Source organism: Thunnus maccoyii, chromosome 17 (assembly GCF_910596095.1).
Source record: "Thunnus maccoyii chromosome 17, fThuMac1.1, whole genome shotgun sequence".
NCBI lineage: Eukaryota > Metazoa > Chordata > Actinopteri > Scombriformes > Scombridae > Thunnus > Thunnus maccoyii.
Genome location: NC_056549.1, coordinates 23,023,894 through 23,095,577, shown reverse-complemented (window position 1 = coordinate 23,095,577; position 71,684 = coordinate 23,023,894). Strand labels below are relative to the sequence as shown.

General features: G+C 38.5%; 4 protein-coding genes across 6 annotated transcripts in view; 2 read left to right on the top strand and 2 right to left on the bottom strand.

Annotated features, from left to right (window-relative positions):
- Positions 1 to 4,272, top strand: part of reps1 (RALBP1 associated Eps domain containing 1) — a 21,321-nt gene extending 17,049 nt beyond the window's left edge. For all 3 annotated transcript variants that reach the window (XM_042390595.1, XM_042390596.1, XM_042390594.1), the window contains 9 exons: positions 1 to 83; positions 717 to 818; positions 1,388 to 1,448; positions 2,105 to 2,303; positions 2,471 to 2,665; positions 3,223 to 3,312; positions 3,475 to 3,629; positions 3,726 to 3,831; positions 3,925 to 4,272. The exon at positions 1 to 83 is cut by the window's left edge and continues 5 nt beyond it. In XM_042390595.1, the coding sequence (XP_042246529.1) occupies positions 1 to 83; positions 717 to 818; positions 1,388 to 1,448; positions 2,105 to 2,303; positions 2,471 to 2,665; positions 3,223 to 3,312; positions 3,475 to 3,629; positions 3,726 to 3,831; positions 3,925 to 3,993 (1,060 nt within the window). In that variant the 3' untranslated portion in view covers positions 3,994 to 4,272. The remainder of the gene's footprint in view (positions 84 to 716; positions 819 to 1,387; positions 1,449 to 2,104; positions 2,304 to 2,470; positions 2,666 to 3,222; positions 3,313 to 3,474; positions 3,630 to 3,725; positions 3,832 to 3,924) is intronic.
- A 5,143-nt stretch (positions 4,273 to 9,415) lies between these two features.
- Positions 9,416 to 11,737, bottom strand: LOC121882375 (polyamine-modulated factor 1-binding protein 1-like). Its single transcript, XM_042390593.1, has 2 exons — positions 11,544 to 11,737; positions 9,416 to 10,953 (listed from the first exon to the last, which is right to left on the bottom strand). The coding sequence occupies exon 2, from the start codon at positions 10,920 to 10,922 to the stop codon at positions 9,489 to 9,491; it is 1,434 nt and encodes a 477-aa protein (XP_042246527.1). The 5' UTR covers positions 10,923 to 10,953; positions 11,544 to 11,737; the 3' UTR covers positions 9,416 to 9,488.
- A 5,584-nt stretch (positions 11,738 to 17,321) lies between these two features.
- clu (clusterin) lies at positions 17,322 to 30,768 on the bottom strand. Its single transcript, XM_042390459.1, has 10 exons — positions 30,603 to 30,768; positions 25,779 to 25,937; positions 25,200 to 25,348; positions 23,757 to 23,927; positions 23,395 to 23,565; positions 22,808 to 23,021; positions 22,277 to 22,417; positions 19,806 to 20,032; positions 18,745 to 18,932; positions 17,322 to 18,012 (listed from the first exon to the last, which is right to left on the bottom strand). Exons 2-10 carry the CDS (start codon positions 25,891 to 25,893, stop codon positions 18,000 to 18,002), a joined length of 1,389 nt encoding a protein of 462 aa, XP_042246393.1. The 5' UTR covers positions 25,894 to 25,937; positions 30,603 to 30,768; the 3' UTR covers positions 17,322 to 17,999.
- A 9,461-nt stretch (positions 30,769 to 40,229) lies between these two features.
- Positions 40,230 to 65,862, top strand: scara3 (scavenger receptor class A, member 3). The gene is made up of 12 exons (XM_042390458.1): positions 40,230 to 40,695; positions 54,641 to 54,676; positions 55,186 to 55,230; positions 56,196 to 56,315; positions 59,145 to 59,225; positions 60,182 to 60,300; positions 60,621 to 60,865; positions 61,618 to 61,837; positions 62,173 to 62,261; positions 62,924 to 63,116; positions 63,637 to 63,814; positions 63,904 to 65,862. The coding sequence occupies exons 1-12, from the start codon at positions 40,689 to 40,691 to the stop codon at positions 64,389 to 64,391; spliced, it is 1,821 nt and encodes a 606-aa protein (XP_042246392.1). The 5' UTR covers positions 40,230 to 40,688; the 3' UTR covers positions 64,392 to 65,862.
- The last annotated feature ends 5,822 nt before the right edge of the window (positions 65,863 to 71,684 follow it).

The window sequence follows — 71,684 nt, the reverse complement described above, 5'->3', positions numbered from 1 at the left end:
CGCCATCGTCCACCCAGTTCCCATCCGGATGACGCCCAGTAAAATCCACATGCAGGAAATGGAGCTGAAGAGGACTGGCAGCGGTGAGACAGCCTCTGTGCCTCACGGCTGACTGTCCACATCATAATTCACAACTAGATAAATCAGACTCATGTGTTTAGACAAACAGTTACTGTTTATATTATACTTGTGTGCAGCTATGAGCTTGTGAGACAAGATTTTCCATTGATCATTCTTTTGGTTTTTTATGGATAGCTTAGAAAGATGCTTGAAATGTGTCTGTGATTTAAAGCTAAACTGAAGGAAAAACATTTTTAAAAGTTTCATTAGAAGCCACACTGAAAGAAAATCAAATCTGAGCCGCTCGTGCAACAGAGGACAGATGTGAAAACGTCGTGGTGTGACACTGTTTGGTCTTAAACTAATCCTGACAGTACAGTCAGTACAGGAGTGCATGTTGACGTTCACAACACCGGGTGCCTTGCTGAGTTTGTATTGCGATGTGGGACACGTAATGAAGTTTGTTGTCAGTAAACATAAACATAATCAAGCAGGATTATTTTTATCCTTAACATGTTGTATTTTGCGGTCAGGTTTATTATAGCTCCTACTGAAGATACTTTTGGGCTCAAACTGATAATAAAATTGTTCATTTGCATAATTGACTGCAGGATGTTTAATCATTTCCACTTCCCTGTTAATTCTCAAATCCTCAGACCACAACCACCCAACCAGTCCGCTGCTGGCTAAACCTCCAGAACTGTCTGAAGAAGCTAAAATACCTGCAGCCATGAAGTTTGTACCTGCAAACACTGTAGGTGAGTAAACGATGGGCTCATGAGATCTCATGCTGAAGTAAAGATTTACTTCTATACGAAACAAGATGTAAAATGGGTACCTTTTCATCAGCATGGCTGAAGAGAATAAATTGGCTCCATTACTGTTATCAAGTCACTTTTATTTGAATAGCTCAGTGTCACAAATCACACATTTGCCTCGGGGGGGGATTTACAATCTGTACAGCAATACAACATCCTCTGTCCTTAAACCCTCGATTTAAATAAGGCAAAAAAAAAAACCCTTTTACCAGAAGAAACATGTAAGAAAGAGCACAGAGAGAAGGATTTGGTGTATGAGAGCTAAGTCACAAGAAATTTTGGGCTTCTGTTAATCTAGCATATTTCTTTTTTTAATGAAACTCTTTGCTGATCTTTTCAGGCGCATCATCAATTGCATAAAATATTTGCAACAACTATAATAACTACTGAGTGTTTTCATCATGTTCTGTGTTGACACTGTATTTCTACTTGTGGGCTGGACATTATTTATTTACAGATCTGTAGGTTGAGCATGTTTTCATAGGGGTTTGTTTTTTGTCTTCATTAAGGTGATGGTTACAGCAGCTCTGACTCCTTCACCTCAGACCAGGAGCCAATCACAAGACAAAGGTTAGTGGCTATAGTTTGATATCATTTATCTGTTTTTTTTTCATATTTTTGTAGGACAAGCACTGAAGACCAAACCTTGTGTTTTGTATACATCAGGCAACTAATATATTTTATATATTATATTTCACACACTTTTCTCATTGTCATTGTCATTTACAGCTCATGTAATGTAATATCCTTGTCACTGTCATCAGTGGGTTTTAAGTTTGTTTTTCTTTTGTAATGTAATCTTTTATTGTGCTCAAAATGATACTATGGAATTTATGCACTCTGCCATCTGAGCATGATGACAACAAAGCAAATCAGTGAGAAAGAGGCACAAAAACCCAACAACAAAACTAACAAACAGAAAAAGCAACACAGGAAGTAACCTGAGCATCCAACCAATTTCCCTCCCAATCCTGTAAAATATATACAGTAAATATTACATTGATAGGTTGTGTTTGACAGATGGTGAATGTAACACATCTTTACACCCGATTAGCATATCTCAAACGATCAGCTAGTCCAGACATTTATAGATATGAATATTTTTTATTATCTTTGAGCATCTTTCCACTTGGATTAACACATGTTCTGATAAATCACACAGACAGTGTAAACAGGCAGTGTAAATATTTGTGTTCTATCTGAGAAACATAAATGTTTGTGTTCAGGTCTCAGTCGGGTACGTCTCCAGAAGCTCTGAAAGTGACGGCCCCGCCTCCCCCTCCACCCCGGCCTCACCCCTCTCACTCCCGCTCCTCATCTCTGGACATGAACCGCACCTTCGCCGCCGCGTCCGCCACGGGACAACCACAACCCTCTACGATAGCTTACCCACCTGCTGTGCCTCCTCGACCTCTACCTACGCAGGTGAGACAGAAAACAGTTTTTTTTACCTCATCTTGAATTCATACTCAACTCCTGCAGCAATGATGCGTTCAGGTACAGAAAGTTCCGTCACTCCTATGCAACAAATCATAAGGAGCGAGTTATCTCCACAATATAAAGGCCTTCACTCTACTCTTTCCTCTCTCTAGACATCAGCACCACACACCGGCCATCGTGTAGAGGCTGAGGGTGCACCGGGAGGCGGGGCCGCCCTCACCACCACCTCCCCCCAGCAGATTCCCCAGCAGCCCAATTTTGCAGACTTTAGTCAGTTTCAGGCCTTCGCTGCATCTGAACAGCCTTCCAGCCTGCCGGAGGTTGACAAACACAGCGAGTCTGGACAGGTAGGTGGTTACCTGGAGTGTGTTCCTCTACTTCTAGGCAGTCTGTTAGCTGATGATGGCAAATGTTAGGTAATTTATTGATAATTTTGCAAGCTAGAAAAGTCCAACCTTCCTCCTTCTGAGAGTAGTTTCATTAGTAACAAATAAAAATACAAAACATTCAGAATGAGGATTCATATGATGCAATCAGTGCTCTGTTAACTGTGAAACAAGGCTGTGTATCCTAATCTTCTACATTAGCACTTGAGTTTTATTTACCATTTTGATTAGATAAGTCACACAGGCCCACAGCGATTTATTTCAGATGTTCTTTACTTAGATAAAATTATAGTTTACTGCGTGTTCTGCCATTAATCATTCAGCAAATGAGATGAGAAGAAAATTGCCAGCCTCTTATCCTTCAAGCTCAAATATGAATCTCACCAATTCTTCACACAAAAGCCACAAATCTAAAGCTGATTCTCAGAAGTATTTATTCAAAAGTTGTAGTCTGGAGGGCTATTTAAGTGCAGAGTTGTGAGTTTGACATGTCATGTTTATGCTTGTTGTGTCCACAGGTGGAAAAATCATCAGAGGGCGCCGGCCCTTTGAGAACAGTGAAGAGCGATAGCCAAGCAGATGAAAGAACTTCAACCACTGTTAACTCTGTATGTCACCATCCTCTGAACATTACTTTAAAAAACACCTGAAACACTTTAAAGTGCACAGCTGAACAACTTAAAGCTCTTTCCTTATTAACAGTTAAAAGACACAGACGAGAACTTGAAATGGAAAATAAAAGGAAATGTTTTGTCTTGTGTTCCCGTCAGGTGAAGGGCTCGTCTGGCCCGCTAGCTCCTCCTCCAAAACCGGTGCGTCGGAGGTTGAAGTCTGAAGACGAGCTACGACCAGAAGACGAGCAGCACGGTCCTCAGAAATCAAACGTCATAGCCGCCGTCCTGGCCACTCAGCCTTCCATCCCCAGGTAGGAAACTTGTGTCGGTTAATGAGAGTTTGTTAATTGTTAGCAGTTGATTTTGTGTGTCAATACTTTAGTAAAAATGTGTTTGTGTGTCCTCAGGTCGGTAGGAAAGGACAAAAAGGCGATTCAAGCTTCAATCAGAAGAAACAAGGAGACAAATACAGTGTTGGCACGACTTAATAGTGAACTGCAGCAGCAGCTGAAGGTATGAGGGTTATGTTCAAAAATGTTTTCTGTCTGTCTTTTCCTTCTTTGGCAAAAAAAAAAAAAAAGTCGCTCATAATTTTTCATTTCTCAGGACCTGCTTGAAGAGAGGATATCTCTGGAAGTCCAGCTGGAGCAGCTCAGACCTTTCTCTCATCTTTAACCAACATGAGGAGGAAAACTCGGCTGTAGTTCATCCGAAGCAAAGCTGGGCCCTCCGTGTGACTCCCCCCCTCCTACCCCCTGCCCTCCCCCCTCCTCCCCCATCCATCCATCCCTCCCTCCCTCCCTCCCTCCTTCCATCATCCTGGCTTTCCCTGAAGGCTCCGACCTGCCGCAGGGCGTTCCGTTAAAACTCTCTCGCTCAATCACACACTTATCAATCGTCAAAGCGGAAGGACCGAGAGCACAGTCTTACCACAAGGGGGAGGGAGCGAGAGGAGCGTGGGCGGGCGGGCGGGCGGGGACTTTTACAAACTGGCACTTTTTCGATTTTCTCTAAAGAGAGGTGAAGGCGAGGACGACGGCTGGCTGAGAAACGGTTAGGAGTGGCGGACAAGACACTCCAACTGTGAGTTGGGTGTGAAGACAAACCGCTGGTGTCTGATTACTTTACTCTCTGAGTGACTGAAGAAGAGAGGCAGAGTGTGTGTGTGTGTGTGTGTGATCGTTTCTGTGTTTGTGTTCCTGTTCGGCGACTTACTTGAGGCAGTATGGTTGTTCTCTCTTGGGTGGGGCAAAGACAATGCTACACCAAACTCCTATTAAAAAAAAAAACGGGGGGCTTGTTGGGTAAATTTAAAGGAACAGTTTTGGGAAATATGCTTATTTGCTTTCTTCTCTGAGAGTTAAAGATGAGAAGCTCGATACCACTTTCATGTGCTTTAATTGTAGTTTGAATGAGATTAGCCTTAGTCGTATTTTGTTTGTTTAATCCGCACAGAAGAAACATGAAAACGATCATTTGTGGCTTTACTGGGAGTTACACGCTGGAAATATCCCTCGGCAAGCGGTATTGATCTTTTCATTTAACTCTCGGAAAGAAAGCGAAGAAGTATTTTCAAAATTGTCAAACTATTCCTTTAATTGTCTTATAAATGGCTGTTTTAAAACTGGACAACAATGGTGGGACAACAGGACTCTGACATTTGCCTCTCCGATGTCATTGATGCTCCACTATTCTGAAAATAATCTAATAAAAACAGATCACAGAGACACGCTACAATACATATTAAACGCTTTGAAAACAGAACCAGGAATCCGCTTTCGCTACCAAGCAAGGAACACTAAAAACAACATTTTTTTTGACTGGAGTTTGGTGTGGCCGGTCTCTCTATAAGAGACTATAGCAAATATACCAAGCTGCTTCTGGACAGGACTTTGTGTGTGCGTGTGTGTGTTTGTGTGAGGCCTTTATTGGCCCAATCATCATGGTGAAGGCTTTCGACTCATCCTGTGACATGAATTCAGCCCACCTCCCTCTTATTACTGCCCCCTTGAAGTCTACGTGTGTGTGTGTGTGTGTGTGTGTGTGTGTGGTTGACGGCATCATGCAACGAACGAAAGCGCTTTGTCGTCTTTGTGTGTGTGTGTGTGTGTGTTTTTTTTTTTTCTTCATGTTACAGTGTTTGGGGATTAATGTGACTGAATGGTTTAACCTTATGCCAAATGACTGAACTATAACTCTGCTCTCTCGCCTCTACTTGGGATGTGTTTTAAAAAAAAAAAAAAAAAAAAAAAAAAAAAAGAAAGAAAATGCAACCTCTTCTCCTTTCCTACAGGTTTTTCTTTTTTTTTTTCCTCCCAAACATAGCTGTGGATCAACATTTCAGCTTTCTTTTTTTTTTTTTTTTTAAAACCTCTCATTCTTGATTGCAGTGGTTATTAACTTCACCTGTACGGAAGAGCAAAACAAGACGTTCACTTGAAGGTTTTAAAGGTATTTCAGCTGCTCGACTGCAGGAGGCGGCATTTATGAAGAATTGTGTTGCTGATCGGGGAGAAGTTTTCCTGTGTTTTTTTTTTTTTTTTTTTTTTTTTTTTCCCTTTTCGGTCGGCAAACACGTGCACAGATCCAAACTGATGGTGCGGATAGAGTTTCCAATTTCCAGTCGGACAGTCAGCACTATGCAAGTACGGGGCGATACATCTCCACAGACCAACTGTACTTAGCTGTTTGTACTATGATAGTAGCAACTGTGTGAACAGTATACTCTGTTTTTTTGTTTTTTTTTGTATCTTAGATCTTCCAGAACACCATCTACTGTATGTTTGTGATTCATTTTGCCTTTGTGTTTTTTTTTTTTTTGTTGTTGTTGTTGTTGTTGGTACTGACAAACAGTCCGCTCCCCCTCTCCGCCATCCCCCCCTCCCCTCCCCGGTCCCGGCTCCAGAGGGAAGTTAACTCCAGATCAGTGTTGTATCAGGGCATCCGAAATCTCCAAGATATGACCCTTTCTGGGTGTAGACGAAGCTTAACAGGATTACAGTCGGAGACCAGTCAACAGAATGGGAGACCTGAATGGCCCAACTGCACTTTGAACTTTAACCCACCTCTCATTTCTTTTTGTATTTTTATGTGTTACGTCCCTCCTCCTCGCTTTCTTTTTAACCTGCATGTTTGTTAATGTCTTTCGCATATATTTAAAAAAAAAAAAAAAAGTAGATGCTTTAAGAAGAAAAAAAAAAAAATAAGGAACCACTCGAGTTTTATTTCTTCAGTACAACCTGGAAACTGTAAGGTGTTTGTGCCAGTGCCCTAAAAGATCCTGTCCTGTTTAGTTCATTTTTATTTGATGTTTTGTCCCCCGGAGCTTCCTGTGTGTTTGTGAAGAATCCGTCTTCTAAAGCCTTACTCCCCCCCACCCCCCCGACTGGCGTTCAGGTTTCCACGGTGGCTGACTGACCTCTCTTCCTTGTTGTATCAAGGCTCGCCTTCTTTTTTCTGCTGTTAAGAACGATGATGTATTTGCTGTGTGTGTGCGTGCGTGTGTGTGTGCGTGTGCGTGTGCGCGCGTGTGTGTGTGTGTGTGTTATATTGTTTCCAGACCTGGATCTAATACCATTTAAAACCCTGTTAAATACCATCATGTGGGATTGATTTATGTTTGCTAGCACAACAGCTCCCCCCTCATCCTTAAACCCAAATGGCAATCCAGGCAGGCAGAAGCAATCAGTCGTAACAAAGTCTTTGATGGGATTTTGAATGCTATTTGCTCCCAGATCTGTGTTGTATATTGTATATGATACACACTTTTGGACTCATATGTAAATTTGCATTAATTGCTGACTAACAGCGAAATAATATTCTATTTAATTCCTTCTCTCTTGGCTGTGGGATCCTAGATGTTTAACTGCATGGATGTACTGTATCTCTGCAGAGTCAACTAGCAGCTGTGTGATTTTTACACAAAAATAAAAACGGCACAATATTTTAAACACTGACTTCTTTCCTGTTTGAGAACTGGGCTCGTGTTTGTGTTCAAATGTCTAAGAATTCCATTTAAGGATGTTCTAAAGACACACTTAAAAGCTTGCTGATGTCCAAGTCTAGTATGTTAAATATGATGGCGATATTACAGATGACAATTCTTTACTGACTTCATGATGGGTTGTCATTTATTTATGTTTTTATGTGGATTCCTGTTGGCTGTTATCAGCGCAACAGCTACTCTTCCTGGGTCCTTCATTGGAATAAGGAAGAAATAATGAAACAAAAAACTACAATAATTTCATGTGATAATGTAAATCAAATGTGAATCAAATACACTAAAGTAAAAGATTGTACTAGTTTGTAATATAGTCAGCAGTACTGCAGCGTACATACAGCAATTGAATGACCATACATGGGTGTCTACAAATACAATATAGAACAATAAGCTTCACTATGAACTAAAAAGACCCTGTATCAGTCAGAATAGCCTTCATTTTATTGATGACTCATAAGAAAACTCTTTTTAAAGGTAATCGTATTCAGGGATTTTCTGGTAAATTATTACCAGGTTATCTATCATCAATTGACTAGTTTTATAATAGTTCTTTTTTCTATTAAAGATTGTTCTTGAGAAAAGACAATTTTGCTGTTTTAAAAAACACATAGAAGGTTACCAGAAAAAGATTAAAAGACGTCACACCAGCCTTTCCTCCACTCTCAGCCAGGAGAGACCAGCAGGCGTTCCCTCAACCTTCTGTCTGACTGATCAGGTCAGGACCAGACGTGCTGCTCGGTTCTAGATTCTGCAGAACATGTTGCAGGGCAATAGTTCTGATGTGTCAGAACCAGACATTGTACAACCTGCTTTAATGTGTTTGGAGATGGACATGAGTGACACCTTTTAATAGCAGATCTAGTGCTGCCGCTGCCCATTTTAGAAAAACATGTCAAGAACTGCTGAACGTTCAGCTCAGAGATTACAAAGGACTGTAATTGTGTCACAGGAATACCACAAGGAGCCACACCTGATCGGTTTCCTTTAAATGTAATGAAATGTATCTGAAAGTAATACATTTGCATTTTAAAAAGCATTTATTATTTCTGTAAATTTACTATACTTAAGTAACTATTTGAATGTTTAAAATGACAATATGTTTTGTGAAGGATGCATAATGACTTGTTTAGGACTGGACAAAGTCAAGAGCTTGAGATTTTTGATCTTGATTTAGGATTGACTTTGTACTTAGAGTACCTGTTGGTCTTGACTCTGAACTTATTTGTCTTGACCTTACTTAGTATAGTATTAGTATTTGTAGATTCATAAACATCCGCAGGCCAGTTTCTCCAAATTTTGTGTTAATTTTGAGATGCTTCATTAATGAAATCAAACACCACACTTATGACCCATGAGTATATGAGAGTCTTGTATAATTCGCAAATTTATCATCAGTTTGTAAATGAAAATCATTTGTGAAAGGGGATGCTGCCACCATTTGTGATTTACATTTGTGTAAGCTGCACTCACAGCTCACTTTGGTGAAACGGGCTCCTAGAATGTAATATGTGGACTCAACCAGAGCAGTGTTTCAGAGTAACAAAGGTTAAACCAAGCCAAATCTTACTCTGACCATAAACAAAAATAATTTCAGACTTAATCTAAGATTAAAAGACAAAAAATCTGTTAGTGGCCCTTATACCCAGCAATGTTCATTAAACCTTACAATATCCAAGTGTTAAATTGAACTGATTTACATCCTGACAATTGAGTTTCTAAGAGCCTTGTCAATAGTGGGACTAAAATTGTAGTTTTGTGTTGTGCTCAAAAGAGTTAAAATGCCAGATGAAAACTTTATGCAAACATGAAAAAATGATACCCTGCTTTGTTAGGATCAGGCTCGTACAAGATCCGCCTTCCTGACAGTGGGCAACCAATTGATAGAACTAATGACAGCTTGTGACCATGACAGCTGCAGTAAAACTAAACAATAACCTGTAACAAATATAAGATACAACTATAAAAGGCAGAACATATGTTTTGAAATGTTTTATTTATTTATTTATTTTTTTAAAGCTTTTTTTAAAAGCCTTTTTAGGGTTTTTTTTAGTTTTTTTTTTGTTTTTTTTTTTTAAGGTTTTTTTTTTTCAGGTTTTTTTGAAAGGTTGTAAGTTAAATTTTAAGTTCAGCATTCCACTGATAATGAGCTCCAACACCTGAGCACCAGCACTCAGGTGTTGAACTCAGTGACGGATGTGGAATCTTCCTTCGGCATCTTCTTCTTTCTCTTCCTTAAACCAAGGAAGTGACGGAATCTTTTCCAGAAAGAAGGCCTTTTGATGTTCTCGGCAGCTCTCTGACTGATGCCAGCTTGTCCCTGGAGTTCTGAATCCAGAACCACAGCGGTGTACTCCTTTTCCACAAGTTCAGAGTCCAGTACTGCAGCGGTGGACTCCTCTTCCACGAGTTCGGAGTCCAGTACCGCAGCGGTGCACTCCTCTTCCACGAGTTCGGAGTCCAGTACCGCAGCGGTGCACTCCTCTTCCACGAGTTCGGAGTCCCGTACCGCAGTGGTGGACTCCTCCTCCACAAGTTCTGAGTTCAGAGGCACAGCGGTGTACTCGTTTTCCACAAGTTCGGAGTCTAGAACCGCAGCGGTGGACTCCTCCTCCACAAGTTCTGAGTTCAGAAGCACAGCGGTGTACTCCTTTTCCACAAGTTCGGAATCCAGTACCACAGCGGTGGACTCCTCTTCCACGAGTTTGGAGTCCCGTACCACAGTGGTGGACTCCTCTTCCACTGTGTCCTGTGAAACAGCAGGGGATTTCTCCCTCTGCTCACTTGTCCTGTCCTTGAAGTCTTCAATGATTGGGATGATCTGTTTTTGGAGGGCCTGTTTTTCCTCTTCCTCAGCCTTGAGCTTGGCAACAAGCTCAAGGATTGTTGAGGTCTCTTGGTGGAGATGAATTTTCAAGTCGTCCAACTCCTCACAAAGACTCCTCTCCTTCTCAGCAGCAACTGTTGTCACGTTCTCCATTTTAAGACACAGAGCTTCCTGCTCTACCTTCATCCTCTGAAACTGCTTCTTGTATTCTGATGTTTTGTTTGAATTGTCAGCAATCTGTGTCTCAAGTTGCTGTTGAAGCGAGTGACTTTTTTCTTTTTCTGCTGTGAGGTAGCTGTATGCATGGTAGACATTAGAATACTCCTGATAGAGCTCATTGTAGGAAGCAGTGAGCGTGTCAAACTCTGCCCTCAGCTGCTTCTCTTTAAGCACCAACAGTGCTTCCTTGCTCTTCTGCTGGGCCAACTCTTTTTCGGATTCCTCCAGCTTTTTGGTGAGCTGGATCTTCTGGGTGTACTCCTGGCCAGCTTTGGCCCTCTCTGTCTGGCATAGTCTAGTTTGCTGCTGTCTCCAGCCTCTCTCTTTATGGAGTTCATTGGTTAAATACTCAATCTGGTCCCAGAGAGTCTTGTTTTCTTCCACTTCTGAGGCCAGGCTGGTGCAGAGGTCAGTAACCTTCTTCTCCTGAGAGATATTGTGTTCATTTGCCATTTGGAGCTGAGTCTTTAGCTCTTCAACCTGTTCCACCAAGTTCACCCTTTCTGTACTGCTGTAAATGTTGGAGGATCCCAGGACTGCTGAATGTAGTCTTGAAGCCATTGCAATCTGTTTCACAGTTGTGGATTTCCTACTGAAATGAAATGTCTCAATTGACAGAACTCTAATCACAGCTGCCGTATACACGGATGTACTGACAAGATCATACACATGAAATGGAGCTATCCCCTTGATATTTGCAAGTAACCTGGTGATGACATCATACATGTGTAATGAATCTGTTCCTTTGATGTTATGACATCATACATGTATGATGGAACTATTGCTGCCTGTTGTCTTTCCCCCCTAGTTACTGTTGCTATGTCTGTCAAAACTTCCTTCTAGCACAGCACATGCAGTTTACAATAACAGTGGCAGATTTATCAATCTGGATTCTTAGTTAGTTTTGAAACAATGAGTCTTCAATTTCACACAGAAGTGGACAAAAGCAGCTTTTCATTTAGCTGATGACCATGGATTTTTGTCCACTGAATTAATAAATGTTGCTAGCAGATTTTATCAGCTGTAGCTGACTCAGGTAATTGACGTGATTTATTTCAAAACAAGAATCCTGTAAAAACGTTTTAAATATGCATCTGAGGGCATCCTACGTGATATCATGCTCTAAGAGTTAGCACTGCAGTGAATGTAACAGAATGTTCACTATGAAAATAAATGCTTTACCTCTTCAACAACCAAGCCAAGTTTCCTAGTGTCCTACCAGCAGCTGATTATATTGACAGGGATATGCCCAGAGTTAGCTTCACCTTAGCCCTGGATCTATAAAGCAGTCTCCCCTGTGCTTCCTGCCCTCAGTCTGGAGGCTGGAGCAGCAGTTGCAGATGCAGCAGTCTGTTACACAAGCTTTTGTTAAAATAATGTCACATTATATTGTAAAAGATCCAGCTGATGAGATACTGAGGCAACAGAAGTCATAAAAGTGTTATTCAAATCTGTTTATATTATTTCTTTTGATAGCTGCAAGATTGTTCAAGTTCTAGATACATCTTAAGGATGGTAGGCTAGCAAAGAGTCTGAATGCTCACATAAATGAGACAGTTTTTGATTTTTAAGAAATTAGCAAAACTTTCCAAAAACATGATGCTCTGTTGTAGTCTGATGGCCATAAAAGCCAAATTAATCCATTTGAAATTGTATTTATAACACAAAAAAGTGTGCAAAAGTGAAGGGGTCTGACTTTTTTTTTGAAGCGACAATCATTCCAAATCACGTCTCAGAAGATCTTGATTGCAGTGGTTATTAACTTCACCCGCGCGGAAGAGCAAAACAAGACGTTCACTTGAAGGTTTTGGACTTTTGGACTCATATGTAAATTTGCATTAATTGCTGACTAACAGCGAAATAATATTCTATTTAATTCTTTCTCTCTTGGCTGTGGGATCCTAGATGTTTAACTGCATGGATGTACTGTATCTCTGCAGAGTCAACTAGCAGCTATGTGATTTTTACACAAAAATAAAAACGGCACAATATTTTAAACACTGACTTCTTTCCTGTTTGAGAACTGGGCTCGTGTTTGTATTCAAATGTCTAAGAATTCCATTTAAGGATGTTCTAAAGACACACTTAAAAGCTTGCTGATGTCCAAGTCTAGTATGTTAAATATGATGGCTTCATGATGGGTTGTCATTTATTTATGTTTTTATGTGGATTCCTGCTGGCTGTTATCAGCGCAACAGCTACTCTTCCTGGGTCCTTCATTGGAATAAGGAAGAAATAATGAAACAAAAAACTACAATAATTTCATGTGATAATGTAAATCAAATGTGAATCAAATACACTAAAGTAAAAGATTGTACTAGTTTGTAATACAGTCAGCAGTACTGCAGCGTACATACAGCAATTGAATGACCATACATGGGTGTCTACAAATACAATATAGAACAATAAGCTTCACTATGAACTAAAAAGACCCTGTATCAGTCAGAATAGCCTTCATTTTATTGATGACTCATAAGAAAACTCTTTTTAAAGGTAATCGTATTCAGGGATTTTTCTGATAAATTATTACCAGGTTATCTATCATCAATTGACTAGTTTTATAATAGTTCTTTTTTCTATTAAAGATTGTTCTTGAGAAAAGACAATTTTGCTGTTTTAAAAAACACGTAGAAGGTTACCAGAAAAAGATTAAAAGACGTCACACCAGCCTTTCCTCCACTGTCAGCCAGGAGAGACCAGCAGGCGTTCCCTCAACCTTCTGTCTGACTGATCAGGTCAGGACCAGACGTGCTGCTCGGTTCTAGATTCTGCAGAACATGTTGCAGGGCAATAGTTCTGATGTGTCAGAACCAGACATTGTACAACCTGCTTTAATGTGCTTGGAGATGGACATGAGTGACACCTTTTAATAGCAGATCTAGTGCTGCCGCTGCCCATTTTAGAAAAACATGTCAAGAACTGCTGAACGTTCAGCTCAGAGATTACAAAGGACTGTAATTGTGTCACAGGAATACCACAAGGAGCCACCCCTGATCAGTTTCCTTTAAATGTAATGAAATGTATCTGAAAGTAATACATTTGCATTTTAAAAAGCATTTATTATTTCTGTAAATTTACTATACTTAAGTAACTATTTGAATGTTTAAAATGACAATATGTTTTGTGAAGGATGCATAATGACTTGTTTAGGACTGGACAAAGTCAAGGACTTGAGATTTTTGATCTTGATTTAGGATTGACTTTGTACTTAGAGTACCTGTTGGTCTTGATTCTGAACTCATTTGTCTTGACCTTACTTAGTATAGTATTAGTATTAGTAGATTCATAAACATCCGCAGGCCAGTTTCTCCAAATTTTGTGTTAATTTTGAGACGCTTCATTAATGAAATCAAACACCACACTTGTGACCCATGAGTATATGAGAGTCTTGTATAATTTGCAAATTTATCATCAGTTTGTAAATGAAAATCATTTGTGAAAGGGGATGCTGCCACCATTTGTGATTTACATTTGTGTAAGCTGCACTCACAGCTCACTTTGGTGAAACGGGCTCCTAGAATGTAATATGTGGACTCAACCAGAGCAGTGTTTCAGAGTAACAAAGGTTAAACCAAGCCAAATCTTACTCTGACCATAAACAAAAATAATTTCAGACTTAATCTAAGATTAAAAGACAAAAAATCTGTTAGTGGCCCTTATACCCAGCAATGTTCATTAACCCTCACAATATCCAAGTGTTGAATTGAACTGATTTACATCCTGACAATTGAGTTTCTAAGAGCCTTGTCGATAGTGGGACTAAAATAGAGTTTTGTGTTTTGCTCAAAAGAGTTAAAATGCCAGATGAAAACTTTATGCAACAAACATGAAAAAATGATACCCTGCTTTGTTAGGATCAGGCTCGTACAAGATCCGCCTTCCTGACAGTGGGCAACCAATCGATAGAACTAATGACAGCTTGTGACCATGACAGCTTTTTTTAAAAGCCTTTTTAGGGTTTTTTTAAAAGTTTTTTTTTAGTTTTTTTTTTTTTTTTTAAGGTTTTTTTTTTTTAAGGTTTTTTTTTTCAGGTTTTTTTTAAAGGTTGTAAGTTAAATTTTAAGTTCAGCATTCCACTGATAATGAGCTCCAACACCTGAGCACCAGCACTCAGGTGTTGAACTCAGTGATGGATGTGGAATCTTCCTTCGGCATCTTCTTCTTTCTCTTCCTTAAACCAAGGAAGTGACGGAATCTTTTCCAGAAAGAAGGCCTTTTGATGTTCTCGGCAGCTCTCTGACTGATGCCAACTTGTCCCTGGAGTTCTGAATCCAGAACCACAGCGGTGTACTCCTTTTCCACAAGTTCAGAGTCCAGTACTGCAGCGGTGCACTCCTCTTCCACGAGTTCGGAGTCCCGTACCGCAGTGGTGGACTCCTCCTCCACAAGTTCTGAGTTCAGAGGCACAGCGGTGTACTCGTTTTCCACAAGTTCGGAGTCCAGAACCGCAGCGGTGGACTCCTCCTCCACAAGTTCTGAGTTCAGAAGCACAGCGGTGTACTCCTTTTCCACAAGTTCGGAATCCAGTACCACAGCGGTGGACTCCTCTTCCACGAGTTTGGAGTCCCGTACCACAGTGGTGGACTCCTCTTCCACTGTGTCCTGTGAAACAGCAGGGGATTTCTCCCTCTGCTCACTTGTCCTGTCCTTGAAGTCTTCAATGATTGGGATGATCTGTTTTTGGAGGGCCTGTTTTTCCTCTTCCTCAGCCTTGAGCTTGGCAACAAGCTCAAGGATTGTTGAGGTCTCTTGGTGGAGATGAATTTTCAAGTCGTCCAACTCCTCACAAAGACTCCTCTCCTTCTCAGCAGCAACTGTTGTCACGTTCTCCATTTTAAGACACACAGCTTCCTGCTCTACCTTCATCCTCTGAAACTGCTTATTGTATTCTGATGTTTTGTTTGAATTGTCAGCAATCTGTGTCTCAAGTTGCTGTTGAAGCGAGTGACTTTTTTCTTTTTCTGCTGTGAGGTAGCTGTATGCATGGTAGACATTAGAATACTCCTGATAGAGCTCATTGTAGGAAGCAGTGAGCGTGTCAAACTCTGCCCTCAGCTGCTTCTCTTTAAGCACCAACAGTGCTTCCTTGCTCTTCTGCTGGGCAAACTCTTTTTCGGATTCCTCCAGCTTTTTTGTGAGCTGGATCTTCTGGGTGTACTCCTGGCCAGCTTTGGCCCTCTCTGTCTGGCATAGTCTAGTCTGCTGCTGTCTCCAGTCTCTCTCTTTATGGAGTTCATTGGTTAAATACTCAATCTGGTCCCAGAGAGTCTTGTTTTCTTCCACTTCTGAGGCCAGGCTGGTGCAGAGGTCAGTAACCTTCTTCTCCTGAGAGATATTGTGTTCATTTGCCATTTGGAGCTGAGTCTTTAGCTCTTCAACCTGTTCCACCAGGTTCACCCCTTCTGTACTGCTGTAAATGTTGGAAATCAGGTCCCGGGTCCAGTTGTAAGATCCCAGGACTGCTGAATGTAGTCTTGAAGCCATTGCAGTCTGTTTCACAGTTGTGGATTTCCTACTGAAATGAAATGTCTCAATTGACAGAACTCTAATCACAGCTGCCGTATACACGGATGTACTGACAAGATCATACACATGAAATGGAGCTATCCCCTTGATATTTGCAAGTAACCTGGTGATGACATCATACACGTGTAATGAATCTGTTCCTTTGATGTTATGACATCATACATGTATGATGGAACTATTGCTGCCTGTTGTCTTTCCCCCCTAGTTACTGTTGCTATGTCTGTCAAAACTTCCTTCTAGCACAGCACATGCAGTTTACAATAACAGTGGCAGATTTATCAATCTGGATTCTTAGTCAGTTTTGAAACAATGAGTCTTCAATTTCACACAGAAGTGGACAAAAGCAGCTTTTCATTTAGCTGATGACCATGGATTTTTGTCCACTGAATTAATAAATGTTGCTAGCAGATTTTATCAGCTGTAGCTGACTCAGGTAATTGAGGTGATTTATTTCAAAACAAGAATCCTGTAAAAACGTTTTAAATATGCATCTGAGGGCGTCCTACGTGATATCATGCTCTAAGAGTTAGCACTGCAGTGAATGTAACAGAATGTTCACTATGAAAATAAATGCTTTACCTCTTCAACAACCAAGCCAAGTTTCCTAGTGTCCTACCAGCAGCTGATTATATTGACAGGGATATGCCCAGAGTTAGCTTCACCTTAGCCCTGGATCTATAAAGCAGTCTCCCCTGTGCTTCCTGCCCTCAGTCTGGAGGCTGGAGCAGCAGTTGCAGATGCAGCAGTCTGTTACACAAGCTTTTGTTAAAATAATGTCACATTATATTGTAAAAGATCCAGCTGATGAGATACTGAGGCAACAGAAGTCATAAAAGTGTTATTCAAATCTGTTTATATTATTTCTTTTGATAGTTGCAAGATTGTTCAAGTTCTAGATACATCTTAAGGATGGTAGGCTAGCAAAGAGTCTGAATGCTCACATAAATGAGACAGTTTTTGATTTTTAAGAAATTAGCAAAACTTTCCAAAAACATGATGCTCTGTTGTAGTCTGATGGCCATAAAAGCCAAATTAATCCATTTGAAATTGTATTTATAACACAAAAAAGTGTGCAAAAGTGAAGGGGTCTGACTTCTTTTTGAAGCGACAATCATTCCAAATCATGTCTCAGAAGATCATCTAGAATCTACTCTTAACCAATTTAGGAGACTTCTGGAGATCTCTTAAATTAAAGAGCATTTTTAGGTCGAAAGAAACTCGATAAATAGCTGTTCGTCTCAAGTTTGCAAGTAGATTTTTACTTTTATATTTAAGTAAAGTCTAAAATTTAACTTTCAGCAGTTTGATAAATATAGACCATGTCCACAGAGACGTATATTGAATCCATAAATGAGAAATTCTTTATTCGCCAAGTGTTAATCACTTTTAAATGCTCAAATTCAGAGTAAGATGCAACAGAAAAGACAGACAGAATGGGTTTGAGTAGGTTTTATTGATCTCTATGTATTGCTTCATTGCTAGACTGTTGTACAGAGGGGCTCAAAGTAATCCTGAAAATGATCAACTCTGTTGGACAGAGAAACCTTATTACATTTTCACTTATCCCAGCTTTAATCAGTGATTTTTAACCCTGTTAATTAACCACTTCAACCAACTCAGATAATAACAATCAGAGATCTGTAGAAGGGCCAATCAAGGGATTAAAGTCACTGAAACAACCAAATTAACTCACTCTAATGTCAGTTTTCCTGCAACAAATCAAATCTTTACTTTACGGAATTGTGGTGAATGAGATATTAGTTTAATCTGCATGTGTTAAAGTTACATCAATGTTGTTTTTTAACTAAAACTCAAGCATTTTTAGAGCTGCGGCCCTTTTTTGCCCAGCTTGCATATGATATGAGGCCTACATATGGTATGAGGTACTACAGACATGTATCTATCTACTAAATATCTTCTCTTACAGCAGGACAAAGAGCTCTAATGTAACAATATAAATCTCTGAGGTTAAACTGTAAAAGCAGGACTTGGAGAGAGTTTACAACAGAATCAGTGGGTTGGCTTCGGGATTTCCAAGTTTGTTTTGATGTTGATGAATCCAGAACATTCTCTTTGTCAGCAGACAGTGCAGGTTGGGCTGCAAATCCAACTTTATTTGACCACACTGGGAAAAAAACAAACAGATGGAGATCAGGATTTGAAAGGGATTCTTTTCATCCCAGCTAAATCATAAAGTAAGCTGACATGAATTCTCATTGTCATAGTGTTAAATTGAACACAAGAGCCCACTAAATAGACAGGATTGAGCATAATATCTATATTTCATATCGCAAAAAGTACTCAAATCATTTTCCGAAGTAAAATTGGCAATATCAGATTATCAAATTACTAGTTTATATGGAAAAATACTCTTTTCCGATCAGTTGAAAAGAACGGAAATAAGAAAAGACGTGAAAAGAAGGAGGGAAGGAAAAGAAGGGTTAGAAGAAAGGAAAAAAATATTGTTTTGGTAATAATGTTCATATTTTAAATGTAATTAGTAATTAGTAACTATAACTGACAGTAGAAAAGGTCAGTTTCTCTCAGAAATGCAGTGAAGTGAAAGTTGAAAGTCTCTCAGACAGAATCCCCCAAGTAAAGTACCAGCTAACCTAATGTTTGTACTTTGAACTACACACAGTAAAGTAGTTGAACATAGGTACTTTGGTCTTTTGCCACTACTATTATCTTAAAAAGGAGAAAATTAATAACTTAAAGAAGCATTGAAATGACAGTAAATGGTCGTAACCTTTAGAATATGTGCCGGTCCAGACACATTAACTAACAACAAGAAAATATATCAAATATTTGTTGGTTAACTCTTTACAAGTGCTTGAACTGGCTGCTGGACACTCACACACTGGTTTCCTTGTAGTTGTCCAGAGCCTTCTGGGCCACCACCTCGGAGAACTTGGGGTCAGTCCAGGGGATGTCACCCGGGACGCTGAAGTTCATGGGTGGTGAGTCGAAGAGCTGCACAGACACTTTGGTTTCTTCTGGCTCCGTATCCTCATCAGGCTTCTCCTCGCCGTCCCTGCAGATCACCTACAATACAGTAAAGAAGGGTTTAGCTGCACATCCAGTTTTTCTGCCTACAGTCAACATACATGCATTTTCATTGATATATTCTGCATGCATGCAGATATAGTGGGCAGATACTGGCTTGTACAACTCCAAATTCAGTAATTTTCAGTTGAATTATTGCTGTAACACCTTAAAAAGAAAAACTCTCAAAACGCTTGTACCTTCTGTACTTTTTAATACCATAAAATCCAATTTGCAAGGTGGTAGTCAAGCTAAAAGTAAGGTTCAAGGTTGCTTTTATTGTCTCTAAAAAGAGAAAATTGTCTTAAGGCCTAAACGCACTGGTAGCGTCTGACGGGCGCGTTTGAACTACACCTTCCTCTCTGCATTTCTCATTTTCATTCATTCATTACGTCCAACTAATGCAGCAGTTAATACAAAGGTTCTGTGGTGTTGGCATTTCAAATCTGATGCTTGCAGTGCGCCATAGGAGCATCAATTGATAATTGACAAGCGTCAGATGACATGCGTCAATTATCGCTTTTGGGCCTTTAGATTTAATGCATTACATTGTCATATCTTTCAGATTTCTCTGTATCATGACCCTGCATAAAATCAGAAAAAATCTCTATCCATTTCTGTACCACCTTTTTAGAAATTCATATTTTGTTCATGAACTTTTGGATAAGACACAAATGTCCTAATGAGAAATTAAAGCAAGCAAACCAAGATATATAATTGAATATTGATTTTGGCTGCAAATTGCACCCTCAACAAGTAGAGGTTCTCCAAACCAAAACTTACACAGAGGAACTGAGAAGGATAAAGAATAAAAGACTGCTTTGGAGCTAAACTGAATGTGAGCAACAAGTTCAGACGGCCTACAGTACGTACCGTCTGAACTTGGAAGATGTTGTCCTTTGAGTTGGTGTTATTGACCAGAGATGACACCCAGCCGAACTGCTTGTTGAACAGGTCCAGGATGGAGGAGGTGTTAAACATCTGCTCCTCAAACCTCTTCAGGAGGGTGTTGTACTGCTGGGTGAAACGCTCTGCCATGGCCAGCGCCTCCTCCAGCTCCTCCTTCAGGGGGCCCTCCAGAGGTTTCTTCCCAGAGCAATCTGCAAAGAAAACAGGCAGAAGACGAGCATATGTCATCCTGGAGCTCAAGTACGGTTAGGAAAATCTGTTTGGTGCTAAAATGGGCTTAAATGACTGAAGGTCATGATAACAATTCCTAAACATGATAGAAGTTGCAGTTTGTTTTATTGTAGGATTTTTGAACAAGGAAATCTTCTCACTGTCGTGTGGGAGGAACCATTTGTAAAATCTGATAACAGCTGCTAACAATAAAATTCTAGGAACACGATTTGATATTTTGGGAAATATGCTTAATTGCTTTCTTACCCCAAAGTTAGATGAGAAGATCAATACCTCTTTCAAGTATAATATAAGTATTGATGTTCTCAGCTCTCAAAGAAAGTGCATTAGCAGATTTTCCAAAACATCAAACTATTTATTTAATGAGAAAAACATAATGAAGTTAGTTGATTTTTAGCCATGCTAGCAGCGTGGCTCAATGTATGGCAATGTTGGTCTGTCAGTTGGTCCAGTCAGAAATAGCTCAACAACTAATGGATTGCTGTAAAATATTTATGATGTCCCCTGACTTTTCCTCTAGCGCCATCACCAGGTCAAAATTTTTAGTTGTCCAATACTTGCGCTTATGATCAAATACCTACGAAATGAATGCAATTTCCATAACTTTGTGTTTAGTGTTAATTAGCAAATTCTAGCATGCTTATGTGCTAAACTAACATGAACATGGTAAACATTATACATGCATCACATTAGTATGCTAGCATTGTTGTGAGCATGTTAGCATGACGGTAGGCCAAACCAACCATTTAAAAGTGTGTTGTCACTCTTACATAAATACGTTCCTCCAGGTTTTTTTTGTGATTATTGCAGCCAAAAATGCTTGATTTTGCAGCAGCTTTTTTCAAAAGTTGTGATACAATTGTATGTTTTGTGTGTTCCAATTGCAGTAAAATTGAAGGAATTGGGAAAAATTGCAAGAAAAGGAAAATAATGCTATTATTTAAAAATTACTACCAATGAAGAGTCATATGTAATCACTTACTTTGATAAAAAGGTTACTGTATATCACAGAGACAACTATATTTCAGTGCTAATTTTTTAAATTTACTTCCTGAACATGAGAACCATGAGCTCAAAGTTATAGAAAAAGAAAAATACTGTACTTGAGTTCACTTTATAAGCCTTTATTAAATAAACGTTCATCTCAACATTAAAAAAATCAGTCAATAATGCCATTAAAATAAATCCATTAACAGAAAGAATATAGTTTCATTTCCAACTGGTATTCTTTTGACTAACTGAATGCAAACTTCATTTAGGAACATTTGGGAATAGTTTTTCTTGGTCTATGGCAGTACTTTTTGTTTGCAGGTGAGATTTGTCCATTTTCCACCTGAACGTGCACTTGAATCCTTGCTGAATGCGCTGTGATGACATAAATTACCATGACACAAAATGCGACAATTGGCCCAAATCACAAGCAGTCTGTTGATTTGGCCATTTCATGCAGAAAAATTACAGTAATTTAGCAAAATTGAAAGCTCTAGCAAATATTGTGGAGATTGCTTGAATTTGCTTACATACATATCTTAGGATTTAAATGTAGATGCTTGTAACTCCAATAAGCTGAGACATCATTCTGAATGTGAAATCAATATGAACCTCTATTTCCAAATGTCTCTCTGTCTAAAATGTAGACAGTACATCTTTGCTTTCAGAGCCTGTCCTGTCTGTTCATGGCTAGGGAACAAAAACATCATCAACATAAAGTAGGAGATTACATTATTAAATTGCATTCTCCCTCTCTGCATCCCCTGGCCATTAATTCGAAGCCCTTCCTGTTTTCAACATTATCATAAATCCTAATTGTGTTAATAAAAACATCTCTGGACCATCATTCAGGTCTCCATCTCTAGTTTCCTGCCAGAGGAAGCTGGATGAAAGGACACAGCCAGACCTTAGTGCCCTGTACCCTGTACCTTTTGAGCAGTTATTATTAGATGTTGTGTTATGTGTTATGACATCTGACATAATTTTATATTATTATATTTTCATATTATGTCATTTACTGTGTTGGTTTGCTCTGTTTATTTTTGCTGCCTATATATGTTACACATTTGCAAACTTTTGTACTTTGTTTTTAAAGTCTACATCATCATCATCATCATTGCTATCATTATACCTTTATTGTATCCATGTTTATATTTTTAACTGATTTTTAACTGAGTTTTGGTCACAAACACTTCACCAGAGACTTATCTTACCAATATGTTGGATGTCTTTGCACTTCTGACACTCGTCGCGGAACTTGAGGCAGCCAGCTGAGTTGCGACGAATCTCTCTGCAGGTCATCTTGCCGTTGCCAAAAGGTTTGGTGATGACCACGTCCTCATTCACAATGCCATCTGCGACCAGACACAAACACACAGTTTACAACATGTCTGTTTCCAAATCACAACTTTGTGTTAATTTTTTATTCATGGTTTGAAACTAGCTTAAAAACCCTGTAAAGTCCACTCACAAATCGATAAATCCTAAACTCACTTTTTCTAATCAGAATTTTATTGCTCTTCAAACAACTACAAAGGTTTAGATGAGTAGAATTGACAGGGCAACAATATTAAAACTGATGTTAATGATCTTTTAACATCCTTCAGTAGAATTTTTCATGCAGATCTTTAACTTGTAATGGAGTATTTTTACATTTCTGTATTGGTACTTTTACTTAAGTAAAGGATCTGAATACTTCTTCCACTGCTGGTTGTGATTCAGGTAGAGGATGTTAGAGAACATACCCTCATTAGGAAGTGTGTCAGAGTCAAGGTCCATCATGGAGCCCATGGAGCCGAAGAAGTTCCTGCCCATGCCCATCATGGGGGAGAACAAACTCTGGAAGCCGTGGAAAGGCTCGTGGAAGACTGTGCGAATGACTCTGCTCCGGCGAGCGTAGGGTCCCCAGAAACTGGGCAAAATGAAACTTGGAGGGTTGTAATGCACATGATCAGCCACCTGAGGAGCGTGAAGCACACAGAAACAGAGCTGATGCTGTTATACCTGTTAACCACCTCCTAAGAAAAATATCTGGCTCTTCAGCTGCTAAATGCTCCACTATGTTCACCAGCTAGTCGCTAACTGTGTCTGCCTGCTGTAGCTGGAAACAAAGTTATTGACAGCAGTGAGAGTGAATGAAAACTAGAGCTGCAATGATTCATCAATTGACAAAAAGTTAATTAGCAACTATCTTGTCTATCTTGTTACTATGTTGTCCCTGAATGTTGGTGGGCAGAATTAAGTGTTACTGACTGTAGTCAATACAACTATCACAGTAAATATGTATCTGTATGTCCAGTGTTTATTCCTATGGTCTACAGGTGAACAGTACCTTCATACTGTCTGAAAATATGCTGTCCACTCCGTCGGCCATCTCTGAGTATTTCTCCTCCAGGTTCCTGAACTCTGTGTTTTGTCGTTGTCCCTCCTGCTCCAGGTCGTCTATCTTCTCCCCGTTGATCCAGATGGAGAAGGGAGAGGATCGGTTCAGCACGTCCTCCAACTACAGAGAAAGGGAGAATTAGTATTTTCATTTTTTTAAATCCATATTTATAATACCAATACTAAAAAGATGCTAGACAGTAAGTAAGGCAGTAAAGGAAGTAAGTGCTATTTGCAGTAAAAATGAAAATACTATACTACTTGCCATCATATAGTATTACTAGCTATTACGAGTTATTACGAGTATCTGACCTGGCGTCCCACCAGTCCAGATCCACTGCTGCATGTGCGGGAGTAGTACTTAATGCAGGTGTTCTTCAGACAGGGCTTACACTCCTCCCATAGAGCCTTCATGGTCTCGTTACAAACCTCCTCCTCCTGCTCCAGCTTAGCCTCCATCTCCTGAGCCGCACGCATCGATTCCTGCAGCAAAACAGAGACAGAGATTAAAGAGGAAATCTTTTTTCTTCTTTTTTTATTGTGGTACCATCGTTAATATAAGTTGCTTATTGTTACGGTATTCATTGTTGCAGCAAAAAAATGACAGCTCCACCTACAGTTAGGAGATCACGTGATACAAAATAACACCTCTATCAATTTGCTATGTACAGAGAAAACACATAATGTAGCCCATGAAGGACATGTTATACACTTTTTAAAAAAATAAAGGGATGCAACTAATGATTATTTTTATGATTGATTAATCGTTTTATCCATAAAATGATCCATGAAGTGAAAAATACCATTATAATTTCCCAGAGTCAAAGGAGACATCTTCAAATATCCTATTTTGTCCGACTAACAGTACAAACCCTGAGGTTATTCAGTTTAATAGTATATATAACAAAGTAAAGTAATAGATCATCACATTTGAGAAGCTGAAACCAGCTGTTTACTATTTTTGCTTTAAAAATGACCAAAACGATTATATGATTATTTAAAATATTTTCTGATTAATTTTCTGTCAATCGACTAATTGATGAGTTGACTAATCATTGTGGCTCTAAACATTTTATGGAATATATTTATTATTATTATTTTTAAACAGACAGGAGAAAAGCATGTGCAGAATATGCACAGAAGAAACAAATCAATATTTGTTCTAGAGACATATCAAAGAGGGAATAAAGAAATGATATTTTTGTAATTCCTGTTGTTATAAAAAAGAGTTTTAAAAATCGTTTTCCTTTAGTTCTTGGTCTATGTCACAATGCCATTGCTAGAGCTGAGCTGAAATAACTTTTTTTTGCAGGAATTCATTATTTTTTCAGGAAAGGATTGAGGAAAATGGCAATAAAGAAGATCCACTCTGCAAGAAAACTGTTTCTCATTTTGTCATTCTGTATCCTGTCAGCATACTGAGGTGATATCATTAAGTATTTGCTTACTTGTAGTGAGAACGGGTCTATTTTCTTCATCTTTCTTTCATCATTTGTTAAATATTTGGGTTCTTGCTGTTGCTGCTTTATAAAAGTTATAAACCACAGGATGAAGTGCTTTATAGTGACTTAAAAGTTTACTCTGCTTTGTGATGTGGCTCAAAAAAAGCACATTAACTGTTCTCTAATCACTAGACAACTCTATTGGGACAAAATAATCAGTGTGTTTTATTATGGATTATATTTTAATTATACTTTACCTTCATTATTTATATAAAAAAGAAGAAATTATATAATATATGTCTCATGTCTCTACCTCTTTCTGCTGCTTGGTTTTCTCCAGAGCATCCAGAAACATCTTGTGGTCCTCTGAGGATTTCTGCATCACACTCTTCATCTCCTTCACCCCATTAATGGCGTTTTCAATCTGTTCATCCAGATATTTCTCTCCCTGGAGTGAAAGCCCTGTGAAGAAAAACATATAACATGCATTTTCACTTCAACTGTGAACGCAAAATACAATATCATGTATTGCTCCTGCGTCTCTTCCCAAGCTGACACATTTCTGTTCAAAGTAAATGATAATTATATGTTTTTATCTTCATTTATGTGCACGTGTTTGCAAACAGAAGAAGAAATTTACAAAAAACACCCTTTAACTCTCCTCTGCTGTCTGTTACTGCTACATCCTCAAGTTTCCATTTTAAACATGTCATTTTTTACATATTTAAACACTGCTGGAATAGCAATCTTCATACCTGCTCATATGTTGAGGGGATTTTTTTCTTTTTCCTAAAGCTTTGCTAATTTCCAACAGGGTAAGGTGACTCCATTTTAACATTTAAAGGGTGTTTTCTGATGCCTTATATACCCCAAGAGATGCAGTGAAACTTACGGGTAAGATCCTCTTTAGATGGGGGAACGATACAGTTGGCTGAGGCCAGAAGAAGAGCCAACACAGCCAGAGTCTTTGACCCCTTCTTCTTCATCATCATCATCATCATTAACATCCTCTCTGACTCTCACGGGGCCAGCAGGCAATGATGAGAAAAACCTGGAAAAAAGAGTCACAGTTAAATCTCTGCCTCCTGTTGTAATGTTGTTGTAATGTACCTGCATCTCCACTAGAGGGTGACATAAACTGTACAGAAGACAGACAGAGAGCTACGCAGTAAAAAATGAGCACACTTACTCAGCAGGTTTTCATCCTCACACAGCATAACATAAAAATAACCGCACTAATCAATACATGTAAATAATTCAGAGCCTCCTGAATGCATCATATTCCTCATCTCCGGTTTCAATCTTTAAAACACAAAGTGGGGAAATCATCACCAAGTTGACCTCAGATCAGTTTATTTTTGGGTGACTTTGACCGACGGTGCCTTTGAAAAGCATTACATAAAGAGAACAGCGAGCCCTTTCTCTGTTTAAACATTTCTCTGACGTGTGCTTGGTCAGCTGCCCATGTTTTCATCAATGTCAGATTAAACAAAGACCGACTGTGGATGCTGATTTTTTTTTTTTTCCCTCTTCTTCACACACACAAGATAGAGACTGATAGAGTGATGAATGATACAGAGAGAAAGTCATTAGACAGAAGGACTGGCCTTCGCTTCTTTGTTTGCAGCTTTTCTTGTGCAGTATAAATCTCCTTCTCTGAGTTTAATCTGTTGATTAATTCTACAGCCACCTTTAATCCTCTGTTTTCTTCTAACTCAGCAGAGGGTTTCAAATGTACCAACCTGCCATTTTCAAGCAGGGTAATGACATTTTAACATGCATAAGAAAGTTAGTGAATTTATATTATACTAAAATCTGAAAGTATTAGGCTTCAAGTGTTTGTCGAACATCACATCCCAAAATCATTGACATTAATCTGCTTCAGCCTCAAGAGCATTAGTGAAGTTGACCACAGATGTTGGGTGATAATGTCTGGCTCACAGTTCATTCCAAACATGTGAGATGAGGTCAGGGCTCTGTGCAGGCCGGTCAAGTTTTTCCCAAGAAATCATCTCTTCATGGACCTCGCTTTGTGCATGGGAGCACTGTCATGTAAAAAGAGGAAAGAGTTTTTTTCCCAAAGTGTTGCCACAAACTTGTAACCACACTACTGTCTTGCACTGGGTGACATGTTCCTTCACCACGAAGATTACGATCGCAGTAGTTTGTTTTGAAACAGCTCCTCAAACAGTGATCATGTTTTCAGTCTCAGGAGAGTTGTTCCGTGTACGGCAGACGCCACTGCACAGTTCTGTTTATAGAGCTTCACTAGCTTGTTGTGCAGCATATCACAACCTTTTGACTTTGTACTACATTGTTAATAACTTTAGTATAAAGTCAAGAGGTTGTCATATGTAGCACAACAAGCTAGCAAAATTCCTGTGCATGTGCATGTGCAGTGGCGTCTGCCGTACACTGAACTGCTCTTCAGAGACTGAAAACATGATCACTGTTTAGTTTTTGGAGCCGTTCTAAACAAACCAGCATGACTGTAATCTTTGTGTTGAAGGAATATGTTACTCAGTACAGCGGTGTGGCTCACTGACATGATTCATGGTTTTTGGACAACAATGGAGGTCTATGGCACAGAGGAATAAGATAAAGCTATATCAGGCTTTGGATGCACACACAATACTTGTAAATAGGATCAATTCATGGTTTGGCTCTACATGAGATTTGTTGACAATAAGAAAAATATAGAAAATTGCTAGTCAGATCCTTTAACGTTTCCTTTAGTTGGGACTAAGGGGCTCAGCCCAAAGACCAAAAGTAGTGGACAGGTGTGTCCACATACCTTTGGCCATATAGTGTAAGTTGAGTTACAGCAAGTCACCATATTATCCAAGGTAAGAGTGACACTGACCTGTATGCAATAAAGAGTTATTTGCTGATCATTAAAACTTAGTTTTCTTTTTCAAATAAAATATATCTTATGTAAGTTTAGATGAGAGAAATCTTCTTCATGTCATGCAGTCAATTTTGAGCACAGTTGCCTGCTCGCCCACCATCTCTTGTTCCTATGGAAACAAGCAAAGTGTTTTTGCATCATATCTTGTATAAATTTAACCAATAAGTTTTACATTAATTTCTTATTCAACCCCCGCACATGCAATTCAATTCAATTCAATTCAGTTCACACATAAACATGCTCATTCAGCTTGCTGCAGCTTTTGATTGAAGCTATATGATGTTTATGATGTGACATATTTAGTCTTTATTGCTGCAATCAAACAGAAATTCACAGATTTGGTATTTGGTAATAGAAATTTTGGGATCTCCCTTCTCCACTAGAATATAAAATGTCCGATGACCTTTGACATAAAACTAGAATCATGTATCATTCAGCACACTGCATGCTTAAGTGTTATACAGAACCAGGGAAACAGTCAACAGTCATCACACAACAGATAAATTCAGTGTACTGATGTTACAACCTCTCTAAATCTTAGTGCATTCCTTTAATCTGATGTGAAAAATAAAGGAACAAACAAAAATATGTGACCAACTATTCCAAACCCAGCAGGACTTGGCGTCCACCTGGGAGCAAAGAAAGTGTCCCACTTTCCTCTCTACAGCATCTGAGCTCATGTTCACAAGTTTCACACTTCCAGTACAGGAAACTGCAGCCGCAAACACCATGGGGTCGTTATTCAAGTGAAAGTAAACCTTAATTACAGCATGCTGGTTAATGGAAGGTTTGTCAACAGGAAATGACTGTTTCCGGATAGGCCTTTTTAATGAGAAAAAAAACAGAATCAGTTTGGTGTTCAGAGAGTGCAAAGAATGAGAAGTACCAACAGACAGATCCCTGGAGAGTTAAACACAGTTAAACAAGAGACAGTTAAACAAACAAAAAGAAGAGAAGAAAAAAAGGTAAAATAATTTACTATGCAGAGGCTGAGCTCCATTACTTGCAGAATAACAGCCACAGGGATCCTGGTTACACAACCGAACAATAGTCCAGATGTTGCTTGTAAGGCCTTCCAGAAAGTTCAGTTCGCTTCATGAAGTAAAATAAAACTTTATCCTCTGGACATCTGTCCACTTGCTACACATAAAGGAGCATTTTTCATACATTTTTTTTCATCTGCAGAGTATTTTGAGTCCATAATAGAGCTGCAGTTGATTAATTGATCTGTTGGTTGACAGAAAAATGATTGGCAACCACTTTGAATTAATTGTTTTTGAGCTAATCGATAAAGAAAAAAATAATTAGCTGCATGTGTATCATTACTGTATAGTGAGTGTATATTACATATATTGCACTGCATTTTAATATACTATTATGTATATTGTATTCATTTATTTTATTATATTATTTTTATTATTTTATTATTATTATTATTATCTATTCATACTTATACCTCTATAACTATACCTTTATATACTTCACACATCATGGCTGCTGGATTTGCTCTACTGGATCTCTATACACAAATATTTTGCACAAGTATTGCTTTTTTAAATGTAATGTCTCTAATTTCTTTAATATCTTATCTTATCTATGTTAATTTTATTTCATTGAAACCGTTTTCTTACCTCTTAGCCTGTCTCTGTGCTGCTGTAATGTGTGAACTTCCCACTGTGAATCAATAAAATCTGATCTTTTTGTGTCTGAAAAACCTGCTTGTTTCCACTTTTGATGAATTCCCCATCTGTTTCTGTCTCATTCTCTCCGTTAGAAGCTAAAAACTTGCACAAAACGACTTTCCCAGTGCTAGAAAGAACAATTAAGTAATCTGGATCATCTGGGTTCCAATTACAACAAATGGGACAGTAGCGCGTGTGGCCTCATTTTGTCCTCTTTTCAAGTGTTTGGGGGATTTTTGTACCCAAAGGATTCACTTGTCATGCAGTCATGCTGAAATTAGAGCCAGTTCTACAACAGAAAATGTATCAAAGTTAACTAAAATCCAGTTTGGGTACAGCTAATATCACCAAAAAGTCAGTTGAATCAGAATTATTATTACACATGAATTTAATTTAAAATCCATCCTGCATGTATCCTCTGTTCCTCCATTCAACACTCTCACTTTCTAAATTATCAAACTGCATGTTTATATTCTTATTTTGCAGTAAGTATTGCTGCTCAGTGTGCCCAACCACAATATGATGTCATCTACCATAATCCTGTTGTTTTCATCCAAAGATGGAGGTCACACCCATGAGTGAGCACAAGCAGCAGTCAACAATGAAGTCAGCATTTCTGCATGATGCACTTCACCCATGTATGGCACTTTAAGCTTTTGAGTGAGTGTGTGTGTGTCTTTGTGTGTGTGTGTGTAGAAGCGCTTTGCCATGACCTTCTTAAGAGTTCTTATACTCTGATTCTATTTCTGATACTATGATGATACCTGTTTTAATGTATTTTGTCTTGATGTCTTTTGAATCTGTCTTGTTTTTAACTCCTGAATGCTGAATCTCCCATCTGCACAACAAATTTGGGTGCTATTAGAGAAATCCTGAACCTTGACAAAAAAACAACAACTGCACAGATCATTTAAACTCATTTCACAGCCTAATTATAGCTTAATTATATATATGACATTACATGATCTGAACCTGAAAAAAGCAGCCAATATGATGCCTCTGTATTCTATTTATTAGGCTATAATAAGACTGTTTTCATGGCAGCCTGAAAATAAAGAGACCGTTTTCTTTTTGAGCATCAACCCAGCTGCAGACACTAGAAATTAAGCCCCTGGCTGTGACTCACCTCTTTGTGTTTCCGGAGGCTCCAAACCGTCTGAGGCTGCCTCTGCTCGCTCTGCAGCTCGTATTTATACCAGCGGATAACGGGGACGGTGCATGTGATTCACTGACCAAGCATGCCGCGCGCTGCAGCCACTGTCAAGCTGCTGCAGTGCACTTCCTGTAGGTCCCTGCAAAGTAAAACCAGTATCAGGAGCTGTTCTGGTTTTTTTTTTTCAAGACGAAAACTGCCCTGAAGGTGGAAGTGTAGTTGTGTTTTGTACAGTATGTTCAGATCCTTTCCTTAAGTAAAAGTTGAAATACTGTACTCTAAAAATACTATGTTACAAGTAAAAGTCTGAATTTAAAATGTTACATAAGTAAAAGTACATAAGTATTATCAGCAAAATGTACTTAAAGTATCAAAAGTAAAAGTACTCATTTTGTAGACTGGCTTCCTTTAGTGTTATATTGTTATAGTATATCATATTGTTTGTTTTTATTACTAACAAACACATGTTAGATCATTTTAATGTTACACTTTGAACGGGTTCTGTGAAACACTCAGTGTCAGATTTGAGGGCAGATTATTCCACTGTACTGCTGCACTGTAGACAGATGTGTTTTTGCCCATCAGGCTACTGATGATACAAAAATGTATGACGTCTGTTGAGCTGCCTCCGGTAAATTAGCTAAGATTGTCTCTTAGTAGTGAGAAATAATTAATTGAGTACTTTGGTACCTTATTACTTTAGGTAGATTACGAGTAATAGTACTTCATCATGTTATAAAAGTGTATCATATGTCTTTCTTTATTATTATTATTATTATTGTTGTTGTTGTTGTTGTTGTTGTTATTAATAATAATAATTAGCTTGTCAAACAGGATCTTGTATCAAAATGTATGATGCACTGTTATTAAATCTATTGTGTGAAACATTGACACTTGAAACAAGTCCCCACATTATATTTGAAAAACAGAATTTGTTGCCACTAACAAATACTCAAAATATTGATATACAGCATCTAAAATGTTATGTATATTTATACAACACCCAAATATCTGTCTGTAAGTGCCTATCACAGGTGATGAACCTTCACATGATGTTTTTTTTTCTGAAGTTCTACACAAGATTACAAAATTTTGTCAATATGCAATTAATTTCCTGAATAATAAATCATATTTTCTTCACAAATAGTGACACATTGTGCTCAGATGACAAAACAAGGAGCCCTACAAAGTGTGTAAGCATCCTTTGTATTTATATAAGTAAATATATAATATTAAAGTAAGTAAAATTAAAACTATATATAAGGGAATATTGTCAGTCTAAGATTCACACAACAGCATGTATCATATATTATTTATGATATATAACTGATCTTATTTTACAATATATCACACTGATGTTTGTGTTTCACTCTCCTGAGGAGTCACTGCCATTACTCCACTCAAGTAAAAAGAACTGTGTGCTTTATTTTGAAATCAGAGTCCAGTTTCCTGTCCTTTGCTAAACCCTACCTGACGTTGACACTTTGAGCCTAAGGACTTTTCCAGAAGTTTTGTAATTTATTGGCAGCTGTGCTCAGAGCTGCTGAGCAGGAAGACAAACACTTGATTCATCCTAACTGTGACTCAACACTTACTAACTTCACTGTCACGTTTCTGTATCTGCAGGTTATCAAACCAGGTCAGAAATGTACAATTTGACAATAAAAACATGAACCCAACAAGCAAAATTTGTAAAACAGTAACACAGTTCCTAAATTGAGCAAATCTAAGTAAAGCATTCAGGTATTTAATAATAAATTAATTAGTTCACTGATATGGAAGTGTGTGAGTGTTGTGCGTCAGAGCCCTGTCTGCTGAAATATACTTTTTTCTTTTAATCATTTAATGTAATTTAAATGGGATTCTGAACAAAAAACCACAAGTCAAATGTATACAATGAAATACAAAACTTGAACAACAAGTTTTATGACTTAATGATATTTTCAGTTCAGTCAGACAACTTGTGTAAAATGTTTATTTACAGCAAGCAGAACATTAGAGTTTGGCATCATCACTCCCTGCAGCACAGAGATATTGGTGAGTGATGAGTAAATATCTTCCCCTCTAGCGAGAACCTGCAGGTGGCTGCTGGGGCTGAATGAGCAGGCAGTAATACTGTGGTGCACAGCAGCAGCAGCATTAGCAGAGGGAGAGATGGGAAATTTTGTAACTTAAAAGACCTGGCTGAAAACCTGGGGCCCTTTTCTGGGAATCATGAGGTAGACTGCTAAATATGGAGGGTGTGTTTGGTAGGTGATAAGGAGAGTGAGGCATGTCACGTCTAGCAGTGCAGCTCGAGTTGACTGCCTGAGCTTTGCACCGTGAATGTTTTTCCTTTTTGAAAATCTCAGATCACAAGATTTGTGATCTCAGAGATCACAAATCTCAAGTCACAATAATAAAAATAGACATAGTTATTAGCTTTGCTGCAATTTCTGTAAAAGTTTTAACAGGATTTCTACTGAGGTACAGTATTTCACTGCAGACATTTGATCTCATAGAGTAGAACAAGCACAGGTGCCATTAAAGATATTAATGATCTTCTCTCTCTTCAACACTTATATGTCCAAGTGCACCAAGCCAGAGAGTGTTAATGTTAAGAATTACACCTGCAGTGAAAAATGTCTATTGTTTGCAGGAATCTATCTATTGTTTGTAAGAGTCCAGTCCTTGTTAAGGAGGCATAGCTGTCCATAGAAAACCATGTATCTCCAAATCTGGTGATTTTAAAAGTATCTGATAAACTGTAGAATTAAGTTGAGAAAAATCGCCTACTTCTTAAGCAAAATAAGCTATTTAAAAACACTGTTGCAAAGCTGAATGCGTGATACATGGTTTTCAGCATTGTAATGCACAGCTGACTCCTCGTTAGGTCTAAACAGCTCAGAGGTCCCTGAGTTTCAGCCTGTTCTGACTGAAAATCCGCCTGCGCTAACATGTAGCTTTCCGTAAATGTCAGGAGGCTTTTGGGAATTTAAAAAAAAAAAAAAAACAGCAGCGGGAGGAGAACAAAATGTTAAGACGACGGATCCTGCAGGCTTAAAACATGGAAACAAACACACAAATCATAGGACTAGGTGATGAGAACTGAGTCAAGCTGCCGTCAAATCAAATGTTATTAATACTGAAGTATCTTTAAACCAAACAGTAATACTAAAAAACAACACGAGAGGCTGTGTCATCATAGAGGGCGGATGTTCCAGTAAATCACACACGTTCATACACTCACGCACAGATTCCTTAGTTCTGTGTCAGCAGCAATCATCTCTCTGCCTAAAGGTTCACCAGCAGATAATATCTGCATTATATGTTAGTATAGCATATACATGTCTTTACTTCATTAATGCATCCACCTAAATGACGTAGAGACTTTTAAACTCTACACTTATAAAACTATCAAGCACATGCATGTTCCACAAAAAGAGATAACCATGAAAAATGTTGTTTCCTTAGTAAAAAACAAACAAACTAAGGCTTACATTTAAAGATTATTTTCAAGCTAGAGTGTTTGTCTGCTCTACTGAATCTGCTAGTTGATCACCCATCAGTGTAAAAGCCAAATGTGACACTAGGTGGCAGGAACTCCTTTCTTATAAACTCTTCTCCCTTGAGGTCTTAACACTGGCTTCTTACTTCACTGTGTACTGTACACTCACAGAGCACTTTATTAGTAATGCTTTTCGATGTAATGCAGTGGAAATAAGCTTCATCAGTTATGTGATGAGTATTTTTCATATTATATATATATATATTCATGCAAATATGTTCACATGTTGGAGACTGCATGGTCTGTTTACAGCACAATGAATCTAAATAAATAAACTTTAGTGACCAGAACATCTGCGTAGAGATAATAAGGATGTAAGGAATACCAGACTTAAAAATGTGAGTGAGACATGTCCCTTTCACTCCTTCCAATATGGCCCCCATGTGTGAAATTTCAGCCAGCATAGCATCCCTCATTAAACACCAGTCTGGCTGTTTGCATGACGGGATTTTTAGCTGATTTAATCTATTAAACAAAGTTTCTATCCATTCAAAACACAGCGTGGAAATGTGACAGTATTTAAGTCACGGTGATCGTGTGGTGAAGAGTGATACTGGGCAGATATTTAATAGCATTCAGAGCCAGATGTTCAGTTTTTATATTGTTTCTAGAACTTTGTGTCTGTCATTTGTTCCTCTCTTCCTCCCTGGCCGTCTCTGTTTCTGGAGTCTTGTTCACTTCACGTCCGCTTCACTTCATCAAACCAAGATGGATGTTGTTGCAAAAGAGCAAGTTGCTGTCAGAAGGCAGTCCAGAAGACAGGATTCTTGGAGCATCTTGCGATGTTTATCCTTTACGCAGATTTACAGCCTCACTGCACTCTGAGCAGAGGTCACTCGATCACTGGTTCACTCACAACATACAACATGAGAATTATTCACTACATACAGTACATGCAATACAAAAACAACTATAATATACATAAAAGACAGAAGAAAGCTACTGATATCAATACCAGTATGAGAATGAAGCTGCAGGAACACCACTGTTTCATCCAACAAATTTAGATGAAGATTGCACCAGAGCCTCAACATACTTAAGGACAACTTAAGGTCATTTTTTTCACAGTGTTATTCACAGTGTTATATAAGTCAAGTCCCTCCACCAGTCAACTCTCAAGTCCTCACTTTTGTAACTTAAAGCACCTAATCAATATATTTATAATAACAATTGATCAAATAAGTATGTGACGTGATGGAATGTAACAAAATACATCGACTCAAGTACTGTACTTATGTACAATTTTAGCGTGCTTTACTTGAGTATTTCCATTTTACGCTACTTTATACTTCTACTTAACTTAATACTTAACTTACTATGTAGAGATTGGTTTTCTCTTTGACATTTAAGGGTCTTTTTCTGATGATCAGTATTAAAAAAAGACATTAAATCTACTTTGAGCCAATGTTGTAAAACAATAAAAGATGAAACATACCAAGGGAGGTGAATGCTTTTTACAGGCACTGTCTATCTGTAAATATACCAATAACGGAGTATTATTATACTGTAGTATAAGATCTCAGTACTTCTTCCACTGCTGGCTATGTGTAATGTGAAAATGGACGCTTATCGTTACAAACTTACAGAGAGTTACCACCCGACTTTGCAGTTCCTTTCAGCCTTACAGATCATTTTATTGTCTTTCAGCTCATTGTTTTGGTAACTTCACTGTTTTGGTTCAATCTCAACATTAAAAAGTGTTTTTTGGCCACAGCAGACAACTGTGCACTACTTGCCCAACACCAAATGACAAAATTAGTTACTAGTTAGCTGGTGAACATAGTGGAGCATTTAGCAGCAAAAGATACAGATATTTTCTCAGGAGTTGGTGGAGACCAAAACAGAGCCAGAAGCACAGTGAATATTGGACTTATATTTGTCAGGTGTCCACGACTCCAAATTAATGCTAATGTTGATTGATGTCTGCTGGGTGTGTAAACAGGCAGCTGTGTACTAAAATGTTTGCCATATCAACTTAAAATGTTATAATATGTCACTGTTGTGTTCACAGTTTGTTTGTACTGCACACATGACCAAAAATTATTGCAGGTTTAAGTCTGACTTGAGTCCAAGTCTTGAATCCCAAGTCTACATCTGGCTCTCAAACATGAGCTAGAGACAACCAGTCACATCGACTGCTACTGCCTTTGTTTCAGTAGTTATCAGTCTGACAATGACGTATGTGTGTTTACCAAATGCTACATGGCAGCAACTTACGTAAGTTGGATTTCAACATCACACAGGCCAAAAATGCACATCTGGATCTAAACCTCGCTGGCCTGAAGGTATGCTCAGTTTGTGTTGCTCAGTGTTGACAGTTTACCAGCAGCAGATCCAGTGTGACTAATCTAATTATCTGTTGCGTGACCCGCTGCAAACTTTTGTTTTTCTCCACTTTCTGTGTGTGTGGGTGGGTGTATGTGTGTGTGTGTGTGTGTGTGTGTGTGTGTGGGTGTGTGAGTGGAGGTATCCAGATGGTTGACAGAGACGGCTGTACTGTAGTGTGTGTGTGTGTCTGTGTGTGTGTGTGTGTGTGCATCCTGTGCCAAGCTGCTCCAGCATTCATTCGGCCAACTGGTGAAGTAAAACCATGTAGCTCTGCTGCCAGTCCCCAACCGGTGGCATGAATTTCAACACACACACTCACATGCAAAGAGAAATGCTCTGCTGGCTTCTGACACAAAACATAATTATCACCAGGTTTAAAGGGTTAGCCTGGATTTTTTGAAGTGGGGTGGTATGAGGTATTTATCCAGAGTCAGGATACGCCAAAGATCCGCTCTCTGACCCAAACAGCTGATCTGCGGTGTGATACAGTGTGCAGCATGCGTAGGAACACGGAAGTCCTAGGGTTGAGAAAATGTAGTGCCAAAGGAAAGGGCTGTCTGACGGCAAGGTAAAGTGGTGAAAATATTCTAAATATAGTGTACACTTAAACTGATATTGATTCTTTTAGGTGGGCCTTTTTTTTGGTGGCCCAAATACATTTTGCTGCTGTCCCAGTCCACAGCACTACATTGTTTAGCTTCTGTCTGCCTCTCCAAACTGGTAGCGTGCCAATCGCCATCTACTGTTGGTAATACACTATCTATGGATAAGTACCTCATACAACCCCACTTCAAACAATCTAAACTAACTAACTTTAATTGGTCCCATTGGTGGTACTGAATGACCGGCGGCTGACAGGCTACAGATGGACTTCAAACATTTGTATGATTCTGGCATCAATTTAGGGGAATTGTGTTTCTATGAGTGTGTGGATAGAAGCATGAGTATGCACTGAAATGTGCATGAACTACGCTGATTGAGAAACTCCACAATGTAATCAAAGGCTGGTGGTTTGATGATCAAAGACCAGCTGAGCAACGCTGGTCATTAAAATACCTAATAGACTCCTTGTTTCTATGTACTGTAGCTTTCAGAGCTGTAAAAACTCTGCTGTACTCTTCTAGTGAAGGAAAAGAGAGGAGAGAAAGATGTGGCCTAATTCTCAAAAGGACATTATTCACTCTTGGTTACGGTTGCTATGGTGATGCGGTGCAAAACAATTTGGCAGCACTGAAATGTCCTGATACAAATAATCACTTCAAATAATGTCCTACGGGATATTAGAGCTGTTGGTACTTGAAAGTGTTTATTTAAATAGTTTTTCTTGATTGGTTGACCATGATGTCAGCATGATGTATTTAAAATGTGTGTCTATGTGCTGCTGTTTTCTTTTTGCTCTTTGTCATGTTAGCCATTTGCCTGAGGAAGAAGGACTTTTTGTACCACATTAAATTATACTCTATATGGGCTTTACTGTATGAGAGGACTCATCGGTTGTTAATAAAACATATGTTAATGTTTTCAAGATCTGTAATAAGCCATTTATGAGAATAACGTTTATGAAAAATCACTTTGGCTCATGTATACAGTCTTCCAGCTTTATGCTCAGGGGTAGAAACTTTTTTAATACCTTTTTACATTCTAATAAGTTGTAAATATTTGTCAGTCATTAATTCAAAATCTTAATGATAATCCATTATATTTGCAGTTGTAAATGTTAATGTGTTGTAAATAAAAGATTATGGCTGGACTCTGCAGATCTAGGAGATAAGTGGTCACACAGTCCATTGGAGAGATTTTCCTGATGAATGTAAGAGTAAGTGACCATATTAACCATTTGTAAAGCCATTTGTTACAACTTATAAAGCTTTGTAAAGTATCCTTGTGGTATTGTGGCCGTTAACTGTAGATAAAACATATACACTGCAACACTGACAATCTAGCAAGGAGTGAATAAATCTGGGCAGGTATATATGCTAGTGGGGCTGATGAGATAATGAGCAGCAGATTGGGATGATTTGGGAAGGAGGAACAGGTGAGCAGGTGAGTGTGGGACTCAGATGACTGGGATAGGTGGAAAGTCTGGAGGCGTCTGGTGGGCAGGTCTGGAAAATTCCTCACAAATGAATGAGCCAAAATAGCAGTGGCTGGACACTGGGACAGAGTGCCATTGTGACATAATGGACCTTGTTTTCTCTACTGCTGTTTCCAATGTCAAGAATGACCTCTGAACTCCAGTTTTAAGCCAACATGGAAGAGAAGTTTTTAAAGTGCTCAGAAAAATAAAAATGTGAACATCTACAATTCCATGACAACTCAACAAACTCCACATCAAAAGATCCAGATCAGTTACTCAATAGACCCTGTACTCGGCTAACTTTTTGACATTTTGAGCCAGTTCCAGGGCTCTGGTATTGTGCATGCTCACTCACTGACATAGCTAACTGGGACAATTAATGGAATGGAGCCATCGTTAATGTTATTATTTACACCTGTGCTTTCCCTGCTTAGTCAAGTCAAAATGCCAGCTGTGAAAAAGGATTTGTTGATCTTGTGGTGGGACTGTTTTCTCAACTGAATGATGTGTTTTCATTAAAGTTAATGAGTCATAAATGAGAATTTTTCAAACAAATGACACAAAAGAAACTATAAAGTCATGTTGGTTCCTAACAACAAGCAAAACAAATTTTAAGCACTAGCATACTTTATTGATGCGTTGAAACAATAAATACTGGAATGTCATTATTTTACAAGAATGAGCTTAGAGAAAGAGAGCAACACTTTATATTCCTCTGAAAACAAAATGGGGAAGTAGTCTGTTTTCACAGCCTACACACGAACAGATGCACACAACATGTACAGTATGTGGTCACGTTGCACATGTACATGCATATCTTACGTATACTCTTACATCTACTTGCAGACACATATGGTCATGTGTACAGAGACAGCATAGATCTCAACATACAGTTTTATTTAAAACTCCTGCCCCCGTCCCTCCTTCCTCTTTAATGTTTTATTTATATTACCAACTGGAGGGTGAAATATACATCTTGTTTAGTACTTCATAACCATATCCAAGTGTCACAGTGACTCAGTGCAGAAGATGAAATATAAGAACTGAAAATCTACAATGCCAGACAGCCGATGGAGTTGCCTCGTCAGCTGGATGGCCAGATGTGTATGTTGGTGCGAGAGTTACACCTGCTGTAAGTTTTAGACACTGGTAGTCGAGGTTATTGGGAGCAAACTGAGAAGAGTGCAAACTGGTGCCAGGTAGGGATTATAGCTTTGACATGTGTCTGTGTGTGTTTGTGTGTAGGTGTGTGTTCGCAGAAACTATTTCCTGTCTCGCAGGCCAAGGCCACAGATATTCAAGGTGCTCACTCCACGATGTTAGAACATTTGTTAGCAATTAGCCTCGGCCACAAAACTGACTCTCAACAAAACACATGAACCCTCCCTCCCTCTCTCTACCCCTCCCTTTCCTTTTTTTTTTCTTCTCATCCTGTCCCTTTTCCAGTCCCTCCCTCATTTTCCAGTTTCTTTGTTCCCCTCCCATCTTTCTCTCTCTCTCTCCTTCTTTCTTACCACCCTTCTTCCTTTTCTTCATCCCTCCTTGCTCCATTTCTCTCTCCCTCCCTCCTTCTCTAAAGTTGCACATGGTTTCCGTCTGAGGAGGTTTAGTTTCCTCAGGCTATGGAAAGGAGAGGGATGATGCCAGAGAGCTGCAGGCAGACACACACACGTTAAAAGCTTTGTGTAGTTTTCAGCACTGATAGACCTTCAAGAAGACTTTAATTAATCTAGAATTCAGCCTGTTTTTTAAGTTGCAGACGTGCATCTTTTGCTCATATAGGCTGGTAATAAATGCAGCTGAATCCTGCATTCATGAGCTGAGCTGAGGTGCAGCACCTCTTTTGCTTTTCACATCTGTGGAAGTAGGACATTTTGGGACTTTTTGGCTTTCTTCTCATTTTGGAAATTTGCCGACAACTGGAAAATGAATGCTGACACCTAAATGGTAAATTGCTGACTACTTTAGCTGTTCTTGGACACTTGTTTTGTGAGGGGAAAAAAAGGTGAAGACGACTGCAACATCACCACCACCATTACCACAACAATCAAGCTGAGCATCAGTAAACTGGACAAGCTGTTTATACAGAAAACTTGAGCAAGGAATCATGAAAGGTAAAGTGGATTTCTCTGACTTTTTTCAGTTATTTCATTCTTAGCACCTACACATTTCCTACTACATCTTTCTTCTCACCAAAACCTAAACAGTACCTGCCATGGTGGCATGCAGTCAGGCACCTGCACAGGGTATCAGCGACCACATATGCTTCTCATCTGTGCTCTGCTCCAAAACTTTGGCAGTGTCGATCCTGAGAAAGTGGTGGTTTGTTGTTCTTGGATGTGAGACTTTGATCAGTCAGCTTTAAATCTCTCTATATGTGTGTGTGTGTGTGTGTTAGTGTGTGTGTGCACACCACAACCCCTTTAATAAAACATAAAATGTTCTCTAGCCCTGCCAATCTGCCACAGTTTGACTTAATAACCCCTTTAAAAGAGCGCGAGTGAAAACATAACATTTGAATTTGAGCGTTCTCATAACATGGCATGAAACGAGAGCTGCCAGTGGCTTTGAAGAGGGGCAGGGACTCTTACATGGTTTCTAGGCTTACTGTAGAGTGTGCAGAGCTGCAGAGGTATGAGGAGTCAAAGGCTGACAGAGATGGGAGGGTACAGTGGGAAAGAGGGGATAACAGAGAGGGAATGAGAAGGAGTGGGAAGAAATCCCACGTGGGTTAACAGCTTGAAAAGATGTTAAGAAATGACATACTGTATTTATTACCAAGAGTAACTGGAATATGATAGATTTATTTATTTATTTGTGTTTATTGTAAACTGAAATCTGTAGCACTCCTCTCTCAAACTTTGAGGTGTTAACCTGCAAGTTCTTAATTTGCTTTTTTATCAGCTTTTTTTCTTCCCTGCATTGATTGGTGTGGTGTTAAACCACTGCTTTTCCTGCAGATCGCACTGTGGCATCTCTGTGCTTTCATGATGATTGTTATCTTTGGTTTTGTTTTGATGACGTTCTAGCTTTGAGGTAGCGCTTATTAGTATGGCCACTGTAATGTCATGATGACTATCACTGCTAATGTTATGACTTAGTTTATCTACTGTTTCTTCCAAATTTGCCATGTTGGGGAACTAGAGGAGTTTTCTGAGAAAAGATTTTTGTTCATAATCACATAATAGTACTAAATTGACCAAAAAATAGTGCTGATGAGTGGGGATAATTCTCATGTCTACCATCCAGTGATACCGACAACAAATCCTAACCGTTTATGGTTGATCAGAAGTAGTTCATATGACGTGTTGTCCAACCACGTCAGAAATCAAAAGTGTTTACAGTTCTCTTTGGGAACGTATTCATAGTGTTGTTCAATGGTACAGATGAAAAGTGACAGAAATAGTTGCATCAATAAAAAAGAAAAGAGAGCTAGAGAGAGAAGTGTAGCAACCACTAAAGTAAGTGGAGGGTGAATGTAGAATTGTCTGTTTTGGTCCTACGCAGCCTCTCCTAATCCAGTGTCAAAAAGATGTCAGGGAGAGGGGGTTTCCGAAGCTATGCGACTGCCCAATAAGCACTTCTGACGGAGTATACTGGCCCTTTAAAACAGGCTGGCTGTGGACCATGAATGTCAACACAAGCTGTGTCCAAAAAAGGTCTAAGTTATCATTTTATTTACAACAAACTTGTCTGACTTACTTACGAAGTGCTGCAGTTTACTTCATTTTAGTCTAAATAAATAATTTGGATGTTGCAGTGAGTGTACAGTAGCCTAATAATTCAGCATTTTGTGTAATACACTTATTTGCTCTCTTGCTGAGGTTTACAGGTTTAATACCACACCAATACCATTGTCATGTTAGTACACTAAATATAGTAATGGCACATTGACTGTATATAAAGATGGACATCCTGACAGTGCCCAAAAAGTGAAGCCAAAACATCTCCATCGCCCCCTGGTGGCTGGCTGCAGTATAGGTCATTAGTCCCGCCCCCTCCATGTTAGTGGATGGGACATAAGCCAAACTAAAAAATCAAAGTACACGTCAAATAAATTTTTCCCAAAGATGGGTTCTGTCATTTCAGGTAGTGCTTAAAATGCTGATGTTTGTCCAAGTACTAATTTTTCTCATAAGTTTGTTTTTAATTAGTTATTTGATGATACAGAAAGGGGGTCTGATGTCATGATTGACAGTTGTGACAGGCGCTCTCAAACCTGCATCAGGCGGCAGAACAGCTGAGGGGGCATGTTGCGCAGGCCATCATCCCGCCAACTGACTCCACTGCAAAGACTCTGCCTCCAAATGACGTCGCACAAGCAAGATGGCAGCTCCTGGAAAGGAGATATTTTGGCTTCACTTTTGCATAGCAGTAGGAAGTGGAGATATTAAAAATCAAAAGCACATGACTAGCTTAGTTTAGCTTAATATATAGACTGAGCAAAGGGAAACTTGGCTCTCTCCAAAGTTCTAAAATATGAATATATTTGACCCAATTTTTATTTAATCCACTCACAAACCGAAGGGGGTTACAATTTGATTTTTGTACAGATTTCCTTTTGGACAAAGCCAGGCTAGCTGTTTCTCCCTGCATCCAAACTTTATGCTAAGCTAAGCTAACCATCTTCTTATAGTACCTTCATTCTTAGCGTACAGAATGATATCAATCTTCTCATCCTACTCTTGGCAATAAAGCGAATAACAGGAAAGCGTGTAACAAATCACAAAAACCACAAAAATACACATATCAAAGGTGGCTGCTCTGTGCAATAAATATAGGTTCATTGAGTGCATTATTACAATTAGTGACAGAAAGTAGTAAAACGTTTATATTATGTTGTAATTGTTTAGTATTTCAGTTACCGAATATGGTTTCTAATCACTAACTCATGGAAAATCTGGATGTGTACCATGTTTCACATCAATGAATGTGTGTTTTGGATTTTACCAGTGACATTACAAATGAAGGCAAATCATGGTGAGCTTATTACTAGCAATAAAAGGAAATCATATGAAACTCCCGCCCAACTCCAGTTGTGTCTTTGCTCCTGAAAAGTCTGGGGGAGTGAAGCTGACTTGAGCCACAAGACGATACAACAAATTAACTCCAAGAACATATACAGTGTACTTCTCAGCCAAACAGTACAGGAGGTCTGTTAATGTGGTTTCCAGTCTTGCTGAGAATGAGTCCAGCCCAGCTCAACCAGAACAAAACATGCTGCCTCATACATTCCTACTAGGTCCGGGGAGGAGGGCGCTCAGAAGGGAAGGGGGAGGAGGAGAGACAGGTGTATAGTTGGCAAAGCAGAAGGAAAGAGTGAGCAAAGAAGAGAAGGGGAGGCAGATCTTCTTTTTTCAAAACCATTTCTGCTGTGGCAGTGTTATATATTTACAGTCAAAGCATTTTGAATTTGAATTGAAAGGAGAACAAGGAGACATAATATCTGAATGTCATATTGATTTGGTACCCAGTGTGCCCTTATTTATTTTTGCTCAATCGATTCATTATCTAAATATTGCTGCTGGACGTTTTTTCGTTGTTACACTCTAGCACTATACACAAAAATGCTGAATGTGCTTTTTCTTCAATTTAATTCCAATGCGGTGGTAGATCATCTAATCTTTATAGATGAGTTGAATTATGCTGGCTAAAGGTATGTGGGCATTCCTATACAGGAATAGGACTCTGTCCTTTAAAAGCAATCAACTATATAAACAAGAAGTCACTGTAGTATTACAAACTGTAACATCCAATAATAACAGTGTAAGGGGTCAAGAGGTATATTAAACTTAACTGACAATTAAGGTATGACTTTTTAATCTGCATACATGGGGACTTACTGGTGCTCATGCAGTATATATTGAGAAAGAAATATCCAAGTAAGCTAACTTGCTGATGTTATTTGGTCATGTTGTCTAACCGTATTGGCATAATGGTCATTTGAGTGTTATTTTTGTGAAATGTAATGTAAATCTTCCCAGTTCACATGCTTATTAAGCAGCATTTTGACGACCATCACCTATCACTCACTTTTTTTCAATCTGAACAGTATATTAGAAAGCTAACGTTAGCTTTGGCAGTTGTTTCCGTTAGCTATGTGACTACACTTGGCACTTACTAATTGTATTTTTTTTAGTGACATAACTAACTATGTAAAAACGTATGTATGTGGAGCAACCAACTATAATTCTGTGATGTGTATACACTAATGGTTTAACTAAGCTATGTTTGAACTGCACAGCTAGCTGTGAGATTTACACATCACTAATTAAAACTGGTTGCACCACACAAACTAATTCTTACATAGCGATCAATGGTAGTTATTAAATATTTAGGCTACAGCTATTACCTGTAATGGAACTGTCGTGTAAGCTAGCTGATGAACCAACTGAAAAAGCTAACATTAGCTTACTAATATCTGACCCATTAAGACTGAAGAGTAAACAAGGTAATATGGAATATGGTCAACATATCTGACCTGAAACTTGAAATTTCACAGAAAAAAACACACTAAACATCAAATTACAAAACTTTTTGCCGCTAACATTAATGACCAAATGATGACATTTAGCTTGATATTTCACCCTCACTGTGAACTGCATTAATACTATTAATTCTAAAACACACATATTTCTCCAGGTATATTATTTCTTGATATAAACAAAGGCAAACCTACATTCACGAAGGATTAGTCTTAAATTTTAATGGTGCAATGTTAGTAAATCGGATACTTAGGAAGGATTTTATGCACAAACTTAGTGATGGATTTACGAATAGCTGGTGCAACCCAGTCCAGGTCCATAAAGCAGAAATAGTTTTCCCAGTTTCATGTGGAAGAACTTAACTGGGTGTCCATATTCTTAATTCGGGTGTACATATACTTTTAACCATATGTTTTAACTTCCTTTTAGAAAGCTTTTTCCATTCTTACCTTTATGTCATCTCACTGTGGAAAGTGAAAAACACAAGCTGAGAGACCCTCAAATAAAGCATTAAAGAATATTGTACACGCCCTTTGGCCTCACAGCCCCGTAAACCTAACCAGGCTTGTCTCTCTGTCCCAGCCTTGCCGTCCAAAGCGATTTAGTCCTGAGAAAACATGATGCGTTTACGGTATTGTGACTGTAAAAATCTCCAGTTTCACTGCCAAACCACAATAAAAGAACATTCTCTTGTAATGGCTTAACTATAACTTCAGCTTCGCAGTCTGCAGCAACACATACCAGGCGTTTATAGTTTTGTGAGGAGACCACACATTCCAGTCAGAGGGCACCTAAATGACTTGGATGTCAGCAGAGGTTTGGAAAAGGACTCATTTGGCTTTACGAGTCGTGGTCAAGACCTCCACTCTGACCTGGAGCAGAGCCCATCTCATGACTCCTGGTTTCATTTAATACTGGGATTTGCTGAGGTTCTTGAAGGGGATTTTCTGGTCAAAGTAATTTAACTCGAGCTAAGTTAAGGAAAGGAACATTGAAAAGGACATGTTGTTGTATCTATGCAGCTTCATGTGGAGTGGATCTCTATTTGTATGTTAAGTCACATCATGGAGTCATGTGGTGAAGTTAGGAGACACTCAGCGTATGTTACTCACCAAGGATAACATTTTGCACAATCCTCTGGCAAAAGCAAAGTCCAGAAGGGGAATGAAGGGTGGACAAGGGTGGGCATTGGGTTTGGAAAGTCCAAAACCCCCTGAGAGGAACCACCACAGAGGAACCACAAACATGGAGTGGCGCAGATGGTTTGCTGACACAAGTACAGGCCTGGCGCCATGTTCACAAACACCAAAGGTCCAATGGTGAAACAGGATGGAGGGAGGGAGGATGATTATCTCCATGTGGGTGAAGACCAACATCCTGACAGTATTAGTTTGCATTTTATAGTTTATCTTCTAGCCGTGCTTTCACTTGCTCATCACCCTGTGGAAAACTTTGTAACTGATACTCAAATTCACCTGCATGTGCATTCTTATTGAACTGGTTAGAAATGTAAAGTAAAGTGGCCTGTAACACATCTCTCTCATGACTTGTGGGTGTGCTGTTTTAACTTTCTGCTAGCCTTGACTATTTCGTAGGTGGACCATCTGGACCTGAGCACAGAGGATAGTGACTGGGAATTCACACTGACATTCACAGAAAACTCAACAAGCTCCTTTGTGAATGTTTAAGAAGGTCTTTTAAGGGTTAGCTGATTGTCTTGTGTAGGAGCATTGTAGCCTGCTGTTTAAACCATTTCATACAGTAACTTTTAAAGATTTTCTAAGGTGCACAGTATGTTGTGCACACATCAGCCTGGAGAGACTGATGTGTTGGTAAGCTGACACATTAACAGATGAGCATGTAAACACTTCAGTAGCAAGACATCAGCTGGAAGTGTACAGCAATATGTATTAAGATATCAACAAAAAAAGACTTCATAGTTGTTCAAATGATGAAAATTTTGGTATTATCTTCTCGTAAATCTGCATTTAAGAATTTATCTCACCAAAGTTCATATTCTTCTTCTTATTATTATTTATTATTCATCTTGCACCATCCATACTCTTAACAAGGGCAGTGGCAAAGAACTTTTCAAACACACAAAATGTACTCAAAGCAACATTTGACAAATGTTTGTATTTCTGTGGCTAGTAGCAGTATCACTTTTAGCCCAGGAAAACTTGACCAGGGCAAAGTCATGAGCTGCTTTCCAAGTTAAAGAATGACAAAACCAAGAGACCAGGACTGGGTCGCATCAGCTGTTCATAAATCCATCCATCACTAAGTTTGTGATGGAGTGTGAAAGTCTTTCTTAGGTAAAAAATTTACAACATGTAATTACTTTAGTAATGTGCAAATTGGTTGCTAGGAAACATCTGTCACAAGCTGTATTGTAACTTCCAAAAGTAACAGTTTAAGGGGGCCAAAAGATAAAATAAACTTAACTGCCAATTCTTTGTGAATGATTAATTTTGTTTTATTTATTCCTTCAGACCTGGAGAAACGTGTTTTTAAATTAGTTGTATTCATGCAGTTTACCATGAGAGGGAAATATCTGACAATGCAACGCAAACCCACATTATTTGGTCATACAGTCTGATGCTATTGAATTAAAGTTTTGTAATTTCATATTAGTGAGCTAACGTTACCTTTGTTAGTTAGTTCATTCAGCTAGTTTACGCAACAGTTCCACCTGATAGTTAGCAGTTGTAAATATTTAGTAACAACTAATCTCTATAAAGACCTACAAGAACTAGTTTGTGTTGTGCAACTGATTTTAATTTAGTGATGCGTAAATTTCCACTCAGTACACACTCACGTTATAGCGAGGCTAAGTTCGAACTTACGGTACGCTGTTGCAACTGCCTCCAGTTGTCAAAACAGGACTCACAGTAGCTTTGTAATATGATTTGTCACTGTCCTTGTCGTACTTTTATTGAATTATCCACTGGTCAAAGCTACATCCTGAGTTTGCAGTGTTGTAGTTTTCTCGCTGAAAGTAGCTTTTGGAAATGTTTAGTTTTATTAGATTTTGTTTCAATGCATTTTCCAAGCATCTGCTGCAAATACACATCCTTACAGTATATTTACTTCTTCTCACAGTTAAGTGTACAATTTTTGGGCTCTTTGTGTACTCAAAGTGCAATCAAACTTTTCCATCCTCAGTCTGCTCACAGTCTGGATAAACAACCCAAAAAACCATGTCTCGTTTGGTCTATTTTGCACAGCACTGTACTGCAAAAAAATCCATATTTAATTTGCAGTTGCATCAAGACTTTGTATATATTTCTCAATCTTCCAATTACTCAGCTGACCTCGACGTATGTGTTTTTATGATCTATTCTGTTATTTAAAGTTTCTTTATGCTGCAGGTTTAGGTCCTAAGCAAACTGAAGAGAGCTTTTAAATGTTGGACATTGTAAATGGACATTGCTGATATCACTAACAAGCTAAATTAGGATTGGTCATACTTATTATTCATCCAATCTAAGCGTTTACTTTATGATTTTTATACTAAGGCATGGTGGCTATATTACCTTACCAGCCCAGTATAACCAGGAATTATGGCTATGTAGGAAATAGCAAGGCTGAAAGTAAGGGTGTGAAGGTCAGGGCAGTGGATAGGCGTGTAGCAAATCTGACTTTCATACAGGAAATCAGACCTGCAATTAAGGTTGGCCTTTTTATTAACCCTAACCATGATCTTTCCCTTACATTACCCACACCATAGTTGCCATGCATAGATATATTAGAGAGCAAGAACTTCAAAAACATTGGCATTGGATATAAAAAAGTAAATGCTGCCACTGAACTTAATCCAGGGTATTGCAAAATCATCCAACCTCAATGTTCTTGTTTTTAGCTTTAGAGTTACATCTTACACATAGCTGTCTCTGCTGTGATTGCAACATGTTAAATATTTGCAATTGTAATAGAGAAAAGTAGCACTGTTTCTATGAAGTGTATCCCATTGCTTCCCAAGCAGTTTGGCTCATGCCTTATTGGTTGCATATGTTCAAAAGACATTTTTTTTCCTTCTTTATTTCAAATTTTTTTTAGGGCAATTATCCAATATTTTACAAAAATAAAAGAAAAGATTAAAGAAAATAATTTAGTTACGCAGAAATGTATTTTTTCTGTTTTCTATATTGCAAGCCCTCAAATTGATCTTACCACACCTTGTTGGTTCCCTAGGTTGGGAACTATAAACTTCAGTTTATATTAATAAGCCTGCGAGATGTAACATCTAGCAGCAGTTATTTCAAACACTTAAGTGATTTTCTGACTGTTTGTTTATAGAAAGTAGAACACAGAAATCCAATACTTTTGGACTGAGTTCTCATTGTGAGGGAGGTTTGGAGTTATCTCATCCAACCCTTTTACAGAAAACAGTGTTTGTTATCTCTTAAACAGGTCATGCAGGATTAACGCGGTTGTTTGTTTAATCTTGGGAAAAAGATTCACTTGATTTTCAAGCACTTAAACCAAAAATTTGACAAAGAAACCGTTTGTCCACTGATTCACACTTTTTAGTAGTTCCACAGTGTTTTGCCATGGCCTGCCTACATACGTACTGTAGGTGTGACCTGGTGGGGTTATGTTGTGCTGCTGTCAGCTTAGTTCTGCTCTGTGTGTGTTGGACAGGTTGACTTCCTCACTAACGAGACAGACATGAGGGTTTTTCCACAGAGAGCAAGGAAACCATGAGGAGAGAAAAAAGCAACAGGCAGGAGGAGAGAGAAAGAGGGAGGGAGGTGAAACAGGCTAGACAAGGAGGAGATAGATGATCAGGCCAATAAGTCAGTGGGTAGGACTGGGGAGTAGACAGATACTTGAGGGTTGATACTGATTGTAATATTTTGGATTTCAGCTTCCAATAGTAAATAATGCGCTGACACTCAAACCCTGAATCTGACCATTTTCATGTTGCAGGAGTCCAAAAAATGATAAGAATTTAGTTTTTCTACCAAAAATCTATCTTAGTCAAGGGTGGGAAAGTCTGTGAAACTCTCCACTGAAACCCAGAATAATGACAGTACATGATGTTAGATCCCTTACTATACTCTTGTTAGGCTCTTGCTACTATTGCTACAGCTTTCAAACTGAAGTCATGAGTTTTCATTTACAAGATAATAATACTAACAAAATGGATACTGTAAGACTCTCCGTTGTTCTCTTTTAAAAAACAACTTTGTCTGTTCCAATTGATTTTATAGGCCTTTGGTAGCAGTGGAACAGATTAGAATCACCTTATTAAGTTGTTGTGGCGAACATGTCAGCAAACAGTTGCATTTATTTGTAGTTGTGTTTGTGTCTAACTGATGAATATAAGACCAATATTCTGTCTCCTTTTAGCATGTTTTGGTCTTCATCAACTCCAGTTCCAGAGGGAAATATCTGGCGTTTTAGCTGCTTAGTGCTCCACCAACTTGTCACTAATTTTGTCTGTCGGCCCCTTTGTGCTGGACACATAGCATACAGTGGGTTTGTCAGCTTTTTTTTTTTTTGCTGAAAACAGCTCTGCTGGAAATAGGGTTGATGAGAGTACTGAGACTGGACCACAACAGTAAAATTGTAGGCCGTATAACCAAAACAATGAGTTAAATGCTGGGGAACCACAAAGTTGAGTGATAATTCTCTGTGTGCACCACTGTGAGCGACCCAATTCACATTACACATAGTCATTTCATCTGTTGGTTAATCTAAAATAGATTAGTGCAGTTTTAAGGCCAAGAGCAACATCTGCGGACTCCTCCTTTTTTGATACGTTGACACAGGAGGCCACTGTAGGCATCCCTTCTCCTACCAACAATAAACATTGGTTTCTTTTCCATGACTACAGTTTTTTCCTAACCAAGCAGTTTTTGTACCTAAACTTAACCAAATTTTAGAGGTGGCAGATTGAAGGCATTTTGACACAAAATTAAAAACAATCTGTTTTGTCATTTAGAATACTGTACTATAAGGATGGCCTCATTTCAAGCCCAATATCAGTGAGACATATTCAAGTGTTCTTGTGTGGAAATGAATCAAAACCTCCCATCACAGTCAAATGAAATATTGTGCTCCCTGTAATGTAGGAGCCTGTTAGTTAATGTTTCTAATAAAAGGCCAGTTCTGGCTTGATATGTCAGCAAACCAACACTACAGTTTGTGCAGGTGAGGTCCAGTACCATGAGATGGAAACTGGTGAGCCACTTCTGAGTGTTTTGAATATTATTTATTGTGCAGTTCTGTCTCTCTCTATCTTTGATGTCCGTTCCACATTTCTGTCTTTTAGTTCTTTGGATGTGGTCGCCTCCACCTCTCCTTCAGTTTTTCCTCTCCCTCCTCTCTCCTCCCTCCATCATTATGTCAGCCTCAGTGTTTTGTGACTTGTCCACCCAGAACTGACCTCAGCTGTTCCACCGCTGCCTCACATAAACATTCACCTCATCAAGGCTTTTGCAGACCAAGTGTGTTGATTTGCTCTCTCAAAACTTTAGATTCACTTGTGGAAAACATAATATTAAAATCTTCAGCTTTCATTCCAGTGCTGATCTTGTTTGTGTTACCACCTATCCCATTATGGTACTTGCACTGTCAATTGCTTCTCTTAGACAGTGAATGAAGGTAAAGTGTTCACTGTGTAAATGAATGCCACATGTGCATTTGCTAATTAGTTTTACATAAAGTACTTGAACTCACATAGTTTTGGAGAAGTGCTGAATACATTTCTGTCTTCAAAAATATACTTCTATCATGACAAATTATGTTTCTGACCTTCAAAACATCATCATGGATTGCATGCAGTTTCCCTTACCAGCCATTTTTCTCTTGTCGTCTCCTTATCAGAGGCCAGACTTCTCTTCGTGTTGAACTGATTACGTGGTTAACCACAGGGATTGATCCACTGCAGACATCTTGGTTTAAGAAATTTTGCAATATTTTGTTTTGGCTTAAGTAATGGAATAAAACAGAAAAATAAAAGATCTTCTTGCAACTTAGAATTAAGTGTACACCAGTGAAGGGATCTTTATAGTTTCATAACAACACACTAAAGAGACCAAAAAGAGTTCATCTCTGAGTCTGCTGAGTAAACACAGTGGAAGTGTCAGACAAAACAAGTCACACTTTATACATCTGCTAATTCAGGCTATAGCATCCCTTCTGGTAAGTATTGCAACTTCTGACCTACAGCAATGTCCACATGTTAACTGCTTCAAGGAAAACCTGTGCTTTGAGTACCAAGCACACTGAACATTCATAAACTTGAAAGGTGGTTCTGAAAAGTTTGTAGCTTGTCTCTTTTGTGCAGGACGACAGATTTTGTCCACTTGGATTCACAAGAATTGTAAAGGATTTAAGCAGTGACTCAGTTTCCTCTCAAACCACAAGTGCAGCATATTCCATTTCATCGCTGTCCATCCACATGCTCACTATGTTCCAAACACTAATTTGGTATTTTTAAAAAATATTGCTAAATTCACAGCTTTCACTTCCTGCAACCAAGGCAAGGCACCACAGTTTAGTCAGAGACTTAAGTTAAGGAATCAACCATTCACAATTACCTTAGCTGTGGTTAGTCATATGTCAGGAGTGGGCCAGGCGGAAAAGGTCCTCACCAGGGTCAATCAGAGAACATGCTTCTTAGCCAGAATTTCTGAATTTCTTGACAGGAAAGTAGTGGTGACCCTGGCAGGAGCTCTTGTTCAACCTTATTTTGACTACACCTGCTGTTCATGGTTCAATGGCCAAACTTCTACCCTTAAAAATAGACTTCAGACTTTGCAAAACAAGGTAGTTAGGGTTGTTCTGAAACTCCCCATCAGAACTCAACTTGACCCTTCTCAATTTTAGAGCCTTGGGCGGTTGAAAGTACAGGCAAGAGTCTCTCAGATTGAGTTGTGCATGGTGCTGTCCTCAATACCAAAACAAATATTTCATCCAGGTGAAGGATATTCAGCAGAGGGGGCTGTGAGGTAATGTTAATTTATTGATCTGTGATGTACAGAGTAATTAATTAGTTTTATTAACTGAGTGGCGAGTAGGGCCATGCACTGTCCAGTGAAGCACAGGTAGTGACTGATGTTGTTAATAAAATGAATAACTTGCTGAGTGTATTATATTCTTGTTTTGATTAATGTTTTTGAGTCATTCTTGCCATGTCAGATCTGCTGTCTTGACCCCTCCCCTGCGCAGCCCCCATCCCCAAAGGGACCACAATGGAAATAAGCCTCTGGGCTTTATTGTGTTATCCTGGCTTTTCCTTTCATGTACGCATTCAATGCCATGGCATGTTTTTAAAGTGAACTGTCAAATAAAATCAATCAATCAGTCTACCGCAAATGGTTGTAGAGTTAAACTTGGTGGGAAAAGGCTCTGCTTTTTGAGGGAGCTCTGAAAGAGTATGAGCAGGAAAAAGGGTGCTAATCCCTCCTTAACAAACACATACATGAACATCAATTAAAAACTAATTTAATAAGGAGGAGGTTGGAGGTAGTCATATGATACCATATGTGGCCAGTCATAGGCCACATATGATGATGCATGAATGTAATAGTTGATGCCAATCAGCTGATGCCTAAACTAACGCGATGCCACATTTGCATGCAACAAGGAGAACTCTCGATACCTTTCAGAGCCACATTTTAAGCCTACAGGTGCTGAATATTAGTACATAAGTCTTTGGTGTAATATTCCTTTAAAACACTCCACATCTGTCTAGTGTCACTCAACGCATTTTCTACATTTCCACAATCAAAAACATCATCACAAAGTCAAACATGTCTGTAATGTGACGACATACATTACATTATGTAGCAATGTTTCAGCAGTCTGACACTCTTTGCTTAAAGGCCAGCTCCTTTTGGCAGCGTCAACACCGGAGCATGGTAGGGTGTCCAACTGTCTCTCTTCAGCTAGTCAGCAACTTGCCAAACTCTCTTTTTCCTGTGTGAGTTGTGTGTCCTTTCCAGCTCTTTTCCCTCAGAAACAGCCTCCCATGCAGCTCCACTGAGTGTTTTAGTTTCCTCACATGAAGCGCCACACCCACATTGCCTCTGGTGTGGGGTTGGGTAGCACTTTGGGTGGCGACGTGCGGTATATGGTCCACATGTCGTTGCTGTTACATACAGTTATTAAAACATGAAGTTGAATGTAAGTCTGGGATTTTAAAGTGAACTGACCTTGTGCGGTTTATTAGACTCTCTGGTTGGAAGTTATGCTTCTTACTTCAGCCAGAGTATGCGATGACAGCCTCCATGGACACACAATACTCCCCCACAGAATAAGCACACAAAACCAACAACTGTTCTCATGCTTTGCACCACTATGGAGCTGTTTCTCCTGAGTGTGCAACAGCTCAGAGAAAATATTTGAGCAGAACAAAAACATGGAGTTGTGCTATGCTTAGTCTCATACTGAACACACTGAGTACAATAGGGGGAGACTGTGGGGGATTGTGAGGCAGCTGGTTTGTATGATTTATGACAGCAGTAATACAACTTGTTGGTGGCTCCAGAAGAATTGGTTTCAGTCAGCTTTGTTTTTTGAAAACGTCTGTTTTATGTCTCACTTTCTTTTTCTTTGTCAGATAACTATGGAGGATACGAGAACCAGCTTTTCAAAGGTAAAAGTCAAACTGTTCTATTGCCTTGAGCTGAGACAGTTCATTACACATGATGTACTGTATGTCACATGATAAACATGGTACTGTCTATTAAATGCAAAGTCTGCAGGTGAATTTGGGAAAGATGTGTGATGCAATTTCTACAATATTGCGTTAGCTCTTTGCTGCCCTTGTCTCTGCACACAAACCATAACCATGTACAGGCTTGATATTAATTTTTCTCATAAGATTCACCTTAATTGGTTTCCGAGAAAGGTTAATGAGCTTGTAAATGCTTTCAAGGGAGTTCATCTTTTGCATTTACAACCTGCAATTTCTAGGACTGTGATTCAAGCAAAATTGTCCATGATGTCTTTGTTAAGAAAAGTGAAATATAAGTGGTTCTCAGTAATTTTCATGATTTTAAAAGAATCACATGACACTAAAAACTACTATGTTATTTGGTCAGTAGTAGAACACCATGTTTTCAATATCTCATGTTTGCATTTTTTCCTTGTCTTGTTTTTCAGAGGAGGATCTCACTGGCGAGGAGGAGGAAATACCTTCATTTAGAGGTGAAGGCCTCATGCACACAAGTCTTAACAACAACAAACATGGTCATCTGTATTATGTTTTTTTTAAACCAGTGAGATTGTGTGCACGCATGGCTTGTGTATGAATGCCTGAGTATGACTTTTTGTGTGTGTGTGTTTGTACATCTGCCAATGACAACATTATGTATCAGATCCACATCTGCTCCACATCTCACCACATTCAGCCTCTCAGTTTTATCCCTTTTATTAACTTTAAGTATAGTACTTAAATTATAATTCCAGTTTAATACAACTTGTCTTACTTTTGTAGTTTTAGCCATCATTTATATCACTTATGATAATATCATACTCGCCAAAGTCACTACAACTAAGTCTTATGGGGTAAAAAACAGGAGAGGTCATATGATCGACACAGGTTGTAAACAAACCAGCAATATAGGACTCAAAAGCTCAATAATAATCATTGCACACATTATGTCATAGTCTAACAAAGAATCAGTATATAAACTGTGATGGATGTTTACAACAGACAGTTTTGGTAATAGTTTTGCCGTTCGCCTTCGTTTTCTCTTCCAAATAAGTCCAAATAAGTGATCATCTTAATGCTCATGTTTGTTGCCCCGTTTTAAGGAATTTTGTTGCATTCCCAACTCTCAGCTATTATCTTATTGAGTGCATTTATTACTAACAGAAATGAAGCTCAAAACTATGAAAATAAGATCCATGTTATAAACCAGAATTGTCCATTGAATGCAGTATAAAATGGAGTATTTTTGTCTTGCGGTATTGCAACTTTTCCAGTAAGTAAATGATTTGAATACTTCTTCCACCACTGGTTACAATTATCTGCAAATTGCTAAACTGATCTTGCTAAAGTTATCCAAGTTTTATAGGTTTTTTTTTTAAATTGTGCATTATTGTTTGTATTGAGTAATTCATTCAAACTTTCATTATTGCATGCGTCCATCTATTTAATGTGTGTCCAGGTCGTACCAGAGGTGGCTGTGTGAGGTGCCAGCAGAGCCACTCACTCCAACTGGCTGTCAAAGTCCTCTATGGATTTATTGCATTTCTCATCATTACCGTTGCAGTGCTGGCATCACTCGGTGAGCTCTGTTTTTAATTTTTGATTTTCACCCTGCAACCTTAGTACTTACCGGCACCCAAGGCTAGTTTAGCTCTGTTATTTAGCTTGCAGTAAAGTCAAAAGTGAGCTGTTACCACAAAGTGAGCATACCACATTAGTACCAGTCTAAAATGAAAAAATCTCCAGATATTATCTCCACCTCTGACTGCAACCAGCCCTTAAAATCAGTCGTTCCCTACAGGGACCCTGTGATTTGTCAGATATTCCCACTGATTAAGGCTGATATGAAGTGGGCTTGTCATGGGAAAATGACAGACTCCACTTTGTATGTATGTCTTAATAAAACACAGCACATTTAACTTCCGTAGGTCAAAATATGGACACAGGTCCTGTGTGCCCTGTTTTACCTGACTGCTGCTCAGTGCCAACAGATGCTTTTTACATTAACATCACTCTTTATTGGGTTTGAAAGCTGTAAATCTTAATCTTTTACTACTGTTCAGGCATCTCAGGAGACAGTGAGACTTGGTAGAGTGACGCAAAATCCCACAACACACACAAGGTTGAATTTACATACATGTACAGAAAGGTAATGAAGTCCTGTCTTGTTAAAGCTCTGCTGCAAACTATGTGCAGGGATTACATTGACTTTTTCTTAACAAATGTGCTGGAAACATGTAGAAATACTGTACATGTGAACTCACTAAGGTTTGTGTTCACCACCAGTAGTTGTACATGCTGTCGCTAGTAACAACCGCTAAAGGCATAGTTCTGTAGCAGTTGCAGTTTAACTGACATTGTTAGCTACATCCACCATTTTGTCAGATTCGTGACCATTAAACAAAGACATCCTTCCTTAAAATGCCTTATCCTATGCTCCCTTATCTGTGGGTAGCTATTTTGTGTCTGATTGTAATTTGAAATATTAAATTTATTTTTCTACAATCTGTTGACTGCTAACTAGGTTAGCTATTGCACTAAGCTAGCTGTCTGAGGCTAATGTGTAAGAAATATTTTATAAATTAAAATTGGGCTAGCTGTCACTGATATTTTACTCTTTTTACTTTTATTGATGTGGACCCTGAATAGGGACTTAGCTAATGTGTTTTCCTGGCATGAGATACAATGTTTGCTAGCTAGCATTAACTAATTTGACAGCTTGTCTAACATTATGCTAGCAGTTAAATCCAATTTTTTTGTTATTTTACTATTTATTTTACAGTAATGTACCTTAAGTCTAGTTAACTGTTGTTTTATATCAATCTTATTGCAATTTGGGTAACACTTGCTAGTTACTTTCTAACTTCACAAAAATGGGCTATTATTCTGAATTTCACTGAGAATTTTAACAAAATGTGACAAAAGACATTACACAAATATATTCTGGGGGTCATCATTTTTATACAGTATATTGAGCACCATCAAAGACAACTGAGCATCCAAAAATAACTACGGTATATCGGCATTTTACAAACATCTTACAGATGTGTGCTGACACAAACATTACAATACAAGCAGAAACAGAACCCAGTTTATGTTTATGTCAACTTACCAGCTGTTCAACACCAAAGCACTAAAACTCTTCAGTATCAACAGAAAACATATTGCACTTGGCTGGAACTAACTGTGCATGTGCACAAGGAAAAACAGACACCAGTAACCTTTGATTTTCCATTCCCAGCTGAACATCTGTTTAATAATAAATAATTCAGAATTAATCTGTTTAGTAACAAACATGGATGAATTGTATTGTAGCACATGTATTCAGCACTCTGCTTTACAAGATGAAACATTTTATTGGGGGAAAAACATTTTTTCAAGTAATGTGTGTATAGAAAACTGTAGTGGTAGATTTACACACAATCTCTCAATCTCAATCTTACACATCGCGTTTTATGGAATTAATTCATTCAATCTTGTTTGTTGCTTTTAGCATCATTGCACAGAATCTATCAAAAGCCATGAGTCATGTTCAGCATCACTGTCACAGGAGCTAATAGGTGGTATGTGCAGAACGCATATGGAAACATTTATAAATGCAAGCAGACCTACATTATTCCCCTGAGTCAGTGGTTAGGATGCAGAAAAAAATGTGCAAATACACAGCGTTACAAACTTACACTCACAAATGTATGCTCAAACACACAAAAACTCACACTCACAAAATTGTTGTTGCTCTTTTGGGAAATATGTAAGGAGGGGGGCAGGACCTGGCCAGCTGGCTAAACCATCATTCATCAGTGTTTTAGTTGCATTTGTTAACTAATGAAAACTTGACATGTTTTCTTGTCAGGGCTTAAATTACAACTTTTTGTTTTTACTCCTTAAAATACTTCCTATTTCCTGTTAACAGCAAGGAACTGGTGATGGTAATCACAGATGTATTATAAGAGCTGGATACTAGACTGAAAATGGCACTAGTCCAGTAGGAATTGCTTGCCTTGCGCATGCGCCAAAAAAGTCTCTAGCTTCTAGGTTTGCTTCTGTGTTGTGCGGCCCACTGAATATGCACAGTAATGTTTCTGCTGTTGGCCCATAGACTTTACATTGTGGTAATGTCACAGATTTTTAAATTACTTTTCTCAGCTCGAGGAAAGTTTTACAAATATGAAAAAAGGAAAAATTAGGATATTAGGTAAAATTATCTATTCTTCGACATTCAACCATCCTTTCTTGTCATTTTGGCTCACTGAGTGCCACGATTAGTGATACTGCTCAATGCTGTTTTTGAATTACGTTAGCATTTGTTCTTCATGTTAAAAGTGAATTTAATATTATGTTAATATTTAATATTTCTAAAATTCCAGGACATGCTTCCTTAAATATATTAACTTTCTTGTGTCTGCAGTGTTCAGGAAGGTTGACAACCTGGCTGAGAAGGAGTCTGTCTACCACAAGAAGATCACCACGGCTCAGCAAGGAATAGAGGGTAAAATAGCTTGACTCACAAATGGTCATTTTTTTATACTGAGTCAGCATGGCTTTATACAGCAATTACAGATATAACACAGAAAAAAATGGATTTTTGAAGATTGAAGTAATCAATCAAAAGAAGAGTTTGATTTTTTAAAATAAAAACTTAAAAATTTAATTTACTGTCCTACTGATTTGAAGAATTTCATCATACATTCTTAAAATATATGAAAATATATTTTAAGAATGTAATGTATGTAGAAAAACTGTGGTATGTTACTGTACAGAAGCATTCTAAATTGATTCATTTATAGCACCAAAGAGCTTAAAACAGCTGTTTTCTGGTACTGTAAAGAATCATCAAGAACAAAAAAAGCAAAATACAAAGACCCTTGAGATTGTTTATTGTTCAGAAGTTAATTTGACAAAATGATGCTAATTTGGAGCTTTTGAGTGTTTTTGCCAGTTGCAATTGGAATGAAAGATGTTTAAAAATCCATTTATCTGAGTACCAAAAGGATTCTCATCCATGATGGTTTAAAAATTGAGATTAAAAGTTTATCCTTGACCTAGGAAAGAGCAGTTGATTAAAAACAATCTCACTGCAAGGTCCAGTTATTTACTTACTTAGTTAAATTTAGTAACATTTAATGTCTTCCTCAGATTGTGTGATAGGAATTAAACCTCCAGAGCAGCTTCTACTGTAAATGGACTTTGTGGTGAAATTGTTCTGTCAACTGCAAACATACTGCATACAGTATGTACCAGGTTTTAAAGGTCATTTGTGATTTGTGAAGCAGTAAGGATGATTGAATGTGATGTCAGGGGAATTCAGAAGATATCTTTCTCTCTCGCAAACATATGGTTACCAGACATTTTGCTATATAACATGTACAGTCATCTAGAATTTTTTTCCCATAGTGCCTCACTGCCATATGTTCACTCTCTTTCTTTTCTTTGTCTGTCTCTCAGATCTGAGCTCAGCCTCTAACTGCTCAGGCTGTCTGGATGTGACTCTGTACAGTGAGGAGATCAGCAGGCTGAAGAAAGAGTTTGAAGAAATCCAGAAAATGATACTGGGACAGGAGCAGGTACATTGGATCACAATTAAGTTGTTTTGTTTTGTTTTGTTTTGTTTTTTGATTCTATCAACAGTCCAAAATCCAAAGATACTCAATTTACAATTATTTAAAACTGTGAGAAGCAGCAGATCCTCACATTTGAGAAGCTTAAATTATTGTCAGAATAATTGTTTTTTAAATCTTCTGTCAATCTGCAAATTACTGAATCATCTCAGCACTAACCGTAAAATAGTGACTCATAGTTTTTATCGAATTCATTTTTTATTATCATCCTAGCAACCAAAAAAAATACAGGTACAATCTGTCGCTCCTCTCTGATCCCCCCTCAGGTCCTGGACCATGCCTCTCAAACCCAGACCACCCTAAAAGCCACCAGCACCCGGCTGACTCGCGACATGCAAAACCACCTCATGTCAATCAAACTTCTCAATCAGTCTCTGGAAAGATACCTGGATCGGGTGGAGGGCTGGAAGGACGTGATTGAGGAAACTGTCGAGAAGATGAAAACTCTGACAGAGGATCAGTATGACATCAAAGCTACCGCACAGCAAGTTAACACCACTGTGGCGCTAAGGTGAGTGAAAAGCTGAGGGCAGAGACATTTGGACAGATACTGTAACTCGGAAATGAGTATTTTTAACTTAAAACTTGATAGTAATTTCCACAATCCTGAATCAGAACAATGTGCATAAGGTATTATCAGAAACAGCACAACTGCTAGATAAGTATAATTTCTCTTCAGCTATATTTACAGCATGTGTTCATGACCTTTTACTGAACTGAGCAAAGTGGGAACTTCAATTGCTGACAGTAGGCAAGAAGCCAGGGTCTTAGTCATAATTGCCATTTTTTGACAAGCCTCATAAGCAAATCTTTATTTATGGAGCCAAACCACAGTAAGAATAACAACTGGGTTTTCCCATTTGACAAAGGCACAGCTGTGACTTTAAACCAGTATATGACTTAGGATTTTATCATCCATGCTGTTATGAAATACTATTAGAAATTTAGTGGGATGATAATATCACCAGATGCCTTTTTATTTTTGCAATGTGTAGCATATTTACGAACAGGGAAAACTTATTTCCTGGTTACAGCCAAGCAGGCATGTAGGTAAATTAATCAAACAGATAGTCAGTGTAAGAGTTTCTCAAAATATCTAGTCATAATCCACTTTTTGACTGCTTCTAAAATAGTAAAAATTCATTAGTAAAAAGAAAAATATAGCAAATATAGCACTGTCTGATAAAGGCAATAATGTGAACATAGCTTGACATTTTATCCACTGCACCTCACATGTCCTTTGTGCTTCCTTCTGCTCTCCAGCTCAATGTGGATACACGCCCTGCAGAGGAAAGCAGAAGAGGAGACTCTGGTCCTCCAGAAGTTGACCAGCGACTGGCAGAACTACAGCCGAGTTCTGAGCGTGATGAAATCCAATGCTAGCAGCACTGTGCAAAACATGCGCTTCCTCCAAAACAACATCGTAGCAGATCACCAGAGAATAGCCATGTCCAGTGAGATGCTCAACGACCTCAATCAGCAGGTATGTGTGTGTGTGTGTGTGTGTGAGTTTGTTTAGTCTTATGTATTCATGAACATATGAGGTTCAGGATCTGGATGCAAGTTCATTATTTTTCTGTCTAGATCAGTATTACAGATAGGTTTTATAGCATGTGAAGGGAAACACTTCTGATAAAAAAACAGAACCTTGTGAACTGCACAAACAGGTTGAGAATTAAAACATCTATTTGCAGCTTAAACACTAGTTGTCACACCAATTTGGGAATGGGTCGGGATTAGTTGTGATTGTTAGGGACTAGCATATGTCAGTGGGTCCTCATAAGTATAGAAGTACTACATATGTGTGTGTGTTTTCAGGTGATGAACCTGCAGATGCAGCTCGATAATGTGACCTCTTTCATGGATGAACATGAGGAGAACATGCATGACCTTCACTACCATTCCAGGTGATACACATTCACAGAAATTTGTATTAATATATATAGGTTTTTCATGATCAATCAATTTGCCGATTATTTTCTTGATTAGTTGTTTGGTTTATGAAAGGTTAAAAATTGTGAAAAAAACTCATTCACAATTTCATAGAGCTCTCTGTGATACCTTCAATTTGCTTGTTTTGTTCTACCAATAGTCCAATACCTATGGATTTTGAAATGATTGTTATACATATAAAAGCACAAAATCCTCAAATCTGAGAAGCTGGAACCAGAGAATATTTGGCATTTTTGCTTGAAAAATTACCAAAAAGAATAATATATTATCAAAATAGGTGCCCATTAATTTTCTATTGATCAATTAATTGGCTAATTGTTGCAGCTCTACCACTATACTTGTGATAAAATTGTACTGACTTGCATTAATTCCTTAAAGGCTTATAGTATATTTACCCTATCCTTGACTTAAGTCTAATTCTAACATTAACTCTAAAATTAACCCTACCATACAACAAAAACTTACCTCATGAGGACCAATTTTTGTGCCCAAATGGGAGGTAAATCCCTACAACATGATTAATATATAGTATACCAACAAGCAAGAAAGAGTATTATCATTCTAGAAGTAACAATGTCTGTACAGGAAGAAACCCTCACTCAACCATCCCTTTTAGGTACTATGAAAACCGGACAGGTGAACGTTTCTCTGCCTTGGATGGTCGTCTGAACTCCATCGAGATGGAGATCGAGACATTATCCTCCAGCATCAATGCCACCGTCAGCCATGTCCAGAGCATGTACAAGTATATCAACATCGAGAGCTCATCCTGCCAGGGCCGCCTGAACAGACAAACAGAAGATCTACAGGTTGGAACCACACAAGAACTTTTTCATTACTTGGTGATAACGTATATAAAGACAAATACAAATACACACACAAAATATATTCAGGTTAGAATTGAAATCCTTTTACTTTACCAAATACGGTGTCATCTGCATACAACATTAGACACACTCCTTACTTGACTGGCAGCTCAGGAATTTGATTGGTCTAAAAATCTCATAATACAATTGATTTCTTGGCCACATATGTGGGACTACGCCATTGTCTATATATGATTTTTTTCTGTCATGCTTTGATATGTTTGTGACAAAGTGTTCATTTATTTAAAAGTTGTTAGCGTAAAGGTTAGTTAAGCTGACTTGTGCATTTTTTTGACACACAGTCCATACAGTGGATGTAATTTGTTTGCACATAATATTACCTGACTTCTCCTTGTAATTGAATTTCTCTTTCTTTCTCCTCCTTGTTATTTGTATTTGTGTTCTTGCACATTTTCTTCTTTTGTATCATATCTTTATTCTCACAACCATTTACTTTCTGCAGAATATGAACAATACTGTCTTGTTACTCCTCCACTTGGCCGACACACTGAGGCAGCAGAACATGTTGTTGAATGTCCGGCTGGATATGGATGTCAGGAATCTGTCCATGGTGATGGAGGAGATGAAGCTGGTGGATACACACCATACACATATCATAAAGAACCTCACTATACTAAAAGGTACACTAGATGTTGTGGTTTATAAATAAAAGTTGAATGCCTGTTTACACTTTCCTTTTCAACTTGACCTCACCATCTTCTCTCAACAGGTGCTCCAGGACCACCAGGGCCCAAGGGGAACCGTGGTGAGACTGGCACAAAAGGACCTATGGGACTGACTGGGAGCAAAGGTGACCGAGGTCCTGTAGGAAGTCGCGGATCCCCTGGAGAGAAGGGGCCTATTGGGCTTAAAGGTGTACCAGGTGAAACAGGACCCAGTGGCAATAGAGGGGCAGTAGGCGCCAAAGGAGCCAAGGGATCTCTTGGTCAGCCAGGACTGCGTGGTGAGAGGGGCCAGAAAGGTGACATGGGCCCCTCTGGTAAAGATGGGCTCCCAGGACCAACAGGACCTCAAGGGATCCAGGGCCAGGCAGGACTACCAGGCATCATTGGGCCAACAGGGCCAAGAGGAAAACCAGGGCCAGTTGGGCCACCTGGACCACCAGGAACCCCTGGACCTCCAGGATTGCCGTATCCCCATGACCAACTCAACATCCAGCAGCGAACCGAGCCTGCTGCTGGATCCAAGAGACAGTAGGACTCAGAGGTGATTTATAAGGCACAAAAGAATGATTATCAGATATAAACTGAAGGAGTATTATCCATCGTGACTGGTGATGCAGCAGCTGATGAGGAGAAAAAACTCTTATTCCATTTCTATGGGATTGTGCAAGACAATGAAGAACTTAATAACCAAACCAAATGCAGCAGATCAAATTTGGGACGAAGACGGGGCATGAAAAGACGGGCATTCCCCCGATGAAATGACTTAGCAAGCTAAGGTAAATCAAGAGGAAGGTCTAAAAAATAGAAAACAGAACTGCTGCCACAGACTGAACTGTTGTTTCCTTTGTTTTTTCATTGACTTTCATTGACCATTTTTTGTCTTGAATACCCAGGACAAAAATGGATTGTTTGGTTAGACTTTGTATGTTGGTATGAGGAGAAACTGCCTTCATCCAACACTTGGATTTCATCACTACTTGTGATGGGTCTTCCCTCATCCACCTGGCAGTCCATATACAAATAACAAACAATGAGCTTTTACCAGGGTGAAAAACTTCAAATAGATGGTGAGAAATCATGCCCGTTACTGAATTTGAATGTACTGGAAGGGAAGAAGGGGTGAGAGGTTGTTGTGGAGCCACCAAACCCACATGGGACATAATAAATAGGAGGAGAATTAGACTAAAGTAGTGGTGGTTTCCCATCCAGGCCACCAGACTACTCAAGGGTTTACATTCCCATGCACTAGTATAAGGACACAAAAAATCTGCTTCTTTTTACATTATATTCATGTTGACACATCCTTTTCTGTTGGATGGCACTTTATTGGTTCTTTAAGAGTAAAATTTAAGCATTTTTGTCCATTTTATTTCAGAGCAGGTACTCTGAAGCCTTTTTCATCTGCTGGTAAAACAGTAATTTTATGAAGTCTGAAGAATTGAAGATTTGAGGATACAGAGTTTAGGCCCTTCCAGTCTAAATTTCCATTTGAATGCTCTGGTGACCATTAACCTATTTTACATTGTACGATATGTTTACTTCTATTGTTGCTGTTGAATAAGTAAGAATGAAGAAAATAACTTCTTGACTCCTCTTGACATTCTTGGGAAAACATTTTGGGAAATACATTTTCTTTCATTGTGAAAATAAGACAGAAGATTGATACCACTCTTATGTCTGTGTGGTAAGAACGGAGCTAAAGCCAGGAAGTGATTAGCCTAGCTTAGCATAAAGACTGGAGGCAAGGGGAAACAGCTAGCCTAGCTCTGTCCAAAGTTGACTGATTAACACAATGTATCTTGTTTGATTAGTCCATACCCAAACATAAATGTAAAAATGGCAATTTATGGTTATAAGGTTGTTGTTTTTTGTGCAGAGCATCTTCAGGAAGCTGTTGTGGTGTTACTGTGCATGCAACTGCCTCTAAAATCCTAAGTTGTCATTTTGACATTTCTGTGTTTCTGCTAGTAGGTGTATTTTTGAGCTTTAGAAAGAGCCAGGCTAGCTGTTTCCTAATGCTTTCAGTCTTTATGCTAAACAAAAGTGGTATTGATCTTCTCATCTAACTCTCAGAAAGAAATTGAATAAAAATATACTGTTTCTTTAAGAGGTACGACAGACAGGAGATTAATGAAATTCATTCAACACATAAAATGTTGGTAATTGTGTAAAAAAGTGATAAAACGATCAACACAAAGGTAGCGCTGAGTTACAGTTTGTTTTTGTGCAACACAAGTGTTACATTTGCTACAGTGTCTAATCAATTTTGATAACGGAGTAATCACTTTTAAGAGGGTTTACATCTTATAATACATACACAAATAATCGTTTATATCACAGAAAAGTAGCTTTACAAAAAGGGAAACATACTATTTTTTTGTAAAATTGTGTGTTGTTATGAAATGCGACTGGCTTGCATTGAACTTCAATAAAAGCTTTTTTTTAACAGTCTTGTGAGTATCCTACTGTACTTTTAAAGCAATGCAGTGCTATTGTTGCCCTGTGAAGAAAAGGGAGTGGTTTTATCATTTAATTCAAAACACATGTCAACTCCTCCCATTAGATTCTTGAGGTTTGCTGCCACTGACTCAAAGATATTTGATTGTCTAGATTTACCCTGTTGTTTTAGCATAGGTAATCTGCCAAAAAATGTGGCCTAAACTTTACTGTAGAATATATTTAATATAGGGTACAGATGTCAAAAAAAGGTGTAAGGACAGGAATAATACCCCTGACATGCCCCAAGTTACCTGTTTTGTACTACTACTATCTGTTAAAATTAGAAATCAGTTTTAAAATACTTAATACTTTTTAAAATACTTGTTACTGATCTCCAGATTTTAATATCTCACAAAGGGTTATGCAGGTGTGTTGTGGAAGAAAACAGATGATAGCCTTCTTGCAGCAAGCTGTGGCGACAGCCCTGATGTCCTGCTGCAATGATATTTTTACAGCATTTCCCTCTTTTTCCGTGCTGAAACATGACAGGCCTTGTGGGATGTGAGGAACCTGATCTCCAACAAAAACTTCCTTCAAGAATCCACCCAAATCCCTTATTTCTGCGGTCCCATGACTGTTAGTTATGAGCATGGAACATTAGCTCTAAATCACTAGCTATTTTCACCTCAAAAACCTGAAGCAAAAGCGTAAAATCGGTGCCGTTTCTGATCTGTGAGCCAGGGAAATATGGCTGATATAAAATCCAGGCTAACGCTAAGCTGAATGCTTATACTATATCCTTCTATCTGACTTGCGCCATTTCTCTGCTCTTTTGTGGTGAGTAGACCTCCAACAGATCAATCTTAACTATTCCCACATGCGGAGCCATGAATCACCGACACTGTGGCTAAACTGTTGGAGGGCTAATTTGCAGGGCAGAGTATTATAGATGTCACCACATCCAGCCACAAACAGACACAGAGAAAGCAAAGAGACAATGGGAGAAAGAAAGAAACATGACAGAAATAGTAAAAAAGAGAAGGAAGGGATAGAAGACTGACAAAATATTATTTACTATTATTACTATTATTTAAATATTATTTATTATGATACTTCTTCCCTCACTCATTATGCATCATGGTGTATGGCTCTACAGTGAGCTAAACACAGTTCCAACAAGGTTTCAAGACAGGAGTTGGCCTTGGATGTTTTAAGTGGAAACAATGAACCTCTATCAGCAGTGTTGGAGAAAACACAGCGTATTCAATGATAGTGATTACAATGATAGTGGATGGCTATTTACGGACATGTGCTGACATCATCCTGACGTTAAAGTTTAAAAAAAAAAAACAAAGTGCTTACAGCAGGCTGAAACCTGGGCTTTCTTCTTACTGGGAGCATTTTTACCTACGATCACCTCAGGTTTTGGAACTTTGACCATATTTAACATCCGAAATCATAACAGCATAGAAATGACAGAAAATCAAAAAGAGCATATATGTCCCCTTTAAAAAAAAGGGGCTAATTCAACCCCATGGCTCCTCCAACTTCTCAACTACACTGCTATTCAGTCTCATTGGTCTAGGTGGTGACTTGCTACCTTTCCAAGTGACTATAATGTGTGTTGGATTAATGTACAATACCAGTCAAAAGTTTGGACACACTTTCTCATTCAGGGGAATGGGAAGGTGTGTCCAAATTTTTGATTGGTATTGTACATTCACCACTTTAGCTAACACTAAAGACTTTTTTAAACAATAATATGTCAGGGCTATCAACTTATTTCTGTGCCCAAGTTTTCAAAAAAGGTAAATTAAGCAGTTTTGAGAGTGGGAATGTGGAAAGTGACAATTCACAAAGCTACAACACCACAACTACAATACTATTTGCACAACTCTGCAAAAGCATTATCATTATATGTATATATATATATATATAGTTAATACCATCCTATAACTGCTAAACAGAAATGGCCCAGACACAACTACAACTTATGTTTATTAGGTTGTCACTGTGGAGATAAATGCATTGTTTTTTCATCTTACCAGTCTCAGAACCATCCAGACCTTCATATCACTTACAGCAATATGCTGCGATTCTGTTTCAGACTGTCAGGCAGCCACAATCAAACTTGAGGTTCACTTGAATAATATGGGAAACAGGGCTGGGGAACCTAGGCCTGTTTAAATTGGCAGGAATCACTTGTGAATTTTGGTTTGCTCTGTACACCGCACACTTACTTGCGAGTGTTGCAGGTCCCAGGCATGAGACCATGCAAACAGTTATTCTAATACAAAGTTTAAATTAGCAGACAAGGAAACGTCGCGGTCGCTGCATTGACACCTTGTAGCAGAATGACAAGAGAGCCTCTTGTAATAAATCATCAGCAAGAGCTGGAATACATACAATTATCATCCCTTGAAGTAGGTAGGACATTAACAAAAATATCACCACATCCTCTGTGTGCATCATACAAGGTATATTTGAGAAGTAAAAGTTGCCAGAGGTCAATGGAGGGGGATTTTTGGAGGAGCTTAATTATTGTTTTTTCTCCTTATTATAGTGGGTCAGCATCTAATCCTGGACTCCTGTAAACCTACTCCCACAGAAAACAAAAAAAATCTACACAAATGTTCATCAAGAGTTACTGTCAGGTGGAAACCTCCAAAGTGTCATCTTTGGTGACTCAGAAAAGCAGCAGTGTTTTTATCTTGCAGCTTTGAGTTTATCGAGTGGGTTTTTGAAAGGGTTTCGTTAACCTGAAGGTTGTATAATTTTGTCAAAAAATACAGCAGTGAATGAAGTTAGAACATAAAAATCTTCAACGTGAACAGAGTGAAAGAGAGCAGCTCTTTGTCAAATGAAGTGAGAAAGTATGAGAGGAGGGCATAGTGTGTTTTAGCTGTGCTGAAAAACACCAGGCTTGGCCAGCATAAACCCTGGGGCCAGATGTGCTTTCTGGAACCTCTGCCAGGTCTGACTTTCCCAGGTGGAATATTTTTCACCATCTCATATATGTATAATTCTTTCACTCCACTGGCTAAGCAACAAGCTGAAAGCTCTAACATCATAATTTACCTGTTATGTGTTTTTTTTAAAGCTATTAATTACCAGGATGTAACACCTCTCTCCCTCTCTCCACATGAACACTTAAGGGCTGATTGACTGTGAAGTGGATTGAGTAGCTGTGATGTGCGGTAATGGAGTTATGGTTTGTTGCCTAACTTGCCCCACAGGACCTTTCTGATGATTCAGTGATGTGATGTCATGCCTGCACATGACTGAACTGAGAAGTGAGGGAGCGCTAGGTGTCTGCAATTCACAAATGATCCTACTTCAACTATAATTCAAAACTGAGCACACTTGAATGGTTTTGAAAAATGTATTAAATGCCACACACTCTGAGCAATGAAGCTGTACTGATGGATGTTGAATTTTGAACTGTACCAATAGTTTTTAGAGCTGCAACTAATGATAACTTTTTTCATAATCGATTAGTTTGCCGATTATTGTCTTGGTTAGCTAATTGTTTAGTCTGTGAAATAAACAAGATAAAAGACAGTGAAGGCCACTGTAAAGTCAATTTTGTTTATTTTGTCTGACTGGCAGTCTAAAATCATCACATTTGAAAAGCTGGAACCATCAAATATTTGGCATTTTTGCTAGAAAAATGACTGCAACAATTAATAGATTATCAAAATAGTTGCCAATTACTTTTCTGTTGATCTGTTACAGCTTTAATATTTTTACTAGCTATGTTAGCACCATGGCTATAGGTATGGCAATGTCAGTCTGTTGGTCCAGCACCTTGACTGAAATATCTTAACAACTATTGAGTGGATTGCTATTAAATGTTTTACAGACATTGATGGTCCCCAGAGGATGAATCATACTGACTTTGGTGATCCTCTGACTTTTGCTCTACTGCCACCATGAGGTTGACATTTTGTGATGTTAAGGGAAATGTCTTGACAACTATTGGATGAATTGCCATTAAATTTGATACAGACATTCATTTAATTTGCGCAATACTTCAGTTTATGACCAAATACCTGCAAAATTAATGACATTCCCATCTGTACCTCATGTTTAGCTCTCAAATTTTACCATGCTAACACACTAAGATGGTGAACATGGTTAACCTTATCCAGCATGTTAGCGTGCTGGCATTAAAGGATAAATTCATAATTTTTCAGTCATAAAACAATAGTCATGTTCCCAAATCAACACAGACACGTTTTTCTTGCTGTAATCATTTCTTCTGTTCATACTGACCTTCAGAAGATCCCTTCATAATGCACTTTCAATGTAAATGATGGGGGATGAAATCCACAGTCCTCCTTCTGTGCAGAAAAAACATATTTAAAACTTTATTTGAATCTCATATAGAGCTTCAGCTGTCCAAATTAATCAAATCAAGTCAATATCATTCAAAGTTACAGCCTTTTTAGTGCCAAAGTCCCTCTTTTTGTTACTATATTTACTATACTAAACTATACCACAGCTCAACAGGGAAACACAAAGGGAGAGAATGTGAAAAGACTGTAAATGTGTCAGATATCCACTTGATATGACTAACTCAGATTGCTGAAGCCTCATATAAGTCCTCAAATTTTAAATGCATTTTTGTTCAAAACGAGGACTGTGGATTTTGTCCCCGATCACTGACATTGTAAGCGCACGCGGAGGTGATCTTTTAATGGTCAGTATGAATAGAATAATTACAGAAAGCAAAACCTACTAAAATTGTTCATATGGACACCTGGCTGTTTTAAGACAGACTTAAAAATTGTGAACCTGGATGGAGTCTAACTGATGTTGCTCATAACCAGTATTTTATTTAAAATGACACATTTCATTCCAAGAACAACTAATTACTTTCTCATGCAGAATATTATTCTTGTCAGAATGAAAATAATATTTACATGTACATATACAGAATGTATAAACTGTACTTACATTTGAGGAAAAAGACCATCCTTGAACAGAGACAGAAAGTAGTTACTGTAGTTAGTTTTGAGGTTTTTTTCCTCATTGAGGGTCTAAGGATGTTGTACAGATTGTAAAGCCCCTTGAGACAAATTTGTGACTTGTAATATTGGGCAGAAATCACAAAGTCAAGTCTTATAAAACTGACTTGATTTGCAATGGACTTATATTCCCTTTATAAATTTCATGCTTTCTCTCAGACCTCTGTCACTTTGATTCCCTGGTCAGGATGTGTAATTTCAGCATAATGACATTAGATCTGCCTGGAGAGGGGGGTGGCACAGAGAGACATTACCTAACCCGGAGCAACACACACACATACACAATTTGAGACGTTAGCTAACCGTTGACTTGACAGGCCCCCAAAGAACTCATTATATAGACAGCTGTAAAAACA

What these genes read in the sequence shown, in the direction of transcription:
- LOC121882375 (XM_042390593.1), bottom strand. Translation starts at nt 10,922, where the DNA reads ATGGCTTCAAGACTACATTCAGCAGTCCTGGGATCCTCCAACATTTAC.
- clu (XM_042390459.1), bottom strand. Translation starts at nt 25,893, where the DNA reads ATGTTAATGATGATGATGATGATGAAGAAGAAGGGGTCAAAGACTCTG. An exon ending in ATCTAAAGAGGATCTTACCC is followed by an intron (nt 25,349 to 25,778) that starts GTAAGTTTCACT and finishes TTTTCTTCACAG; the next exon opens with GGCTTTCACTCCAGGGAGAG. An exon ending in CTGGACTGGTGGGACGCCAG is followed by an intron (nt 23,566 to 23,756) that starts GTCAGATACTCG and finishes CTTTCTCTGTAG; the next exon opens with TTGGAGGACGTGCTGAACCG.
- scara3 (XM_042390458.1), top strand. An exon ending in TGATACTGGGACAGGAGCAG is followed by an intron (nt 60,301 to 60,620) that starts GTACATTGGATC and finishes ATCCCCCCTCAG; the next exon opens with GTCCTGGACCATGCCTCTCA. An exon ending in AACACCACTGTGGCGCTAAG is followed by an intron (nt 60,866 to 61,617) that starts GTGAGTGAAAAG and finishes TCTGCTCTCCAG; the next exon opens with CTCAATGTGGATACACGCCC.